Genomic DNA, 72089 nt, shown 5'->3' on the forward strand with positions numbered 1-72089 from the left:
GATTATTTGTTTAGATAAGGTATATGATAGGTTTTCTAGATAGATAATATGAGCTCCTAGATAGATATAATGTGGATAGTTTTGGAAAATAAAGGAGTGTTAATTAGATATGATGATGCAATTAAAAATGTGTATAATTGAGTTGTGACGGTTGTTTATACAGTATGAGGAGAAACATGTGAATTTTTAATAAAAATAGGTTTACATCAAGGATCAATACTGATTCCTTGCCTTTTTGCATTAGCTATAAATGAATCTATTAGGAACATTCAAGAGGATATCGTAATATTTATAATTTTATAAACTGTATTGTTTTAGTTGATGACATAATAGGAGTAAATTTTGACCTAGAATTGTGGAGAGAGAATTTATAATCTAAAGGATTTAAGTTAAGCTGGATTAAGACAGATTTTTAGTAAAACTATAGAAATAGGAATGATTATGTTACTGTTGCGTGTATCAAACAGCTGTCGTAGACATGACACTCTAGCAGGTGTGCTTGTGCTTTCTAGGTTATATGTTATTGTTGCATGTGGACATTTGAGTTGCTTGCAAGGATGTTATGTTGAACTATTTTCTTTATCAAGAATATTGGTATTAATTATGTCTGTTTTCCTTCAAAGATTTTTGTACCCTCTCTTTTGGTCATACAGGCTGCTGAAATCCTGATGTTTTGCATGCTTATTACTCTATGCAGGGAAAATTTAATTGTTAAACAAAACTAGTTCTGATACAAACAGTTCTCATGATCAATGTATACAATTTGTTTTAGGAAAGTTTTAAGACAAGCGGCCTCTGGAGGGAGAGATGCGGAACGTGTGAAGCTAAAATTGGAGATCAAAGTTGAGGTAAGATAATGTTAAGACCGTTCACAGTTGTCCCATAGATGTTTGAGAGAATAAAGTTTTTGTTTTGGTTAGTAAAATAATTTTATCTAAGTATACTAGTATAGATTGATTCAATTAGAATAGAGGTGATGAAAGAAGAGATCACTGCAGCTTGTCAAAAATAGTTGGGTTGTTTGAGATGGCTTGGAAGTCACATGTAATTTGTGCTTTCTTTTGCAACCTGCGTCTGTTATGGGTTGACCAACTTCCATCCAAGTCCTTAGCTGAGTCAAATTGGCCTTTGCTGGGTTTTGTACGATGATATGTGTTTCAAATGACATGAAATGAGTGTATGAGCTGCACAACCTTGCATAGGTTGACATGCATGAGCCTGGGGTTTTTTTGAAGAGGATGAAAGACGTGTCAGACCATCATAGAATTATGGATGGGGTGTGCCTTGTCCTCCTTTTCCTCTTTGTACTTTTTTTTTTAATGATATTTTTCCTTCATTGTTAATCAAAAAGAAAGGGGGGGGGGGGGGGGGGGGGGAAGAAAAAGAAAAGTAGTGTTTCATCAAGTATAATTTACCAACCGAAAGTATGCACTATCTTCTTATAAGTTATACATACGACGTATAGATTTTGATAGGACAGTTATAGATAATTTTAAACCAAAAGATAATGGTTTTGGAAGGATTCATAAGCTTATATGTATGCATATGCTTGTAGCTTGATATTGAAACAGCGTTTTTATACAGAATTCAGACCTTTTTAACTAAGACATTAAAGATTAAGCAATGTATCCTCATTTGTGAATTTTTTAATAGGCTGTGGATTATGACAAAGAAGGGTCTGTCTTGCGTATACGTGGAAAGAATATCCTAGAGAACGAACATGTAAAGGTAGGTGTGACTCAAATCAAGTCCATTTATATGCTGATTGGTTTATATTGCTGCAGTAAACCTACTATATCTTGTTGCAGATAGGGGCATTCCATACGCTTGAAATTGAGTTGCATCGACCTTTTGTTTTAAGAAAGGTATGCTTCTCTTGTTAGTTCTATTGGATCTCCAACTACTTACATTTAATCCATTCTCTAGCCACTTCATGCACGCTGGAAATAGGGTAAAAACATTGTAATATGATACATCTCCACTTAATTAGGATTTTGATTTTTTTATTTTATTTTATTTATTTTGGTGAAAAGCAGTGCCTGATTTTGGTTTTATGCTATGTCTTAATTGAAAGGAAAGCCTTGTAAATGACATTAACCTGTGGATGGTTTGCATATTTGCTCCTTTGTTTTCAGCACATGATAATTTTTTTTTAACACATGCATATAACTAGAAGTTGGTGCACATTTGATAAGCGTGTTCATGCCTCGTGTGGAGGGAGAGAGAGAGAGATGACTCAACTGATTCTATTTGCCTGTTTGGTAGTTAGTAGTTACTGTTTTTAAAATTTAAATAGTGAGAATAATTTAGATATTTTGTGGACCAGGTCAAAGACCAAAGATGGTTGTGGCTTAATATGTTAGCAGTTTTAGATTTAACAGCGATACAGGTCTCTTTGCGAACAACAGTTAAACCTTGGAGTTTGACTTAAATTTATGGTTTAATATCAGAGATTGGCAGAATATATTGGCATAGTTGGTGGAGTTACTGCTACACATAAAAATAGGCTCTTGTAAACTTGATGTTGGTTCTTATGGGGTCCTTTCAGCAGGGTACTTTTATTTTGTTTTTTCCTTTTTGGGGACACCTTTCTCTTCGGACCTAGCCCACCCCGGCTGCAAGGGGGTGGGTGGGTAGTAGGAGGGTAATGTGTATGGATGTGTAAATTGACACAGCTATAAAAATGCCTGGCTCTCTTTATATTTCAAGTGGTTAGCATCAATGAATTGTCCTTTTTAAAGCAATTAGTTATCTCAAATTGCCGTAAAGCCATGTCATCTTAGTTGTTTCCATCCCCGTTTCCTCTTTTTAGGCACAAAAGAGAATATGTTAATATGTTCTGGTTAAGTAAGTATTACATTTTTTTTCCTAGCTTCTTTGGGTCATTGAAAGACTTCAAAATTGGAGGCATATACTATTGCTAGGTATTTTGGAGTTCTTTTTTCTACATTTCCTTCTGTAATTATCAAAGGTTTCGAAGTTTCATGACATAACTAACCTATTATTGGTCTAGAAGTGGTATTGGGTGAGTGGTGAGCCTATAGAAACCCTGGTTGAGAGAGGTTAGGAGATCAAAGTTTGAGTTATGGGAATAAGAGGTTTAGGTTTATTTATTTATATTTTTATAAGCAAAAAACAAGAAATATTTTTAAGATACGAAAAATAAAGTACAATATAGACAAATATCCTCCAAAAGAAACAAAGGAATTCTTTTAAAAGGTGCTGAAGCAGCCCTCCAATCACTACTAATAAGAAACAAAGGAATTCTTTTAAAAGGTGCCAAAACCATACCCAAAAGGAAGTCAAATCGCATATCCTATCCCATAAATTACCTCCTCATTTATCTTCAATTATTCTTGCATTTCTCTTGAACCATAACACTCATTAAACTACACAAATTGCACAATTCCAAAGGACCTGTGACTTCTTATTTGAGCCAAAGCTACTAAAATCAATAGTAAATAACTGATCAATGGTAAATAGAGTTGCCCAATAAACTTCTTCCAACTGAAATAGCCTCAACCATCACCCTAAGGCCACCAGACGATGCAAAAATAAGATGGCCTATTTATAAAAATAAAATAAAAAATGAGATGGCCTATACTCCTTTCACCCCTCCTGTACATATAACACCAAAGCCAATGGTGTTACATGTGTAGGAAGGAGTCAATCGGTTATCTCCTATTACATTGTCAGCTGGTTAGAGATTTGTGAAGCATGTTATTTTCTATTTTCAAAGTGACTTGGTGACATCAGCTATTGTTGTCCTATTTTATGAGTCATAGGGTTAAGGGTGCCATTCTAAGAGTGTGAGGAGGGGTATGGATGGTGGCACCTTGATGTCTTTCGTGTAGAGGAGGTGAGGAACTTTTGAAAATATAGAGATGGTGATTCACAGGATTAAGATGTCTTTATTTTATTCTTTTCAGTTTTGGGTCAAAGGAATTTTTTGTGGTGGTTAGTTTTCATGATTGATTTTATAGGAGAGTTGAAATTTGTTGGGATCATATCATTTTTTAGCTTTGTATACTGCTAGTGTATAGAGGTTGCGTCCTTTTGTCGTTTTCAATGAATATAGCTTACTTAAAAGGATAATTTTACATATACATACGTTGCCATGTTGACATATCTGTAACCCATTTTTCTGTACCATATATGTTGCCATGTTTTGACTCATACATGTGATGTGTAATCATTTTTAGAGACAGTTCTTGTTTCCGCACAAACCCCCCCCCCCCCCCCCCCCCCCTCCCTTTATAACATCTTGCTTAGCAACATAAAGTCATGCTGATGATTGGAATTTTCTTTTCTTTTCTTTTTTTTTTTTGAATAGGGTATATATTATTGCTGACACAACTTCTTTGTCAAAATCTTCTAGGAGGTTTGGGATTCGCTGGCATTAGATGTACTCCGTCAAGCCTCTGGTATACTGTTTTAACTTCATAAATTTCTCTGGGTTTGATACTTAAGACCATAAAATTGGTTCTCTTTGTTCGTGTTCATTATATAAGTTTCCCTCAGCCTTCTGTACTTTTTGAAGTTTGGCCTTTACATGTCCTTTGGGCTGTTCCACAGTATATTCACCTGGTGAGACTTGAAGATGGTTTTAATGGTCTAAGAGATGGTGTGTACCCCATGTAGGACTAAGTGGCAGGAAAGGCCGGCGTGCTTCTGAATGACTTAAATGCAATAAATTGAATAATATATCATTGAAAATTGAAATGGTGGTTGACATTATACACAGTTTTGTATTGAGTGTGCTAGGTAGATAGTTTTGAAATGTTCAATTCAACACCCTCACCCCCCCCCCCCCCCCGGGTGCCATTTTGTTTGATGTGGTTGGTATGGTTGGAGCGTAATAGGTGAACGTTTCAAGAAGTTTAGCATAGTGTTTCTTGGCTTGAGAGTCGTTTACTAATAGTTTTGTATAGTTGGTTAGAGAGGATGGTTGATCCGGATATGTTTGCTTTTTTAAATTTTTTTGGATGGTGTTATTGGTTAGGAGTTGATTGTTCTTCGATTTGGGTTTTTGTATTCTTTGCATCACCTTGATGTTTTTTTAATAAAGTTGGTTTATTTATTTATCAAAAAAAAATATTTATATTTAACTCTTAGCTTAAAATGTATGGTGGGTCAAAGAATTTAAAAGTTTATTAGAAAGAAAAATATATGTAACACCTTGCTTAAAATCTGTGGTAGGTCAAAGACCTAAATACTCATATATCATCCTTTATGTTGTTTATTGGATATATGATTATGAGTTCTCACAGGTAATGGGTATCCTTCTAGAAATTACCACCTGAGAAGTTATGATGTTTGAAGCAATAAAAATTGCTAGGTATTTAGTACTTAAATCCAAATGTTTTGCAGGCATCCTGTGGTATCAATATTCTGCATATTTGATTTCCTTTGCATAGATTTCTAGTTTTGGGTGTCTGTATCATACACGCCCAACTACATTACCAAAGCGCTACTATGGCAATAACACACATAGAGTTATAGACAAGTTCATGCACATCTCACTTTAGTCTTTTTAGTGTCTGTGTTGTCTAATGGCATTTGGCAAGCACCTGCCCACTGAGATCTGTTTCCAGTAGTAGTTGTTTGGCAAGGAAGGGTGGCACCTAGGCAGCTGCATGGGCAATCCTTCACTACAGCAATGCTAAAAAAATCATGTTTCTGTTTGTGTAACAAAGGTTACAGATTTAACTTCCATAATCTTGACTTTGTCTCTTTTTTCTTGATTTTAGACCCTTCTGCAAGTGCTGATCTGGCTGTGGTCTTAATGCAAGAGGGATTGGCACATTTATTCCTTATTGGTAAAAGGTAGCATAATTGAGTATGAAAGTGTTGACTTTCTTAAACATATGTCATTAAGTCTGAAAGTGTAACTTTCTTAAACTGTTGCGCTTAATGTTTCGACAGTGTTACAATTACTCGTTCTCGAATAGAAGCTTCAATTCCTCGCAAGCATGGGCCTGCTATTGCTGGTTACGATAAAGTATGTCCTTTGCTTTCTCAAGATTCAATCGAACTGTCTCAAAATTTCCATCAGTGGACATGGGTTGTGGTTTCTCCAGGCATTTACTAATTTTAATTTTCACTATTATTTTTTTGTCTTTACAGGCTTTGAATAAGTTCTTTGACAATGTTTTAACGGTGAGGACATTTATCCTAATTTTGTAATTCATTTCCTGCCATATTTGAGTTTCGGAATAAGTGTTGCTGAATGCAATGGCTAACATGTCTGTTAATATGTTGTAGGCTTTCCTGAAACACATTGACTTCAACGTTGTTCGTTGTGCTGTGATCGCAAGTCCAGGTTTCACAAAGGTCTGTAATAAATCTGTTTCGTTTCATTTTTGCAATTGTTTTATTTATTTAAAAAATAACTGAGTTGTAGGCTGAACTTAAAGGACTTGTTACTATTATTCTGACAATTTTCTGCCTGACATGAAGTTTGGAAATGGATGGAGGCTTAGCATATCCAGGATATGAACATTTTATAGGGGTCATTTTTTGAAATTTGAGAATTGTTTTCATTTGTGGTTCAGGATCAGTTTCATCGTCACTTATTGTTGGAGGCCGAGAGGAAACAGCTGAGACCTATTATTGAGAACAAGTCACGCATAATTCTTGTGCATACAACCTCGGGATACAAGTATGATACATCTCTCTCTCTCTCTCTCTCTCTCTCTCTCTCTCTCTCGTGTTCACAAGACCTATGTTACTTGGAACGTGAATCGTTCCGGTACGTGGAATGTGAACGTGATATGCCACATGCTCTAAAATGTGGAACGATAGGGGTAGACTTATATATATTGCACTTTAGAATTTGAGGTATTTTTAGAGTAATTTTCTTTTAACTATTAGGCATCTAATAAAATGTATTGTTACTTTTTCTCGTTTTTGATGTTTTTGTCTTGTCAAAATATAACTTTAGATTTTAATTCATTATATTTGATTTTTTTTCCTCCTAAGGTAACATTTAAGGAAATATATTGACAAAAAATTTTGGGATCGTTTCGAATCACTAAATTTACCGTTTTGGAATGACAGTGTACCATGTTTCAGAACGTTCGTATCAATATGTAATTTGCTAGGGGATTAGCATTTTCTGGTAACACAGCACAAGAGTTAGTTAAACAGAAAATTTGTATTGTGAACGTAACTGATTCAATTTTATCACATATTTGAAATAATATGAATCTGAAGAAGGTTCTCTTTCTTCTTGGTTCTCTATGTGTTGACAAATATCTGTATGTTTGGAGTTGGAGTGCGCCATAAACTTTGTGTGCGCGTGTGCATGCACGTGTGCACGCGTTTAAGAATCCCTGAATAAGAGCAATGCTGTTTCTGAACTGATATTGGATACATTAATCTTCGGGCAATGAAGTTAACATATAGGAAATCTCTTGTCATATTTAGATCTACACATCTTTTGGCCACTTCGTCTTGTGGATCACTCTCTACCATGTTAAAGCAATCACTCATTTTAGGTGAAATAATTGATCTTCATTGATGCCTCCAAAGTTCTAACATGGTATCAAAGCTAGGTCTTAGTGGTCTCTTGGGCCAAATCTTCGCCTTTTTTCTGTTTTTCGTCTCTCTATCACTCACTTCCATGTGTGACTGAGCCGTACATGCAAGGAAGTATTATAGGCTTGTCCCACATCACTTCTCTAAACCACCCAAGCTTTGTTAATATAGTCTAGAGGTTTCTCCACCTATTGCCAATTGGTTTTGGGTTGGATGCCTCTAAAGTTCTAACACATGTATTACTCGCAGTTGTTGTTGATATCTTACTATTCTACAAAGTTTGTACAAGAGAAATCATTACATCATCTGAATATCAAACATTTCTTTTACAGGCATAGCTTGAGAGAGGTTTTGGATGCTCCAAATGTCATGAATATTATAAAAGATACAAAAGCAGCAGAAGAGGTAGCTTTGCAGGCTCACTTTGGTCAATATTTTTATTCTGATTTTTTTTATTTTGTTTGAGAATTGAGAGTTCTTCTCATCCTCTCCCTTCTTAGCTTTTGTTGTTTATCCGGAGATGCTTATTAATATTGGTCGATATTTTTTCCTTCCAATTTATTCAGGTTCGAGCTCTTAAGGAGTTTTTCAACATGCTTTCTAATGTCAGGTTCTACCCTTGATATCTATGTTCCATTTTCCTTATATTTGTTTGCAACTGTGATGCCAATTCAAAAATGCGTGAACAATGATACTTATGTCAAAACAATTCAGGCATGTCTGATTGTTTTTCATTTATGAGGTAAATTCATGAAATTGACATCCGTTTAAGTAACAAATATTTGGTTCAAGATTAGATAGTTTTGATTTGTGATGTCATTGTCATTGAGATGATGTCATTGTTATATTGATTCAGAAGAAGGTAATGAGTTGGTGCAACCTTTTGATGAGTGGTCATGGAGATGGCTTGTCAATTAACTATGGTCATTATTAGTCTCACTAGGAATTAACTATTGCAAACATGCTACTTTACTGACAAATGAACTTCTATCTATCCAGGATGATAGTTTAAGACTCTGAATATGATACATATGTAAGAACTCACATGTGTACATATGTATAGGTTTGTGCATTGTATATGCATGCATCTATATATGTAAATTTACTTCTGTTTAGGTGGTTGTTAAGTCTCAATGGATTTATGTAGGATCCAGATCGTGCATGTTATGGACCAAAGCATGTTGAGGTTGCCCATGAAAGAATGGCTGTCCAAACCCTTCTTGTCACTGATGAACTCTTCAGGTTAGTAACATTAGCACACTTCCGCTTTGGACTTCAAAATACACACCGATTGGAGGCAGATTCTTGGAAATATGGGATACTTTACACATCTATTTGATGAAGCTTTCACCTTCACATTTGGTAATGTTGCACATTTTTTGTAACATGTTTGGTGCACGTGTTTTTAATATAAAAAAATTAAATAAAAAAACATGTTTGGCGAGTTCTCCGGGGAGGCAGGATTTATAAGGGGATGTGGAGGGGTAGGAGTGGGGGTGGGACGCTTCTAGAAGAGGGGTAGTGGTTGGTTGGTGGTTTGGAAGGGTTTGCTGCACTAGGAGGGGAGTTGCCAGAGGAGGGTGGAGGGGTTTAAAAACTTTTTTTCAAAACAAGTGAACTTTTTTTTTTGTTTTTCAATTTTTTTTTTTTTTTTTTTTTTTTTTTTTTGGGGGGGGGGGGGGGGGGGAGGAACTATTGCAATTTTTTGGCAACAAAAACAGTTTACCAAACATGTTTCCATTTCCAATGTTCAAGTTTTTTGAAAACAAAAACAGAAAATAAAACAATTGCAAACAGGCCGAGTGTTTTTTCACTACCTATTTTAGTTAATCAAGTATTTCTTTCAACTTTGGCATGCACTATTCTAAAACATGTATTTGGCTGAAGTTTGTTAGTTATCATTTTTATTTTCTTAGTTTCATCGATTTGTTATTGCCATTTTGGATCTCAGGAGTTGCGACATAGCGACAAGGCAAAAATATGTTAATTTGGTCAAATCAGTCAAGGATTCGGGGGGCACTGCTCTCATATTCTCGTCCATGCATGTCTCTGGAGAACGTAAGTACAGTTTCTTCATTATATATTCCTTGGTGTCAATTGTTTTATAACTTGATTTTTGCATCATTATGATGGTTGTCTTGGCCATTGATAACTTGTGCCAGAATAGATGGAGAAATCAAATTCTTCCTGTATAACCGGAAATAGGGTCTTTTAAGTTTGGAAAATATTTTTATTTTCGAACAAAAATATAGTTGAGGGTCCGTTTGGCAAGCAAGGTTGGGGCTAAAATAGTCACAAAAGATAAAATAGGCTATTTTAGCCACAACAAACAAAACATCACATCCAACCCATAATCATTACACTCTTCTCTCACAAAAAAAGTCAAAAAAGCCAAAAAGTCAAAAAGCTCTTCCCAAACCAAGCTTTTTAGCCCAGGCTAAAATAGCCAAAAAAGGTAAAAAGCCAAAAAACCAACTCACTTCTCAAACGGAGGCTGAATAACATTGAAAAGGTATTTCTATGATAGAGGATGTATTAAAAATTGTAGTTCTGTTTTTTTTTTTTGCATTTCACCAAGCTCAGTTTAGATTGTCTAAAGTTATTATATGGGATCACAGAACTGGCGCAGCTGACCGGTATTGCAGCAATCCTCCGATTTCCTTTACCGGACTTGGAAGACATTGAGATGTGATAAAAGATTTTGGGGGTATGGAGCTAATTACTCATTTTTGCTCCATCATGTTTGTATATCTTAGTATTTTTTTTTTTATTTAAAACAAAATTATGTAAGTGCCGTATTTTTTCTAAATCTGGCAGCTTGTGGATGAGTATTACAGGGCTAGTTAACATATTATTTATTTGTTTATTTTTATTATTATAATTGTTATTTTTTTGACGCTGAAAATTCCAACTGTAGCATCAAAGCCCTAGCCACCGGTGAACTCTGTTGATTTAGTTAACATTTATATCTAATAGAATCTGTGTAAACTATTGTCATACCTGATTTCAATTATTTTAGTGTGCTCCTATCTTGAATAATTTTCAGGCACGCTATGATTGGTAGAATCGCAGTTCTTTCCATCACCTAGTGAGAGCTCTCCCAGCTTGTAATAATTCCCTTACATATGAAGTTTAAAGTTTTTGTTTTTTTTTGTTTTTTTTGTTTTTTTTGTTTTGTTGCTCTCGTTCAATTGTACGTAAAGTAACTTATATTATTTCATGTCATTTTACAATGGAAAATGATTCATAGCTCGAAATTTTTCCGAATGGCCTGACTGTCCAAAGCGATGTCGTTTTGGGTAGTGTTTTTTTTTTTTTTTTTCCTTCTTTCTTTTTCTTTCTTTCGCACACAGACAGAGGGAAGGGAAGGGAAGGGAAGGGAAGGGAAGGGAAGAGGAGAGAGAGAGAGAGAGAGAGAGAGAGAGAAGAGAGGAGAGAAGAGGAAGAGAGAAGAGGCGACTGAGAAGGAGAAAAGATTATTGACGGTGATGGTGGCGGCGCTGGTGGGTATCGCCGATTTCCTCTTTCAGACTCTGTTTTCTCTTCTTTGTTTTTCTTTTTTTTTTTTTTTCTAAGTAGATCTGGATCTGAAAAAAATAAAATAAAATAAAATAAAATTTGTTCTAAGTAGATTTGAGACTTTTTTTTTTTTGATGATGTTGATAAAGATGTTGATGAAGTTGTCCAGCGCCCTCTTCTCTTCCTCTTCCTCTTCTTCTTCTGCTTCTTCACTTCCATGTTCATCTTCAAAAAAAACGAGAAAGAAAAAAAAAAAAAAGAAGAAAAAAAAAGATCAAAACATCGTCATTTTGGACTCGGGTCATTCGAACTTCATAAGTTTCGAGCTTCAAACGGGATTGTTTATAAGGGGAGCGATCATCAGGAAAAATGCCTTAGACCCCCAGTGGGGTCATGAATGGAGGCTTCCCATTGGTTAATTTTTTTTTTTTTTTTTTTTTTTGTGATTTGGATGAATGGGGGGCTGCCACCTCACTGGGGTCGACCCCCAGTGGGGTCTGTAGCAAAGTTGGATCATCAGTATGTTCTGGAAAAGTTGGGATATTCCCACCATCACCGGTGCGCCTAACATTGGTAACATTGGTAGGGCCGTGGGCATTTTACACACTGGTTCTATGATTTGTTAGAGTGTGGAAAATTATATTGAGAATTTTTTAATCCTTTGCTTGGTTGGATAAATAAAATTGACAAATCTTTTTTAGTTCTTTGCTTCCTTCAAGAAATACCAAATCCAAACGTAGCATTAAAATTATTAATAGATCATTTTGTCAAAGATATACTATCTACCCATAGTGAAATCAAAATTTGAAGCCTTTTAACTGTCAAATATGTGCTTTTTCCCCCTTCCATTTCAAAAAAATTAGGATATCACCAGTGCTATGGAAGGGATAAAATAATATATCTTTGCTAAAATCGCAGTTGAACCAACAAATCAGTCAAACCTAAAAGGGTTCACTCTATCGGCTAAGTCAAATGACGATCTAATTTATACAAAAATTAATTAATTAAAATTTTTAAATTTTATTTTAATTTTAAAATTTAAATTGTCTTGAACTGAAACGTACACAATACTACAATATTAAATGGGAGCATAAGGCTTATATAGTAAAATAACTCATTTTTTTCTCCTTTGCTTGATGTGAGATTGTAAAATAAAAATTAACAGTTATTTGGACGAGAAGTTCATTTCTAATCAAGTAATCTCAGTCGTTCAATTTTTAATAAGGTCAATTTTAGTTTTTTTTAAATCAAACAAATCTAAACAATATATTTTGATAAAACAACTAAAACCGTGATTAAATCAGTGAATCAGTCAAACTGAAAACGATTCAAGCTAATCGGCTAAATCAAAAGACTAACCAATTCACAACAAAATTAATTAATTAAAACCTTTAAATTTTATTTTAAAATTTAAACAATCTTGAACTGAAACATGCACAATACTATAATAGTAAATGAGAGTATAAGATTCACTTTATATAAGTGAAACAACTCACTTTTTATTTCTTTTCTCGATGTGAGATTGTAATTATTTTAAAGTTAAATATTATGAGAGTTTCAAAATCTCATACAAAATTATTTTTAAAATCAAAACCTCTATGTGAGATTGTAAAATAAAAGTTAAATAAAAACTAACCAATAGAGATTTTCTTAATTATTTAAAATTCAAAAATTCAAAAAATTTTGGTATTGATTATAGGGCATCTCAATAAAAAATTTCTTTTACATATATAAATGGGAGCATCATATTCACTTTTTATATAAGTGAAACAATTCACTTTTTTCTTATTTTCCCGATATGAGATTGTAAAATAAAAATTAAATGAAAGCTAATCAATGGAGATTTTTTCAATTGTTTAAAATTAAGAAATTTCAATAATTTATATAAATTGGAGCATAATATTCACTTTATATAAATGAAACAATTCACTTTTTCTTTCTTTTTTTCCAGATGCGGGATAGTAAAATAAAAGGTAAATGGAAGCTAGCTAATGGGAATTTTCTTAATTGTTTTAAATTAAGAAAATTCAATAATTTTATAATGAGGGTTTGGAGCTTGCAAAAAACTTCTCCCTTAAAATTCTTTTTATAAAATTCATTTTATATAAGTGAAACAATTCACTTTTTATTTCTTTTCCCAATGTGGGATTGTAACATTTTATATAAATGAAACAACTCACTTTTTCTTTCTTTTCTTGATGTGAAATTATAATTATTTTAAAGTTAAATATTACGAGAGTTTTAAAATCTCATACAAAATTATTTTAAAAATAAAAACTATGTGAAATTGTAAAATATAAACTCTCACAAGGTTCCTCACTAAATGAGATTGAAGTATAAGATTCACTTTATATAAGTAAAATAATTTTTTTTTCTTTTCTTTTTCGATGTGAGATTATCAAATAAAAGCTAGTCAATGGAGTCAAGAAAATTAATATGAGATATTGAAACTCTCCTAAGACTCATTAAAAAATCCACTTTCTTTATATAATATATAGATTAGATCTTTTTCAATTCAGAATGTTGGAAACATATAAAGATCAACACAAAATTATGATTTTTATGCTAGTGATTTCAGCACATCCCATATAACTTTTGAAAAATGAAAACCAACTATTATTCTATGATTTTTATTATAGAAACAGAACTTCGATTCAAGTAAGTTTGTATACTTTATTTATTTTAATATTATTAGAAGAACATCAAACACACGGGCAATTCTAGTAGACAATCCTGTTAAACATCATGCACAGTTGTTTTGGCAGCTTTTATTTGCACACTACACTTTGTTTTAGTTTACGATAGTTTTATCGTTCAAATATCAAATTTTGAATAAAAATAATTATAAAAATATTAATTTTTGAATAAAAATTAATTGTTTGGATATCAATGATAGAGCATGGTTTCATTTGGAAGTTGAAATCCTAGCACTAAAATTGTGTGAATTGAGAATTTTTGTTGAGAAATTGAAACTTTCACAAGACTCTTCACTAAATAGATATGTGAGTATAAGATTCTCTTTATATAAGTACAACAACTCATTTTTTTCATTCTTTTTCCAATTTGGGATTATGAAATAAAAGTTAACCAATAAAAATTTTCTTAATTATTTAAATTTATTTTTTAATCAAAAAATTAAGAAATTAAAATTAAAATAATAGAACTCTCACAAAATTTGTAAGTTAAAAAGACCCATCACCTTATATAATAGACGGATATGGAAAAAGACATGTCACAAATCCCCATCCCTTGTGAGAGAAGCAACTGGACTTTTTTTTTTTAGGTCTAAACCATCGGTATCTGGAAGTTCACAGGATCCTGACTAATCTGGTTCTAGCCGGGTAGGACCATAAGGGCGGCAAAGCTTTCCCAATAAGTTTTTAACACAACTGTGTTCCCAAGTCTCGAACTCGAGATCTTGGTTAAACTAGCATAGCCCCTTACCAGCTAAGCTACATGCTTGTTGGTGAAGCAACTGGACTCAACCTTCCGGTGATTGGACAAAAGCTAAACAAATAAGATAAAATAAGTGTGAAATTTTGAGTTTTGAAATAAAAAAATTGTGGTGACACCTTTAACTTCTTACAATCTTGACAAAAATAAATAAATAAATAAATATGTGACAAACGATTTTTAAACGAATTGAATTCAAATTAAGGTAGCATTTAATTCATTAAAATAAAATAATTATTTTATAAAATTGTCCATTCTCATAGAGATAATGATTATTTCATTCCAAACTATTTCATTCCAACGTATATGAATATTAAATTTCTTATCATATTATTTTTAACAAAACTAACTGTATCTATTGTTTCACACACATAGGTTTGGACTTTAAAAATCACAAGTTTTATTTATTATTTATTAATTTATTCATAATTTTGCTATCCATATATTTATGTTCAAGTAAATTTTATATTTAAATATTTTTAGTGTCTAAATCCCTAACATCTCCTACCCAACTTGTACTACGTTTTTCCACACTCATTTTTTGATGCCTTTCTTGTTCACATTACACAATGGGAATAAACTCAAATCAGCCGTAGATGTCAAGTATTCGAAATTGTGATGCTTAAAAAAGTTATAAAGTCATTAAATAAATAAAAAAATTACAAAAAAGCAAATCATACATGTAAGTAGGACATTATTACTATTAATGTGGGTTTTCAAAAATTATTACATATTAGTGAAAAAATTTATGATTTTAATTATTAATATTTATAATGTTTGTCATGTTTTTGTTAATATTTTTTTTGATTACCATTGACTAGTAATTCTTCCTATAAGTTATTCATATTTTTCATACAATTAAAAAACTATTTCTAAATATATAAAATTTTGAATAAATTATATTGATTTTTCTTGAGATTTAGAATAGATACAACAAATCTCGCAATTTTGTCATAATAACATAATAATATTGAGCCTCCGTTTGGCAAGTTGGGTTGGGACTTTTTTGGCTATTTTTTTTAGCCACAAAAAACAAAACATCACATCAAACCTATAATCATTACACTCTTCTCTCACAAAAAAAAAGTCAAAAAATCCTTCCCAAACTAAACTTTTTAGCCTAAACTAAAATAACAAAAAAAACCAAAAAATCAACCGACTTCCCAAACCAACCCTGAGTTTTCTTGACATTCTAATTTATATAATATTTATTGCCTTTTCATCTATTCGTTATCCAAAATAGATAAAACAAAATAATGCTATTATACCTTTTACACTTAAATGTATATTGTTTTCTTGTTTATTCTTATATCTTCACATCATGTATTAATTTCGGTCCAGTGGATCATACTAAAATAAAAGACTAGTCTAATTTTTCTAAAAATTGTGTGACTAAGGTCTCCTTTAGGTTATTTTAATAATTTTTTGACTTTTTACAAAAAAGATGTGCAGAAAAATAGAAAGAAAGTAATGTGACATCTTATAGTGACTTTTTGATTTTTTTGGTTAAAATGTATAGTTGACAAATGAGACCTTATTATATTTTCAAAAAAATTCAAAAAAAAAAAATCAATATAATGTACTCTATTTTTTTTTTTTTCACTTCATAAAAAAATAAAAAATTATTATAAAAAAATAAAAATAAATCCCAAACAACATGCTAGTTGGATGGACAATAGTTTCTACTGATAATAATATAATGAACCCACTTAAAACAGAGACCTCACAGTATTACCTAATTATAGTCTGAAACAATTTTCTGTTTGCCGTTTAAACCGCGAACGGTCTCTCTCTCTCTCTCTCTCTCTCTCTCTCTCTCTCCTCCCTTTTCATGTTCCAATTTGTTCCCTTTCAGCTTTTGCCACCTTCCCACCCACCACCCAAAGGCGGCCTCGAATTCTTCCTCTCTACCTACATTTTCCAAATCCACAAACAAAAATTTATAGACAAGTCGATTGATATACAGATTTGTTATTATAGTTATATGTATATACAACAATATTGATTGATGGATCTCGGAAGAAGAGGAGGAAGTTTCGTGGTTTCGGGTGCGGTGTTTGTGTTGGGATTGTTACTGTTTTTTGCTTCATCGAATTTGGTTTCAGCCAATTTCGTGTTCAATGTGAAGCATAAATTTGCGAAACGTGAAAGGACATTGGATGCTCTAAGGGCCCACGATGACCGCCGTCACGGCAGAAACCTCGCCGTCGATCTCTCCTTGGGCGGCAATGGCAATCCCACTGATGTCGGGTTAGCTCTCTCTCTCTCTCTATATATATATATATATATATATATGATACTAGTGCAAGATGTGTGCAATTCAAATAAACAGAATAAAAATAAATAATAAAAAAATTAATATTATAATATGACAATCGAATTAATGAGCTTATTGAATTTCATTATTAATGTTTCAAATTGTGCTCGAGTTCCGATTTGTTAAAGTGGAACATCGTGAAGTTGGTATATTGTGGGATTAATTAGTACCAATGTTAATAATATCGCATATGACTAGTTGAGAAAAATATCTATGTAAAAAATTGAATCGATCAAAGATCAAATCACATATATATATATTATAATATAGGGATAGTTTATTTTTAAAAATATGCAGGCCGTATAGATAAAAATAATCTGATAATATAACAATCGATATTGAGTCAACTTGATATTTTACATTGACAATTTTTGAAATTAATTATATAAGATGAACGGTTTAGATTACCGAAATGAATTCAAATTAATAATGGATCACCTTTATCGTGAAATTGAGATTTTCAACTTTAACAAATCCAGACTCCTTTTTTATTGGTATTGTATTGTCATAAATACATATAATAAAAAATATTCAAGATCAAGAGTGCAATCCCATTAATTTGAATCGTGAAATGGACACTAGAAGCCACTCATATGATACGAGAAATGTTAGAGATCCACAATTTAAAATGGTTGAATATGTTATAAATCAAAGATTTTTTGGGTATGTATAAGTCAAAAATTGACTCCTATCATGTGCCAAATTGAGGGATTTTTTAAGGTCTCAATACAGATAGAATTAGATATCTTAGTTTTACTTATTTTACTATAAACTTGAACTGGTAGCTGATTCGGATTATATAGGTGCTGAGATGCATAAAGATTGATCTATGTTCAATTTCCAAATTGCAATGCATTAAGATGTCGATGCCCAGTAGTGAAAGTGGGTCTATCGTAAGTATTCTAGTAGGTTTGTTTTTGGGTTGAAGTTGTGTTTTTGTTGTCCCTTCTAGTCTAGTATGTATTATTATTATATATATATATATATATACATTTATATTTCCATAATAGAATAGGAATGAGAGGCCAGTTACTCTATTTCATCATAGAAAGAATTCTGGAGTCGTATAGGTTAATATTCTTTCAATAAACATTCTTTATTTCATAGAAGCATCTAATTTTTCTTTTTGATGATTTTGGATTCAATTTGTTTGTTTCTAAAACTAATTTGTTATAAAATGATTATGCAGTGTCAATTAGTATCAAATTAAGTTATTTAGACCCAAAAAAAAAATGTTTTGGTCTGAATTATAACCTGGTTAATTGATTATGTTACATATTTAGTGTTTTGCATTCTTATAAAGACTTCACAAATAATGCATATCAAAATTAATAAAGAGAAGAAAACATAAAGATAAGCTTTTATTCATGTACTGAGTTATTTCTTAACCAAAATCCTCTCTATATATTAGGTTCTGTATGTTTTCTTACTCTATGGTGTTTTCTTATAAACGCTATACGTAGCATATTGTTCAAAATGTGCAACATCCAAATGGTCCAGTGGTTACAGTAGTGGATATAATCATATGAACGAGTAAGAAAACTTATTTTGAGGTAAATAATCTATCTCTACTTTTATTTTATTTATGTACTTGAACAATGAAAAATACATAATTGTGAATATCTCCACTTCTTGTAAATTGGAATTTTGATTTTGGACTTATATTTTGTGATATATTCATTTTGTAAATATCTTTACTTCCATTTTGCATATAGTTGGCATGTGTAAAATTGGAACTAATTTAATTAATTTATTTGTTTTTGTCTTTATACCAATTCATTTTATTTCATTGCAGTAATGGATTGAATTTTATCTAATGAATACTTCGGATGAATTTACTTATTGTGTCAAAAATTATTTATTTTTGCTGAGTTTTTATGTTTCATATTATGATTTTTACTAGATTTTTGGTTGCATAAGTTCAATTGAGAAACAAAAGGCTAAGATGGTTTAGTCATGTACAATGAAAACCTATAGATGCAAAGTAAGGAGAGTGTGCAATATTAGCACCATAAATGAAAATGTTAGGGAGAGGGGAAGACATAAACTAACATGGGATGTGGTAGTAAATAAAGTCTGGGTTTGTAGTATTATTGTTTTACAATTGTGCTACTGTCATTGATACTATGCATCATGTATATTTTTAGTATGGATGTATTTATTGAAGTTGGAGCTTTATTTGGCTGATTGAATTAGGCTCTACTACACTAAGATTGGCATTGGGACTCCTCCAAACGACTATTATGTGCAGGTAGATACGGGAAGTGACATTCTGTGGGTGAATTGTTTTGGTTGCGACAAATGTCCTACAAAAAGTGACCTTGGTGTATGCTCCCCCTTCTTTTACTTGGACGTTTATATTTTTGTTTTCTGGTTTTTGTGTTTGTTATCTCAAACATTCTATATAGCTCTCCTCATGGTTCCAATTTCAAATAATATAATGTTTTTTTAGAGATAAATTTATTGTCAGGGTTACTGTGTAATAGGTAGAACTGAGACTTTTTGATCCAAAGTCCTCCACAACTGGATCATTGGTTACCTGTGACCAAGATTTTTGCGTTGAGGCATTCAACCCTTCTGATTGCAAGGTTGGATCAGTCTGTTCATATGGTATTACTTACGGAGATGGGAGCACAAGTTCAGGATACTTTGTCAAAGATAATATACAATTGGATCGAGCTTCCGGAAACCTTCAAACTACACCCATGAATGGTAGCGTAGCATTCGGGTCAGTTCACATTTCTACTTTTGGAGTGTATTTCAACAATACACTCACGCATATGTGCTTGGCATCTTAGAGAATTGCTATATATATCATGTTCTTGAAACACCTACTCATTAATTGAATGAGTGTATGGCTTATGAATATCATCTCACTTATGTATGGGTTCACTACTAATCAGTTGTGCAACAAGAACTGCACTTCGGGGGTTACAAAGTTGTAATAGAGCACAAGAACTTGCATCTTCTTTCGAGAACCTTGTATTATGACATCATAATGTGGTAGATTACTTTATTTTTAGTGTAGGACCTAATATAATCAACTTGATTATGTGGAGGTTGAGCTCTTCCACAAGAATACCAATATTTTTTTCATCTCAAGTGCTCATTACTTTTGGCTTTGGAATGATCACAGTCTCATGAACCAATTAAAACACAAAGTGTGACCACTCTTGCTCACAATCTTTATTGTGTGAAGAAAATTTGGATTATTTGCTTAAAATAGGTTTTATTTTACTGTGATTTTTTTTAACCAAAATGAATGTTTCCAAGTTGTGAAGGTGATCTTTCTCATTATTTGAATTTGGTTGTCCCAATTATTTATGGTGGGCATTGGGTCATAATGTTGTCACGCCATAAATTATCATTGTATTTGTTTTGCACAGAAAACAGTTTAAGGTTGTATTATCTCACTCATGGTCAGTTTTCTAGTTAGCTTTATGTAGCTTGTTTTGCTACCCTATATTGAAGGTTTTTTGGTAGATAAGTTATGCTAAGGATTTAAATAGTTAAGATACACCTTCTTTAACAACTTTAGTTTCTAAATGAGGTCAGAGTGAGTGTGGTATTAGAGTAGGAAGGCTATATTTGAATCCCACTGCCTACATAATAAATACAATACTTGTTGTAGAAATTTAATGTATAAAGAGAAAAAGAGAATTGTATTATTGATTGATGTTTGTATGATTGATTGTATAAATTACAGATGGTGTTAATTACAGATGGTGAGGTACTCATTATATAGGAGAGGATTGGGGAGTAGGTGAGTGTGTGTGGTAGGTGAGTTGAGTGGAGGTGGTAGGTGATGATATATTTTAACAGCCCCCCGCAAACTCAAGGAGGATAGAAACTAACCAACTTGAGTTTGGAGAGAGGAGCAAAACAAGAAAATACATAAAAATAAAAGAGGATAGGAGACACTGTATGGTCGTGTCAGACCGTTGGTGAAGACACTGAATGGTTGTGTCATAACGGTGTAGAGGACACTGTATGGGGGTGTCATAACCATGTAGAGGACAGTTTATGGGGTCATGTCGGACCGTTGTAGAAGACAGTTTATGGGGTCATGTCGGACCGGTGTAGAAGACAGTTTACGGGGTCATGTCGGACCGTTGTAGCAGACAGTTTACGGGGTCATGTCGGACCGTTGTAGCAGACACTATTGTGACAGTTGTGGTGACAGTTTACGGAGTCTTGCTGGACCCTTGTAGAAACTAACCGGAATCAATGTCGGGACAGTTTACAGAGTCTTGTCGGACCCATGAAGGAGCTAACCGGAATCAATGTCGGGACAGTTTACAGAGTCTTGTCGGACCCATAAAGGAGCTAACCGGAATCAATGTCGGGACAGTTTACAGAGTCTTGTCGGACCCATAAAAAAATCGCATCCTCAAAAGGTGCGCCCAATTTTTCAAAAGGCGTGCCATCAAAAGGCGTGCCCAATCCATAAAAAGGCGTGCCATCAAAAGGCGTGCCCAATTCATCAAAAGGTGTGCCGGACATGATGGCGAGGCACGTGGGCGCCTTGGCTTGCGTGCCCGAGTGTCGTCTGTCGGCAAGTGGCGCGCGATGCGCGGATCGGCCCTGGCTATTTAACCAAGGTTGAGGCAGAGGCTGTGCAAACCAGTTTGAAACCTCTGAATTTTGGCAGTCTGAAACACTCTGTAAACCCTGCGCTGAAACACTGAGCAACCCAAAACATGGCCTCTTCGTCCCGTCCAGCTACCCAGAACCTGCTCACGCTCTTTCCAGAACTGAACGAGCCTACAAGAGAAATAACTGGTGCGGTGGCCAGTGAACCTCAACCAAACACCTCTGGTTTTGCTCCATTGAACTTTCCGATGCGGTCGGTGGAGCAAAAAATGGCGGTGCAAACTGATATTGAGGCTAATCAGTATACTCTGAAGTCATGCGTGGAAACCATGACTGCGGTCACAAATTTGTCGAACCGGCTGCAGAGTAGGACAAATGAGGTGCAGCATTTAAACTCCCAGCTGGCTCTGCTCCAACGCATGTATAAGGATGCGCGAGCAGAGATAAGCGTGCTGAAGGCGGAAAACAAGGAGCTGAAGCGGAAGGCTACCGTGATGTTCCGATTTGGAGGTCCACCATATGCTGTAGTGGAGGAGCAGGGTGGAGTGAACGTGCTCGGTGGAGTGGGAAACACGGAGGCAACACCGTCAAGGACCGCCCAGGACGGAGGCAAAAAGAAGAGACCGGCTGCAGTGTAGAGAAGAAAAATCCCACCTGTGGATGTGGTTGTTTGGGTTTGTTGTTGTTGTTGTTGTTTTTTTTTTTTTTTTTTTTTGTTTTTTTTTTTTTTTGGTGTAAAATTGTGATCAGGGCAAAATTCCGATAGAAATAAAATGAGTGTATTGTGCAAATCCGAATGGCTTGAAGGTACAAGACTGAGCAGAAAAATTAGATGGAATGAATTTTTTTTTTTTTTTTTTTTTTTTTTTTTTAATAATAAAAAATTGAGGTTCAAGGAAAAGTTGGGCTGTGGAAAGAAGAAAAAGAAAAAGTAGCACCCACGTGAGTTCCATCCAATTTTTTATATATATAAGATAAAAAAAAAGGTTTGGACGGTGGAAAAATATTTTAAAATAGAAAAAATTATATAATATAGTTATCTCTTTGAAACTATATGCTGGTGTTGATCAAAAAAGTGGGCCAAATTACCAATACCGCCAATCTTGTAGACATCCTGAAGTGGGAGACGAAGAGGCTTGTCTGATGGCCTCTTGGGCTCTGTAATCATGTCGAGGGCATCAAGAAGGGTTGGGCCCTTGTACCATGTTACCGGTGTAGAAGACACTGTATGAGTGTGTATATAGACTGCCCAAAAGATATACATGGATATAGATATCGAGCCCTCAAAAGTCGTGCCCTATTTTGTGGCTTGGAATAGCAGGGGATTGAAACCAGACGCAAGGAAGGCCGGTGTCGCGACGGAGCTTTGGCAAAGGGACATCGACGTGCAAGCGGTGGTGGTCTCCGGCGACTGAACAGTAGTGCACTCAGAAAGGAAATTTCAAGGTATGTGTAGAAAAATTTTAGCAGATTAGGTTGAGGTCCGGCGGACGGCCAAGGCGAGGTTGCCGCCCGCCGGTGAAGCGAAAAATACTAAGTGCTTAACCTTGCTCTGATACCATGTAGAAATTTAATGTATAAAGAGAAAAAGAGAATTGTATTATTGATTGATGTTTGTATGATTGATTGTATAAATTACAGATGGTGTTAATTACAGATGGTGAGGTACTCATTATATAGGAGAGGATTGGGGAGTAGGTGAGTGTGTGTGGTAGGTGAGTTGAGTGGAGGTGGTAGGTGATGATATATTTTAACACTTGTACATGTTTGTTCCACTCATGAAGGAGAGTTTGCGCACGGATGAAGGGGCCTTGTTGAGGTAATAATCACATAAAAATAAATAAATATACATATATATTTTTCATCAGGATTTCAATAGTTACTTACATCTTATAATTTAAGCTTTTAAATGAAATGGCTGTTAACAAGTTAGTTTGATCAGTGATATCTATATTACCTTTGACATGTTTTTCAAGTTCTGTATACGTCTCATTCTTAGGTCTAATCCACATTGAAAACATGATAATTAATTTAGAAGAATTTATTTACAATGTTGCTTCTGTTGCTTACATAAAATTTTCTGGTCCAAGATAGGTGTGCATCTAAGCAATCTGGTCAGCTAGGTACTTCTTCAGCACTTGATGGTATCCTTGGTTTTGGACAATCAAATTCTTCCATGTTATCACAGCTAGCATCGGCTGGAAAGGTGAAAAAAATTTTTGCACATTGCTTGGACGGTACTAATGGAGGTGGAATCTTTGCTATTGGACAAGTGGTGCAGCCAAAACTGAACGCAACTCCAATTATCCCAAATCAGTATGTAATTTTATATCATTATTTCTAAGATGCGGTGCAATTATAAGTTTTTTTTGTCATTTGGATGAGATTTGTCTTCTTTCCAATTGATATCCGTCAAACATTTTGCATCCCATTTGATGGAAGTGACCATTTAGAGCTTTAGGATCTGACTAAAGTTCTATAGAAGCAACAATTTTTCCCAATGTGATTAAAAAACCAACTAGGCCTAGCCAGGAAATGGGAAGCGGATCAAGAATTTAATGGGCAACCTAACCAGGAATGTTAGTAAGAAACGTACGCAAAACATAAAGGAAACATTTAAAAAACTTACTGGAAACCTATATGAATACTTTAACAAATACTTAGCATAATGAATGCTTAATTGGAACTAAAGAAAAAATAAGAAAATAAAGCAAACAAAACTAGATCTTATGTCCCAACTAATTTGTTCTGGCTACATGAGTCCTTTTCTGCCATTTTTCTCTGTCAAGAGTTATATGCTTAGTTAAACTTAATCAATTCATATCTTTTTTTACAACATCTCATGTCAATTTTAGGTCTTACCCTCCCCTTAGTATTTCCATTTATAGTGGTAATATCACTCTTCCTTAACATTGTATCTAGAAGCCTTCGTTTACATGATCAAACTATTTTATTCAGTTCTCTCTCAACTTATTTTCAATTGGTCACCACGAATTGTAAAGTACATATGATTCACAGGATAACATGCTGTAAGAATAGCATGCATTTGAAACAAAAGGGCACAAGCCATTCTTGTATAAGAAATAATATTGAATGGCATGCATAGTATGCAAAGTAATAACTAGGGTATTACAATTTCAGTTCTTTTCAGCAACCAGGAGAATTCCTGACAGAGTCATTTTCACAGCTGAAACTTACAGAAAATAGTAAAATCTGGATATGCTCATCTGTCGGCTATCATTTATGATATTTTATCTGTCCATCTGACAATTTAATGCTCTAGGATACAAGTCTTGACCAGATTGATTTTCTTGGTTTTGCTTTCTGATGCTTTGGGCATTCAACCATATGACTGAAGAAAAATATGACTTTGTCAGTCTTTAATAAAGTGATTAGAAGCTAACTGTGCATGTTATGACTGTAATTAGCAATTACTGTGTTTTTTTTTTTTTTTTTTTTTTGGTTGCAACTTTCCTGTTAAAATCTGATAAATTCAAATCTGTTTTTAGTGGATTTTATACTGTGGCATTATTTTACTGTTCATTTATGCTTAGTTCCTTAAATAGGTTCTAAAGTACAGTTCTATTACTATCTTAGGGTACATTACAATGTCATTTTGAAGTCAATTGAGGTGGGTGATGCTGTTCTACAACTTCCATCAGACGGATTTGACACTGATTCTGGAAAACCGATGATAATGGATAGTGGTACAACCTTGGCATATCTTGGGGATGAATTGTTTAACCCACTAATGAAAAAGGTATGCCAAGTATTTCAAAGTATATTTATTTAGAGTTTGTTAATTAAGGATGTATGTACTCTTTATTGATTTATTTATTTATTTTTGTTATTAGATTTTGGCTGCGCAACCCAATTTGAAATTGCATATGGTTCAGCAGCAGTTCACATGTTTTAAGTTCACTGGCAAGTAAGGACCCTTTCCCTGAATGATTTTTTCTTCTTTCTATTTATGAAATATCTAGATGTCATGTATATACCATGAAAGGTAATATTCAAGGTCACCGTCTTATAATGCATTAATGGGGTTGACATTTCATCCAGTTGTGTAATATGCTTACATTCATTAAGAGAATATGATCCACTTGCATTCTAACCTTGACAAATCAAGGATTGTGTCCTAGACTTCTACAAGAAAAACCAGAAGTGGAAGTATGTTACAGAAATTCTTAAGTTTATCAACAATGGTGTTTTCCTAGGATACAGAAAATTTGTGTAGTGTTATATTCCTATCCTATGTCCTGAATAGGCATTCCACTAAACTCTTTTTTTCTTCTTTTCTATGATTTTTTCTTCCCTTTCTTTTCTGGAGATAAGAACTTCATCAAATAGCTTTCTTTGAGGGGACAATGGACATTGAGGCTCCAATGCCTTAGCTTGTGCTTCTGGAAGAACCTAGATACCACGTAGGTCTAGACAGGAACTCTCATCAGGGTGCATATCCATCATTTGAACTCCAACTGTTATTTTAAAGGGTACATTACACCCGCACCTCCTAAGGCTTGCCTTTATATAGATTCTCCCATCACATTTTGGAAATTACACTAACCCCCCTATCAGAGTTTGTCTTTCTATTTGCACACCACACTTTGTCTCAATTCACACCATTTTTTTTTGTTCAGATATCAACTCAAAAACAGTTGTTTGGATATCAACTTAGTGAACAGTATTTTTGTTTGAACAAAAACTCTGTTCACTAAGTTGATATCCGAACAATTGATTTTTGTTCAAAAGTTAATATTCGAACGGCAAAATGGTGTGCAATGAGAATATTTCTGGTGTACGAATAGAATTACCTCCACTAAGACCATTAACAGAAAATTGAAATGACTTTATTACCCTTTTCCTTTTATCTCCTCTCTCTAGTTTCCATCCCTACAACCCTAGTATGCAGAATACAACCCATGGCCACCGCCACCCCAATTACACCAACCATCACCACCATCGCAACCCATCGTCACCCACCAACCACTAGTGCAGCCATTCCTTCCCAGATCAATTGTTGCAGCACTGGACTGTCATCAGCGTGGAACACAAATCTGTGGTGGAAAAATAGGGAAGAGAGAGATTGTGAACAATGGAGAGAATGTAGCTTCATGTTCTTTTTCCACAACTTTGACTATAAACAATTGCCTAAAAATTAAGCTGAAACCATAAGTATCTGCTATATTTCTAAGGAACTAAGCAATATGGCAGTGTGTTATTTATTTGGAACCAAATTTATATTTGCAACCCAACCCCATTTTTCTTTCCTGCACTTTTCACATTAGAGATTGTTTGCATCTCAAAAATAAATCTTTAAGCATGACATATTCTACTATTCTATAACATCTACTTGGTGAATGTATGAGTTAACTATTTTGCACTGACTTGATTCTTACAGTTACATTGGTATGCATATGCATGTATCTATATATGTATAGGATATAATGGTGGAGGCAGTTGTTGGAGAAAGGTGGCGGCACTGGGGTAGTGGTTATGGTGAAGAGAAGTTAAAGTGAGGGCCAGTGGTGGGTGAATTTGGGAAAGAGGGGAGAGTTTGCTAGCTGGATTTGGGGGAGTCTAAGAGGGTAAAATTGGCATTTAAAAAAATAATTGACAATGTCAGCAAAAGGCATTAATTGGCTTGATGGCTGGTTAACGATGGGGGCAACTTATAATTCAATTACGAATCTCAGGGAGGACAACGTAATTTCCAAAACCTTAGGGGGAATCTGTATTGAAAGCGAACCTCAAGGGGTGTCAGTGTAATATACCCTTATTTAGATTACTAGATATTTGATTTGATTGTAGAGGTGACGAGTAATTAAATAAGAATCTTGTGTTTTATAGAAATTGGGGGCAGTATAATACTTACACAAAAGGTCATTTTATCCAATTTGCATCAATTAAATGGAATAATTTTGCCTTGTTCAGACTAATACTGGTTCAACTTTTTTCATGAATAAATCATGATCAATTAACCCATTAAAACAACAAGTTACTTGTTACAAATAACATCTTGTTGCATTGAAACTTATAAACTTTGACCACTGTGATGAGAAAAATCTGACAATGCATATTCATTATAAATTGACGATCTCACATAACATGTAATCATATATATATATATATATATATCATCAGGTCACAAGTCCATATAGTACTCATTGCAATCCAAAGGTTGTTGAGTATGTGCATCAGTTACATCAGTGCTGTTTTTTTGGCCCGATTTATATGCTTGAATATGTTATACTTGGATCACAAATTCTGTTGGTAATCAATTTAATTTACTTGGAACATCTTTTCTTTGCCTAATCTCTTGCAGTGTTGATGATGGATTTCCGGCTGTCACTTTTAGTTTTGAGAATTCACTTTCTCTGACTGTTTATCCTCATGAATATCTGTTTCAATATCGTGTAAGTAATCTGAGATTCAGGCCTTGATGAAAATTTTCATTTCTTATATGATTTGGTAATATGGTTGTTTCTTGTGATTAATTTGTAGTAGTTTACAGATTTTCTTTTAATTTTAAGATAATGCATGTGATTTCAAGACCTAAGTGAATGTCTAATGAGGGCATGCTAATTGCAAGTTTGAGCTTGATCCTTGTCATGTAGTTTATATCCTTAGTTGTTGGATCAAATCTTTCTGTCTATTGCTATGAATGGTAATGGAGAGTTTGACAAAATCTATAAATTCTAAGATGGAAGAACCTTGACAAGCTATTCTACACATCTTTTTCTAAATTTGTAAAGTACCCGTTTTGAACATGAGACATTTGGGTAAGGGTATATAATGTATGTGTCTGTCAGTCTGACATGGTTGGTTGGACATACACCCAACAAGTATGCTAAAGTAGTTGAGTTTACTGTATAGGCTTACGATTCCCATTTTGTGCATGAAATGCTCTATGCTAGTTTTAAAACAAAAAACAAATAAAGTACTTCCAAAATACGAATCCAGCAATGACCTAGTGTCTTTCAACATGAAAATTAGATGAATCTAACACTTAAACACATACCTACAACTGACACCTGGTACAAGTCTATATAACTGTTAAAATTGTAGTATTATTGATTGATTGTGTATATTACAAGATTGATTGATATCTGATTGGTTAATTGTTGATATATTTACAATTCCTATATATAGAAGAAAATGTGGTAGTAGGTGTAGGAGTGAAGTGGAGGTGGTAGGTGGAGTGTGTGATAGTGGAGGTGGTAGGTGTGGAGTGTGTGATAGTGGAGGTGGTAGGTGGAGATAAATTCTAACAGCCCCCCGCAAACTCAAGGAGGATAGAAACTAACCAACTTGAGTTTGGAGAGAGGAACAAAATAATAAAATACATAAAAATAAAAGAGGATAGGAGACACTGTATGGTCGTGTCAGACCATTGTAGAAGACAGTTTATGGGGTCATGTCGGACCGTTGTAGAAGACAGTTTATGGGGTCATGTCGGACCGTTGTAGAAGACAGTTTATGGGGTCATGTCGGACCGTTGTAGCAGACAATGTGGTGACAGTGGTTGTGACAGTTTACGGAGTCTTGCCGGACCCTTGTAGAAACTAACCGGAATCAATGTCGGGACAGTTTACAGAGTCTTGTCGGACCCTTGTAGAAACTAACCGGAATCTATGTCGGGACAGTTTACAGAGTCTTGTCGGACCCATGAAGGAGCTAACCGGAATCAATGTCGGGACAGTTTACAGAGTCTTGTCGGACCCTTGAAAAAGCTAACCTGAATCAAATGTCAAGACAGTTTACAGAGTCTTGTCGGACCCATAAAGGAGCTAACCGGAATCAATGTCGGGACAGTTTACAGAGTCTTGTCGGACCCTTGGAAAAGCTAACCGGAATCAAATGTCGGGACAGTTTACAGAGTCTTGTCGGACCCCTAAAAAGTCGCACCCTCAAAAGGTGTGCCTAATCTTTCAAAAGGCGTGCCATCAAAAGGCGTGCCCAATCCATAAAAAGGCGTGCCATCAAAAGGCGTGCCCAATCCATAAAAAGACGTGCCATCAAAAGGCGAGCCCAAGTCATAAAAAGATGTGCCGGACATGATGGCGAGGCACGTGGGCGCCTTGGCTTGCGTGCCCGTTTGTCGGCTGGTAGTAAGAGGCGCGCGATGCGCGTGGCTGCCTCGGCTATAAGACAGAGGCTGAGGCTGAGGCAAAAAAACCTGCGAGAGATATTCTGAGAGAGATTTCTGAGAGAGATTCTGTAACACTCTGTTTTTTGAGAGAGAATTCTGAGAGAGATACTGTGTAACACTCTGGTGCCTAGAAAATGGCTTCATCGTCTTCCCGCGGGCTGCTCACCCTCTTTCCCGACCTCAACGAGTCAACGAGAGAGAGAACTGGTGCGGTGGCACTGGAAACTCAACCAAGCGCCCCGGAGTTTGCTCCGTTGAACTTTCCGATGCGGTCGGTGGAGCAAAGAATGGCAGTGCAAACGGATGTGGAGGCGAATCAGTATACGTTGAAGGCATGTGTGGAGTCCATGACGGCGGTCACAAACTTGTCGCACCGGCTGCAGAGTAGGACAAATGAGGTGCAGCAATTAAACGCCCAACTGGCTCTGCTCCAACGCATGTATAAGGATGCGCGAGCAGAGATAAGCGTGCTAAGGGCAGAAAACAAGGAGCTTAAGCGGAAGGCCACCGTGATGTTCCGATTTGGAGGTCCGCCATATGCTGCAGTGGAGGAGCATGGGGGAGTGAACGTGCTCGGTGGACAAGGAAACACGGAGACCGGACTGGCACGGGACACCCAAGATAAAAGTAAGAAGAAGAGACCTGCAGTAGAATAGAGAAGGGAAAAGAAAAATCCCACTGTGGGTGTGGTTGTTTTGTTTGTGGTTTTTTTTTTTTTTTTTTTTTTTTTTTTTTGGTGTAAAAGGGTGATCGGGGTGAGGCCCGATATGAATAAAATGAGTTTGCAGTTCGTCTTCTTCCTCTTTGTTTTTTTTTTTTTTTTTTTTTTTTAATAAAATAAATAAATAAATAAATAAAATAAAAGAAAAGAAAGAAAGTGGAGCAACGGGTGAGGTGCAAAAGGTGATGATAATGTTTTGTGAGTGGAGAATAAAGAAAAGAAAAGAAAGGGGTTGTGTGGTGTGGGTGGTGGAAAAAGTAAAGTGGGAGAGAGAAAAAGGCATGGGGGTTGGCACTTTGTGTTGATACACTAAAACTTGTGCTGGAGATGCGGTTAGATCTTCTAACACAAACTGATGATTCTGGGGGAACCAAAGCTTGGCCTAGTTGCAACCCCTTGGTGAACTCAGTGGCCATGCAACTCACATCTGAACCATCCTCTTGCAAAAGAAGTTCTTCACTATAGTTGGGATCCCAATCCCCGGGAATAACCAGCAGAGACTTGCCTCCGGCTTGTCATGAGCAGCTTCCATAGGCTGAGAGAGTTGCATATTTGGAAGTGTTAATGAACCTGGAATTTTATGAGCTGCAGAATAACCAGCAGTGATTCCATTGCATCCTCGTTGCTGCCTCCAACTTGGAGCATTTGAGTTAGACTGCAGATGCAACGGAGAACCACCAAGTACTGGAGAGTTTCCCTCAGGTTGACCAGAGCTGGTGCCATCAGTTACTTGCCCTTGCCAATGAGGAGATGATGAGCTCTCCTGAGACTGCAAACCTCCAGAATACCCCCAACTTTTTTTCTTCTGTTCAGGTTGGTGGTGAGGCAGGTCTAGCAATCCGTAATGGTAGATCGGCCAAATTGATTGAAGTTCCTTGGGAAGGGGCCACTACTATGGCAGCTCTGTGTGAGCAGTCTTGTAAGAAGAATTCACACGAACGATTTCTTGGAACAAGAAAGCTAATTAAGAGGGACTTTGTAACAGCTAGTGATGGCAGGTATGTGTAGAAAATAAGCGGAATAGGTTGAGGTCCGGCGGGCGGCCAAGGCGAGGTTGCCGCCCGCCGGTGAAGCGAAAAAGACTAAGTGCTTAACCTTGCTCTGATACCATGTTAAAATTGTAGTATTATTGATTGATTGTGTATATTACAAGATTGATTGATATCTGATTGGTTAATTGTTGATATATTTACAATTCCTATATATAGAAGAAAATGTGGTAGTAGGTGTAGGAGTGAAGTGGAGGTGGTAGGTGGAGTGTGTGATAGTGGAGGTGGTAGGTGTGGAGTGTGTGATAGTGGAGGTGGTAGGTGGAGATAAATTCTAACAATAACATAGATGAGAACTGTGCATAATCTCATTACATTATTTATAATTTTGTCATTAAATTAGGTAGTCATAATTGCAATCTCAAGGTGGTAGAAACTATCAAGTTTCTAATTTATGCATATTCTTCTTTCTTTTTGGAATATTTTATGTTTATAGAACCTAAGTATGTTAACAAAATATTTTATGTTTGTCAAAACCCCCAACCCATGACACACACAAAGTTGGTGTATGTGGCCGGCCAGTAGTGATTGCTACCAAAGGCCTTGTTAAACTGAAGTGTTGTGCGGCTGTACCATATTAATTTTTCATAGGAAGCATAAGATAAACATATGATAACAGCTATGCATGTCATAAACCATCCATCAGAGCTAGTGCCTAAGTTCCAAACTTCATATCATTATATAAAAGACTAGGTGTCTTGAGTCATTACATCCTTGGCCACTCACAAAGGCCACATTACATAGATGTACATAACAAGTCTCAAAAGATAATTCACCATATTTCATAGTTGAAGTCTTTGAAAGTATGGCACAACTTCAGTCATCTTCTCATATACAAAAATGCACACAAAATCTGGGATCCACATCTCAAGCTGCATCCCCTGAAATATCTAAATGAATGGGGTGAGCTACACCAATCCAGTGAATAATGAAAACCCTTGGGTACCATGGGTACATTGCAATTAAAAGCGTAACTCAATTTATAATCAAAGGATATGATAACTTCATATGAAATAAAACATTGCTCATCATCATCGTACTTTGGGTTTAACAAAATGGGCAAGACAATCGAACTCCTCCATGTGGTGAATCAAAACCACATATAGTGGTAGAGGACGATTCCTCACATCATCATCATGAACAAACAGGTTTATTTAAAGTCTCCCATTAGAGGACCTCCCAGACATGGCACAAAATAGCTTTTCAATCACATTTCAAAATAATGTATATCTGTGGTTTACAAATTGCATTTAGAACATGGCTTTTGATAGGAACATGGAGATAACATTAGTATTCTACATAAGCAAAGCACTGAGTGCAAAATTTTCAAAACCTTTACTCCAAGCATCCCTCTTACTCACCTTAGTTCTTAAACACGCCCTTGGATCCTCTTCATTCACAATAGTACACAATATAATGCATAAACATTGAGGCACATCGAGTAACCAAAGGCTACATGACATAACCCCTTTCCATTATAATTTTTAAGCCACATTTAAAGTGTACTAGGGCCTAGAAGCCTTGTATTGGACCTTATTTATGCCCTAAACAATGTCTTATGGGGGCTGAAAATGGCTTCCTAGGTCGAAAATAGTCAAAATGGGTCAAACCAACCAAGTTCATTTGAGCAGCATTTAAAGTCCAAATCTCACTTTTTAAAGTACAAATCCACAAAATATGTCATGCAAAAGTCGTCAGAAATGGAGAGAACGGATTCCTTTGGATGAACCAAAAATGGTCAAGATATAATGCTGTACTAAGCTCTTAATGGAATTGATGATGGCTGCTATATTTCGATCCACTGATTATGGTAAAGAGTATCATGTTCTATGTATTGCTTATGAGGATTTGAACTAGCGAGTGATTACTACAAAAAAACCACAGATATCTAGAGCATAAATGCTAATATTGGAAAAGGAGGAAGGCTTGAGGCTACTGATAGAACACCTTACAACTTAGTCACCACTTATCATTTTGATCAACATAAGGGAGAGGCTATTCAAAACAAGTACTGAGTGTCTATATTGGAATTCTATCCTCATACACTAACCATTCTATACATTGTTGTGGCAATTTATATGGCTTAATTGGTTGTTTGTAGTTATAAATTTGTTATTTATGTAGCACATCAGTTTCTGAATTTTGATTATAATATTCTCTAAAGGTCTTTTTACTTCATATCTTCCTTATTTTCATTTTTGCAGGATGATGAGTGGTGCATTGGCTGGCAGAATAGTGGGATGAAATCGAAGGATGGAAAGGAACTAAATCTTTTGGGAGGTATCATTCAAAGTGGTTTTGTTGGATTTATATTTCAACTTTCTTATACATAGTCTTTTAAAACACAACTCTGTTTTTGGTGAATTTGGGTTGTGGCATTAGGCTGTTCACCCAAGTTGTGTTAAATCATTTCAAAACTTACGTCAACAAGTAGGGCTATAAGAAAAACAGTTGGAACCAAGCCGACTGCCCAAGACTGACAGAAATTTTGGTTTTCAGTCAGTTTTTCGTAAGGTATAAGTTCGTTTCGGTTTTGAAAAGTTTTACAACAATATTGACCGAACTGACCAAAATATTATGTTTAAACATTTTTCATATTTTGATTCTTTTTGAGTATTAGAAGATAAGTGACCAATAGCTACACAATTTGCAAGGTTAGGAAGAGAGACATTTATAGAGCATCCTTCACCCTCAATCTACGTTACATTTATTTCCCATATGAGATTCTACAAGTTTCTGTAAAACCCTTAAACGTTAATGTAAACCAAAGAGCTTGGTTGTTAAATTTTTCCTCAATCCTGACTGAACCAAACTGATTACACCCCTATCAACAAGTTGTTCCAACCTTATCTTTTACCATGTATTCATTTTAGAGCTCTTGCCTGAGCAGCAGCCGTGAGTGGCAGTCATGGTCGACTGCCAGTGAGCTTAGCGGACATACTTATGGTGTGTATACCCCAGCTTAGAATAGGTCGTGGTATTAGCACCTACAATCTATAATTAATATAAAGTAATGTCAGATACACCTTGCAGCACCCAGGACAGGACCTAACCACCTTTTATACTAAAACCAAAAAATTAGCCTATTATACTGAAGCTGGTTTTTTACAAAATAGGTTCTGATTTATATGCTAAACTCTTTGTCTCTCAAGGACAAATTCCTGACAGTGCTATACAATATTATTCAGTTGCTATTTGTAATCCTTGTGAATTTTTTGTAACATAAAATTATTGATGAATCCACTCTGAACATATGGACTGACAATGCTGGAAATCTTTGAGAACAGCCAACTTGTTGATTTGATGGACAATGCCATTTACATTAAGGAACAAAAAAAATGAATGACAAGTTGTACTCTTATTAATTCATATTTTCCTCTCAAATGCAGATATGGTCCTATCAAATAAGCTGGTTGTGTATGATCTCGAAAATCAGACGATTGGGTGGAGTGAATACAATTGTGAGTATAGCATATATTGTTCAGTTACTTCTATGGTTTTTGGTCAATTTCATAATTTAATCTTTCCTTTTCCTGTATGTTGTTTATATTGGAAATCCTTCTTTATTTCTTTCTTCCTTTCTTCTAATTTTTCCAATTGTGAAAAGAAGTATCAATTGTTATTGTCCTCGAGTATCTTACGGTATTTGACTCGATGTTTCCATTTCGTTTCCATTTTTCTTGAGGATTCGTTTTGGCAGTTTTGAGCCATTTGAGCCACACAAATTGTGGCTCTCAAACATTATTCTATTCTGAATGGTTGGATGGGTTACATGCACTATCAATTATAAGCTTGTTTTGCATAAAACCAAGAATTAGAATAGTGGATAGACTGAAATAGAATTGAGTGTAATGTGCTGTTGAATCATTTCTACCTGTTTGTCAGTGTCATAAATGTTCCTTTCTCCTTTTCCGTTGAAAGATGTACTTGCTTGAATTTGAACGAAATTCCATTCGGTTTATATAACGACATTGATGATTTCTGTTGGAAGGTAGCCCACTGCATGAAAATTTGTGGGAATTTACATAAATTGTTTGGTTGATCTCAGGCTCTCTCGGCATCAAAGTGAAGGATGAAAAATCTGGAAATGATTATCAAATTGGTGCCAAAGAACTTTCTTCGGCTTGTAGTATGAATACAGGATGGACATTAACATTATTGTCGCTATTGGCTATCTTGCACAGTTACCTGTAATGAGTTGTTGGACAAAGTAGAATGGCGGTGGCATTAATTGATTTTTGTATACCATACAATTTCATTTTCTATTTATATTTTAATGAAAATGTTATATGATTCTTTGATATCGCAATGTTGCCTTCTATGTTTCACTCACAAGTCACTAATGATGGCTACTCTTAAGCCCCGAATGGTTCAGAAAGGTTAGAAGAGATGAGAAAACCTCTTCATCATATTTTTTTCTTTCTTTCTTTCTTCCTAGAATATGTGTGTCAATATATTTGTAAATCTATTTTGGATTGGTGAAATTGACTTTAATTCAATCAGTACAACCAACTAGGCCTAACCTAGTTGGTCATTATACCTTCCTTGGGGCTTAGTCCTTAAGGAGGTTATGGGCTAAACTCTCTTAGGAAGTTGAATTAAGAGAGTGCAAGTATTTAAGTGCTTTATTAAGGATGGGAAAATTTTCTTTCATAACTGCTAATCTAACAATTGACAACTAACATTTACCGATCAAAATATATATATATATATATATATATTCAATCTCTACATTACTCTGCAGAGAACTAATTGAGGGATTTGCACAACCGAGAATAGAAAATTTACAGGATAACATGAATTTCGAGTTAAAAAAAAAAAAAGGAAGTCCCTGGAGGGAAATCCGATAATATTTGTGAAAGAAGTTTTTTCACAGGTTTTTCTTAAAGTTTCTTATTTCTTTCATTAGGCATATGATATTACGAACAACCAGTTATTTTATAAACATGTAGAAAAACCAAACTTCTCTGAGCAGGAAGTGTTTCTGATGGCTACAATGATAGAATTTTTCTTCACTGATAGCCAAAGCTATTAACAAAATCCTTCATGTCCCTTAAAAAAAATCCAAAATTTTCTGATTCATGTTATTTTCAATATATATATATATATATATATATTTTAAAGATGGGGACCAATGATGACTTCAAATTTGAGTCATGCTTATCCAAAATGAAATGTTATTGAATAGGGAAGTTGAGTCTTAGGTCTCGTTTGATAACTTTTAGTTTTAATAAAAAAGTTGAAAAGTCATTGTAAGTTGTTACATCACTCTCTCTACTTTTTTATATATCTTTTTGTAAAAAATCAAAAAATTTCTAAAAGAGTATATTTCCAAACGAGACCTTATTAATAGTCTTTTTAGGAAGTGATTTTTTTTATATTAAAATATAAGGCGAAGAAAATTAATATATTTTGGAAGATTTTTTTTTTATTTTTTATAGAAAAATTTGCAAATAAAAGTGTGAGTAGAAAAGAATGTTTGATTTTGTAGAATAAATGAGAATGAATCATTAATCTTTTTGCATAAGTTATAAAAAAAAATTATTTTTAAATGACTTTAATTAAAATAATCCTTTGTCAAATGGAACCTAAAACAACAGTACTCTCTTCATCCTAAAATAGTAGTTCTTTTTGAGAATTTTACTTTTTTTTAATAGTATAATTATTATATTTTGAAAATATTAATTTTTCAAAATTACTCTTTTGTAGTACATTTTTTTTGGAAATATCAATTATTATAATTATATTTTTTGTGTTGTTAATGAATTTAAAAGAAAGACAAAATATGAAATTCCTATTATTTTATTTTTTAATTTTTAAAAAAAGAAATATTTTAAGATAATAAAAAATAAAATAAAAAATTAATTTTTAAAATAGAGGAAGTAATAGAAGGATTTATGGATGCAATACAGCACATATACAGTTCTTTGCTTTTATACCTACCTGAGAGAGAGATTTATGATCTGGATTGGGCCGTGGTAAGGGCCGAACAAATTTGGGTCAGACTGAGTTGCGCCGTGCAGATTTGGGCCCAACGGGTGTTGGGCCGAGCTGTATTGCCCGGCCTTGGAGGAAGCTGCTCGGTTAAGGTAGCGCATGGATTGACTGAGCTGCAAGGATCCGTGGTTGCGAAGCCGGTCAGGTGAAAAGTCCATCACCAGGAAAGGCAAGGTTGGACCGAGGCACCTGTTTGCTCGGCAGGTAGGTCGACCGCAGACAAGTGTGAGTAGTCCCGAGCTCGGCTTTGCCGAGATGCCGCCGAGTCCGGTCCTCATCTGAGCTTAGCTGTTGGAGTACTTGGGCATGAAACGCAGCATGGCAGACGATGGTCGAGATGATACTGCCCGGCTGCCGAGCTCCCAGGAGCATGGGCAGGCAGTTGGGTTAGGTGGTGCTCAGCAAGGTTTATGCTGACAGATGGGATAGCAATGCCAAGTGTTGAGAGATCACTGGGAGTAAATTTGTGGCGCAGAAGGTATATAAGCATGACTGCGCCCCCCATACGCAGACAGATGAACATTTGGTAAGAGTAATACTTACACTCAACACTCTTCCTTCTCTCTATCGATCCCTTGTGTGTATGTCTTAACTTGATCGTCGGAGGGGTTTTCCGGCCATACACCGCCGGGTAGCTCACCGTTATTTGCTCGCAGATGATCGGACAGTAACGGAGCTCAGAAGAAAGGAGTACGGGCTTGCTGGAATATTTGCTCCCAGTACAATTGGCGCCGTCTGTGGGAAGACTGACAGACAAAACCTTGTCTTCCAAGCTCGTCTGATCGCCGTCCATGGCGAACAACGATGAGTTTCCGTTGTCTGCCATAGACGGAGCCACCCCGGAGTTCACCCGAAGGAGAGAAGGACCTCCCGCCATCCATCCAATGGCGGACTTGGAGACACCCACCGGAGGAAAGTCAGGAGACGCGTGGGATAAGCGCGGAAGAAGTTATGGTCACTCACGAAGTCCGGACGGTCATCGGCGGCGGAGAGAATCACATGTCCGACGTCTGGAACACAAGTTGAGGGACCAAGATGCTGTCATTCGGCGAATGGCGGCGGAGATGGAGGAGCTCAAGCGGCATGTCAAAGGGAAGGGTGTAGCTGGAGTGGGTGACCACAGTGAGCGCACCCCATCCCGCCGTTCAGGTGGTCAGAGTCAGCGACGCACTCCATCCATCTCTATTACCAGAAGTTACCAGGTTGGTGATTCCGACGTGCATGCAGAGAAGTCTAGCGTGCAAGATAGCACTTACCGGCCCTCACGTCCGATGACGACGTCGAAGTACTCTTACTCCGCTCATTCAGAGGATTTGCGGGCGATCTTAAAGGAGCGGGCTCGCCGACGTGAAGCTCAGAAGATATCGGCGTTCCAGCGGCTATCCTACGGGGTTCACGCCAGCGAGGAGGTCGGAATGCCTCCACCCCGCCAGGTAGCGCCACTCCTAGTGGATTCAGATTGGCCAGGTTAAGTGCCACCCCTTTTTCCCTGGAAATAGAGACAACGCCGCTTCCGACAGGCTTCCACCAGCCTAAGTTCACACTCTACGACGGAAAAACCGATCCTTACATGCATGTGAGCCACTTTCGACAGGTTATGGCCAGACATAGGCGAAATGACGGACTTATGTGCCTGATCTTCCCGTCAAGTTTAGGTGAGCTGGGCTTGAAGTGGTTCGAGAGGTTGCCGAAAGGGAGCATACAACAGTGGCATCAGTTGGCCGAAGCCTTTGTGACGCGCTTCAAAACCAACACAAAAACACCAAAGGAAGTCGATCATTTACTTAGTGTCAAGATGGAACCAAGCGACACACTGAAGGCATACAACTCGAGGTATTGGGAAACCTTCAACGAGATCTTGGATTGCCCGGTCAACCTTGCAATCACGCAATATAAGCGTGGTCTCCCGGTCGGACATAGACTGCGGGACTCGCTTACCATGCACCAACCGACCTCCATGGGCCAGCTCATGCAGCGCATCAATGAGCACATCCGAGTCGAGGATGACGCGTCGGTGTCTACCGCGAAGTCAGTTCCGGCAGCGATAGACAAGAAGGCTGGAAAAGTACATACAGTCGGACAGGAGTCCGGCCGATCTGCAGACCGCGCTGAGGAATCGGACCGTGGATCAAATCGGAAAAACCGGGGTAGAGGACGTCGGAATGACCGGGACGAATACCCCCGAGATGACGTAGCGGATGCAAACAGAAGGTTGAAGGCAAGGACTGGCATAACCACGGTCTTCAAGATTCCAATCTATCGCATACTTAGTGAAATCCGAGACGAGGAGTATGTCCGGTTTCCTGCTAAGTTGGGCGATGGTCAAAAGGGCTACAATCCGTGGTATCGCTGTACGTTTCATCGGGAGCGAGGCCACCGGACTGAGGATTGTTTGCCATTGAGGCAACACCTGGAAAAGCTAGTCGCGGCAGGGCACCTGGATCTTTACATTGATGGGGGCATCAAGGCAAATCAAGTTCCGGTTGATCCGCGGGGACCGGACGACCGGGATGCACCTCCTCAAGGGGTTGTGAATGTCATCCACGGCATAGTGGAACCGGCGCGCGTTTGTAAGCTCCGTGGTATGATCAAGAAGGCAGAGCACATGAGGGAAGTTTTGTCAGTTCAGCCTGCGCTCAAGAGGGGGAGGACGGAAGCGAAAGAAGTGATCAGTTTCTCTTCAAGGGACTTGGAGCGCATTCAGACTCCGCACAATGACGCCTTAGTAGTTACACTCCGCGTCAAAGACTTTGAAGTGAAACGGATCTTGATCGATCAGGGAAGCTCGGTCGAGATCATGTACTACGACGCTTTCCAACAGCTCAAGCTCTGAGATACGGATTTGGCCCCGGCGACATCGCCGTTGGTTGGTTTCAACTCACAACCAGAGTGGCCTTTGGGAAAGATTATCCTGCCGATCAAAACGGGATCCGTGGTCAAACAGGTGGAGTTCTGGGTATTACAGGTGCCATCTACTTACAATTTGATCCTTGGAAGGGGGTGGCTTCACGCTATGCAAGCCGTGGCATCGACTTTCCACCAAGTAATGAGATTTCCCTCGGCTATGGGGGCAATCGAGGAGATTTGGGGCGATCAGGTCATGTTAAAGCAGTGCTTCGTGGCGGTCAACGGGAGCTGGGCAGCCAAAGGATTTGTCCAGATGATTGAGGGACCGGAGGACCAGGGTGTCTTGGATGATGTGGCACCAAGGCCGAAGACAAAGCTATCGAGGAATTGGTGGAGGTGCGAATTGATACAGAGCAGCCGGACAAGTTCTTCTTGCTCGGCTCAAGCCTTACGGCCATAGAATGGACCGAGATGGTTGAGTTTTTGATGGCCAACATCGAAGTTTTTGCATGGTCACCTTACGACATGCCCGGCCTCGATCCTAGTTTTATTTGCCATCATCTCAATGTCTTCCCCGGTGCCAAGCTAGTAATTCAGCGGACAAGGAGATCGGCGCTGCATCACGCCGAGGTAGTTGCGGAAGAAGTCAAGAATTTTCTAGAGGCACGAGCAATTCAAGAAGTACACTATCCTCGGTGGATCTCAAATACAGTGGTGGTACCGAAGAAAAATGGGAAGTGGCGGGTTTGTGTTGATTACAAGACCGTCAACCGAGCTTGTCCGAAAGATAGCTTTCCCTTGCCTAGAATTGACCAGCTTGTGGATTTGACGGCTGGACATAACAGGCTAAGTTTCTTGAATGCCTACCGCGGCTATCATCAGATTGCCATGCATGGTCCCGACCGAGAAATCACCTCTTTTACTACACCAAGGGGACTCTTTTGCTACCAAGTCATGCCTTTTGGTTTGAAGAACGCCGGGGCGACTTTTCAGAGGATGGTGACCAAGATGTTTGATCATTTGCTGGGCTGGACAATGGAAGCCTACATTGATGATATGGTGGTTAAAAGCCGGCATCAGGCAGATCATTTATCCGACTTGGCCGAGATGTTCGCCATTCTAAAAAAGCACAAGCTACGCCTGAATGCGTCTAAGTGTGCTTTTGGCGTGGGATCCGGAAAATTTTTGGGATTCCTAGTCACAAACCGAGGTATCGAAGCAGACCCTACACAAATCCAAGCCGTGCAAGAGTTAAAACAGCCTAGCTCGGCAAAAGACGTGCAGCATCTAGCCAGAATGGCCGCCGCGCTTAATCGATTTATAAGCCGGTCATCAGATCGCTGCCGCCCTTTCTTTCAGTCCTTAAAATCTAAGTTCTCCTGGGATGAAGAGTGTGACCGAGCCTTGGCCGAGCTCAAGGAGTATCTGTCTTCAGCACCACTGTTGGTCACACTGGAGCCTAGAGAAGAGTTTTACCTTTATTTGGCCGTATCACAGCATGCAGTCAGTGCGGTGCTTGTCCGGGCTGAAGGAATCAAGCACCTCCCCATCTTCTATGTCAGCAAAACTTTGCTACCGGCAGAGTCGAGATACTTGCCGTTGGAGAAGCTTGCTTTGGCGTTAATGATGGCTTCAAGAAAGTTGGCGCACTATTTCCATGCACATACCGTCATCGTCTTGACCGAATTCCCCCTCAAAGCTTTATTCGAGCGGGCAGACTTCTCCGGTCGGATTCTTAAGTGGGCGGTCGAGTTGGGACAGTTTGATGTGAAGTTCCAGTCGCGCACTGCCATCAAAGCCCAGACTTTGGCCGACTTCGTCGCTGAATTCTCACCTGGAACTCATCCGGTATGCCCGGTCGATATTACCGCAGCAGATGATGAGGTGCAGGCAAGACCATCTGAGATACAACCAGTTGGTGGAGGTAGCGACGCGGAGTTTGCGCGCACCACTGAAGCACCCTCAGTTTGTACGATTTTATCACCCGGTAATGCGATGACGGAGTTGAATATCACCGACCAACTAGCTCTGTCCGGTCCAGCATCACCAAGGAGGGAAGAAATGGAACCACACAGCTCAGAGCCTGCGGCCGGCATAATACCACAACCTGGTGATTCGCCTACGGACTTGAGCATTGCAGATCAACTTGCTGAGTCCGGTGCCGAATCATCAAGGGTGGCTGAATTGGAACCGATCAACACAGAACTTGAAACCGCACAGCCGAGCAGTTGTGATCCCATCAACCTTCAAGCTTCTCAAGACCCCTCAGAATGTTGGAAGCTCTTTGTGAGGGAGATGTGGAAACTTTTTGTTGATGGAGCCTCGAACCGTCACGGCGCCGGGCTAGGTATAGTTTTGATATCCCCAGACGGGTTGACAATTGAACACTCTATTGCCCTTGGCTTTCCAGCATCTAACAACGAGGCTGAGTACGAGGCACTTTTGGCCGGTCTCAAAAGCGCGCTTCAGATGCAAGCTTCCGAGCTAATGGTGTACAGTGATTCCCAACTTGTGGTTAACCAAGTCGCTGGGATTTATGAAGTAAAGGATGACAGAATGGCAAAGTACCAAGCTTTGGTCAGGGAATGCATCAAGCAATTTCAAGCAATCAGAGTTCAACAGATTGGCCGAGAAGAGAACAACCGAGCTGATGAGTTGGCCGGCCTCGCCTCAATGGTTGATTGCGCATCTCCTAACCCCCTATTAATTGAATATCTTCCACAGCCGAGTATTGAAGAAACCGGGCAGGCGGAAGTACTCTGCGCCGAGCTAGGTCCGTCCTGGATGGACCCTATCGTCGTTTTTCTCAGAGAACGGACTCTTCCAACCAACAAGAAGGAAGCACACAAAGTGCGTGTAAAGTCAGAGCAGTTTTGGCTCTCTCTTTCAGGCGTTTTGTATAAAAAGTCTTTCACCGGTCCATACCTGAGGTGTGTGCACCCGAGTAGTGTGGAAACCTTCTTGAATGAAATTTACGAAGGCATCTGTGGCAATCACATAGGGGGCAGGTCCTTGGCCTACCGCGCTATTTCGCAAGGCTATTGGTGGCCGTGCATGCAAGCCAACGCCCAGAAATATGTTTGCAAGTGCGAGAAGTGCCAGAAGTTTGCGCACCAGATTCACCAGCCGGCTAGAGAACTTCTTCCTCTAACCAGCCCTTGGCCTTTTGCAATGTGGGGATTAGACATAGTGGGGCCGCTCCCAACAGCTCCAGGCAATCGGAAGTTCTTCATCGCGGCAACCGACTACTTCACCAAGTGGGTTGAAGCCGAGCCTTTGGCAACAATCAAGGAGAAAGACGTGAAACGGTTTGTCTGGCAGAATGTTGTAACACGGTTCGGCGTCCCTAAAATTTTGATCTCTGACAACGGCACCCAGTTTGACAGTCGCCTATTCAGAGGGTTTTGTGAAGATTTGAAGATTGAATTCTACAACTCCACCCCAGCTTACCCGCAGTCCAATGGTCAAGCCGAGGTGTCGAACAAGACCATTCTTGACGGACTGAAGAAATGGCTGGAGAAGGCGAAGGGGAAGTGGGCTGAGGAACTCCCCAGCGTCCTCTGGGCATACCGTACAACCCCTCGAGGGTCGACCGGGGAAACTCCGTTTGCTTTGGCTTATGGCATGGAGGCGGTCATTCCATTGGAAGTTGGCATGCCCACTCTCAGAAGTGAAAGTTTTAAGCCCGAGCTGAATGCCGAGGCCATTGCTCTGGAGTTGGATCTGGTGGAAGAACGCCGGGAAAAGGCTTTTATTCGTGTGACCGCCTACCAGCAAGAGCTCTCCAAGAAGTACAACAAGACGGTGCACCCCAGACCGTTCAAGGTGGGTGATTGGGTCCTGAGGAAAGTTCTGGGTAACACCTTGGTGCCAGGTGAAGGCAAACTAGGGGCAAATTGGGAAGGACCCTACAAGATAACCGGTCTGGCGGGCAAGGGGGCATACCACTTGGAGGATCTAGATGGTAGAGGTATACCCCGGCCATGGAATGCAGCCAACCTCAAATTGTACTATTTTTAGCTTTTGTTCTCTTTTTTGTGCAAAGGAATTTTTTGCCTTACACTTCAGAATGTAATTCTTTTTGTCAATATATAGAAGTGTCTTCTTTAACTAAGCATTTCGACTGATTGCTTTGATTACTTGAAATTCCCAACCGAGATGAATTACTCCGGTTGAAGGAGTTGGTGGTTTGTCCAACTCAGAGATCCCAACCGAGATGAATTACTCCGGTTGACGGAGTTGGTGGTTTGTCCAACTCAGAGATTCCAACCGAGATGAATTACTCCGGTTGAAGGAGTTGGTGGTTTGTCCAACTCAGAGACCCCAACCGAGATGAATTACTCCGGTTGAAGGAGTTGGTGGTTTGTCCAACTCAGAGACCCCAACCGAGATGATTCACTCCGGTTGAAGAAGTTGATGTTTTGTTCAACTTATGTATTTTAAACCGGGATGTGTTGCTCCGGTTCAAGGACTTGGTTATTTGTTCAACTTTGATGTTCCCACCGAGATGGTTGTTCCGGTCGACGGAGTTCAATTTTGCTACTTATACCGCGATGAGCATTCCGGTTAGGCCTGGTGGTCTAAATCGAGATGTTTTGCTAAAGTTAGAGTTGGAGAAAATCGTGCAAACTTTTTGTGAAATTAAGGCTCTTTCATTGATGAGAAAATAAGTACAAAGGAGGGGCATAGAGCCCGATTACATACACAAAGCACAAAATGAAAGAAAAAGAGAACTACACTAGGGGGGAAAGATGGGAGAACTCGTCTTCAGCGGCCTCCAGATCAACCGTTGTTCGCTCTTGGGCACCGGCCTCTTCTTCTCCGGGCAACTCCTCGCCGCTTCTTTCCTCGGCATTTACCTCGATTTCTTTGGCCAGTTCCTCCTCGGCCTCAGCTTGCAACGCGCTGAAGACGTCGTTGGCATAAGGCACGAGGTAGACCGGTAGGAAGGCAACCGGAGGAGAGGCAGACACATCGGTGTCAGGGCCTTGACCGAGATGTTCACAGGCTGACTTCCAGCCCGCTTTGAAATAAATATCCTGAGTGGCAAAGACCTGCTTCTTGCAGCTATCCTCGGCTTCTTTGAAGCCGGCGTTGTTCGTATCCTCACACTCCTTCTCCCTGGACGCCTTGAGCTCATCCAGCTTGGCCTGAAGTTCGTCTCTCTTTTTCTCGGCCTCCCCAAGCTGACCGAGCAACCTGTTATTGTCAGTATTGGCCACTTGAAGTGAGGACTTTGCTCGGCCGAGCTCGGTCTGCAGACTATGGACTTGGCCGACAGCGTCATTCGCCTTCTGCCGCAGTCGGTGGATTCGCTCCAGGACCAGGTGCTGCTTTTGGATAGCCTAAAACAATAAAGCTGGGACAAATTAGAAACCGTGCAAACACTTCACAAAAATTTCAGCAAAAGATTAAGACTTACCCTGGCCATGGACTTTACTGAAGACTTCACAAACCGAGTGTCCGGAACATGGTCGCTACCGACCACATCGCTCGGCAAAAGCAGGGCTTTTGAGAGATCAAAGGCAAGCAGGTGCTCTTTATCACCCTTGATCGAAGCGTTAGCCGGGATGTCTTTTCCCCGGTGCTTAAGCTGCGGCCGCCATGCGGGAGTTGGGTCTGCGGCTTCTGTGGATTGCTCGGTGGAGAGCTCGGCAACCAGCTCGGCAGATGGATCTGCGCAAGGCCTTTTGCTAGCCCGGCGAGCTTCTTGCCTGGATTGCCCGGCAGCTGGAGACGCCAAGGCGACCACAGGGCCGCTGGATTCACCGGCAACTTGGGAATGGGGGACAATGCTCGGTATCTCGGCCGATGTCGCGGTCAGCAAGTTCTTGATGCGACTCCTTTTCGCCATCTCCTCGGCTTTGGATAATCGGAAAAACGGGACGTCTGGCAGAGTTGGATCTCGGGGAGGAGTTGGAGCACGGAGAAAGTCTGTAACTTTACTTCGGTGTGGTGTTGAGTATCTGTAAGTTGGCACATAGCCGAGCAATTCGTTGCAATCTCGGTGGCTGTAGCGGAGCACGGTTCGGATTGCTTCTGCGTTGGGGTATTGGTAGTTCGCTTACAAGGCTTGAATTGCTGCATGAGAAACAAGTAAATGGTTAAGCACAGAATAGTTAAAACGAATTGACCAAACAAGACAGCACGGCTTACATGTGGAACCGAATTTCTTGCTTATGAACCAACCCGGTACCTCGGCTGTTTCGTAATTACCGGTTACCCAGAAAAAATCGTCATCGTGCAAGTCTTTGTCCGGTGTTCCGGTCACGATTTTTTCTTTGCCCGGCCTGATCTTAAGATAGTAAGCGAGACCATCGCCGGTGTGACCGAGAGTATATTGTCGCAATATCTCGGCTAAGTCTAAGTTTGTGCCTAGCCAGTTGTTAAGTTCGTGCACACCGTTTATTATTCGGTAGGTGTTGGTGGACACTTGAGTGGGTGCAAGCCCGGTGTGGCGGAGGAACTCGGTGATCAATGGGTTGAGTGGGAAACGAAGGCCCCCTTCGACGATGGATAGCACGGTGAAGGGGCATTCCTCCCTGCCCCAAGGCGTTGTCTCAATTTCTGCAAGTTCAAGGTGGACATCGGCCGGGATGCCGTACTCCTCCCTGAACGCAGCCAGTGCAGCCGGAGTATCTACGAGAAATCGAAATTTCCCCATGAAGGACCGGCCAAATTTTCTCGGCTGAGGAGGTTTGGCACTGACTTGTGAATTGTTGGCTGCTCGGTCTTTGAGAGCCTCGGAAGTGGTCAGGGGTCCACTTGGACTCTGCAGGAAAAGGTTGTCAAGTGTAAGAGGAAGCGCGGTCGCGCGAAATGAGCTTGACTTTAGCTCGGTCATAGATTGTGCCAAACCACCTCGGTTTTGAAGGATAGCCAAGGAGCCCGGCCTTAAACCGGACCAGATATTAGCCCGGTCGATCGAACCCTTTGCCTACCCCAGTTTTCACTAAGGTTGGGGCAAACGTTTTATTAGCTCGGTCGGGGGTTATTTTTTGGATCAAACGAAGTCCTGGAGCCCGGACCGCCCCAGTTCTTCGAAGTTCATCAGCAAAAATGAAGAACACCACGAGTAGTGGGAGGTTTGGGATGATTTCTATGTCCTATGTCCTAAGAACTACGTTCTACTGCCCTATTGTCTGAAGTATCAATGAAAATAACAAATAACAAGGGTTGGAGAGCTTACCAATATGGAGCAGTGGCTGCTTCTTCTTCGAGCGTGAGTTCGGGAATGACAAAGGAGAGGCAAGAGCTTTGGGTTGCTTGGAATGGCAGTGAGTCAATGAGTCCTCAAGGAAGATGAGAGGGGGATGTTTATAGAGGAAACGAGACCGCCCAAATTCAAATTCTGGCAAAACGGTGGGTTGGCTACCCGAGAACCATGGCAGCCCGCCACGTGTCCCCATTTATGGCGACGTCAGAACTGAAGAGACAGGTTGAAGAGTTGAGGAGCCAACCGGTCTACTTTCAAAGAAGAGGACGTTAGCCGAGGAGTACAACCGGGCAAGTTTGCAGACAGTAATGTTCACTAACCCGGTCGCCATTTAGTATTTTGAAGACCGAAGAAATGTTATCCCGGTCGAAGTAAGTAATCCCAGTCACGCTTTCGCGGACGGAATTAAGGGGCAATTGAGAGGGAGATTTATGATCTGGATTGGGCCATGGTAAAGGCCGAACAGATTTGGGTCAGATTGAGTTGCGCCGTGCAGATTTGGGCCCAACGGGTGTTGGGCCGAGCTGTATTGCCCGGCCTTGGAGGAAGCTGCTCGGTTAAGGCAGCGCATGGATTGACCGTTAACCGAGCAGCAAGGATCCGTGGTTGCGAAGCCGGTCAGGTGAAAAGTCCATCGCCAGGAAAGGCAAGGTTGGACCGAGGCACCTGTTTGCTCGGCAGGTAGGTCGACCGCAGACAAGTGTGAGTAGTCCCGAGCTCGGCTTTGCCGAGATGCCGTCGAGTCCAGTCCTCATCTGAGCTTAGCTGTCGGAGTACTTGGGTATGAAACGCAGCATGGCAGACGATGACCGAGATGATACTGCCCGGCTGCCGAGCTCCCAGGAGCATGGGCAGGCAGTTGGGTTAGGTGGTGCTCAGCAAGGTTTATGCTGACAGATGGGATAGCAGTGCCACGTGTTGAGAGATCACTGGGAGTAGATTTGGGGCGCAGAAGGTATATAAGCATGACTGTGCCCCCTATACGCAGACAGATGAACATTTGGTAAGAGTAATACTTACATTCAACACTCTCTCTTCTCTCTATCAATCCCCTGTGTATATGTCTTAACTTGATCGTCGGAGGGGTTTTCCGGCCACACACCGCCGGGTAGCTCACCGTTATTTGCTCGCAGGTGATCGAACAGTAACGGAGTTCGAAAGAAAGGAGTACGAGCTTACCAGAATATTTGCTCCCCGCACACTACCCATTACTGTGCTGATTGTGTAAGTGGCAACAGATAATGATACTCAAAAAATAATAAATAAAAAAACTGAAAATTAAATTAAATGTGGTTGGTAAAAATGGGAGAGCATATGATATGATATACTTTCTCTTAAAAAGTGTGTATAAATAGAATATTCTTTTTTAATGATTGAGAGTGAGAGAGAGCCAAGGCCATTAACAAACTTTACTTATCTTTCTTTTCTTTTGCCTTTTTTTTTAAATATTCAAAGCCTGGGTTAATTTTTTAATTTTTTTAATTTTTTTAATTTAGATTAAAAAATTTAGTTTGAGAATGATTTTTTAATTTTTTAATTTTTTTTTGTAAAAAAATAGTGTAATAATTACTAATTAGATATAATATTTTATTTTTTATAATTAAAATAATTTATTTTATCTTTTTTAATTAAAATAATCAAAAAAATTGGGAATAACTCTTTCCAAACGGACTCTTTTGATGGGCAATTTTATTTTGTTTTATTTTTAGAAAAAAACAAAAGATGTGTGCCACAAATCGTCACAAGTCAATTGACGAAAACACCCTAGATATTTCAATGAACAACAAGACCAGAAGGGCAGTTTCGTACCTTCACATCTCAAATTACAAGATCCAGTTTTCTCCGTCACTCACTCTGCAACTATAAAGAACGGAGCGCCACACCTTGAAGAATCCTCCATCTCTCTCTCTATCTCTCTCTCTCTCTCTCTCTAAATCAACCAATCAAAATTGAGAGAATTTGAGGTGTGTGTGTGTGTGTGTGATTTGTGTGTTTAATGGCTTTACAGTTGCAAGTCCCTCTCACTCGCTCAGCCTCATTTTCTTCTTCTTGTGGTTCATGGACATCAAATCATTCAATTGTCTGCCTAAGCGGTGGAGGAGACCAGTGGTCCTCCGCTAGGGTTTCAAGGAGTGTTTTGGAGAAGAGGAGAGAGAAGATTGGTGGTTCAAGAAGCCTGAGAGTGAGATCGAGCTTGGACGTGGCTGTGTCTGTAGGTCAGGTCACCGAGGTCTGCAAGGACACCTTCTGGCCTCTCGTTAAAGCCGCCGGTGACAAAACTGTCGTCCTCGACATGTACACTCAATGGTACTTATATCTATATTTATATCTATATTGCTATTGCCAGGTAAAGAGTTGTGTTCAATCAATGTATTCAGCTGCGGTACCATACTCTGGAAATAGTCTGTTTCTGTTGTGTTGTTGCAAATCGCAATATCTATAATAAATGAGCTGTGATATGTAGCTCGAAAAGTCTCCCCCCCCCCCCCCCCTCCCCGAATCGCCCGAATTTGAACAGAAAAAGGAAGAAGAAGAGAAGGAAGAAGAAGGACAGGAGGGGCCAACATCAACCGGGCTGGGCAGGGGGCGGAGGCAGAGCCGGAGGCGGGGCGGAGACGATCGGCCGAGCTGCGACGATCGGAGACGAGCTGCGACGAGCGATCTTCCCCTCCTCTTTCTCTTCTCCTCTCTTCTCTCCCTCTTCCCCTCCATTTTCAGACTGCATAAAGAAAAAAAATAAAAAGAAATAAAAAAAACAGAAACTGCCCAAAACGACGTCGTTTTGGGAGTCGTGGCATTCGGGGACGAAATTCGGAGGGAAAATCATTTTTGATATATAAATGAAAAATAATTTAGACCACTAAAAAAATACATCATTAATAGCACTAATTCATTGGGAATGACAAAAAATAAAAAAAACAAAAACAAAAACAAGGCATAAAAAGTGGGCAGGGTCCACTGTCACATCATTAGTGCTCCTCTTAGAGCATCTCCAACCCACTAGGCATATGATGCTTGTTAGTCAAAATGCCTAATGTGACTCACTTTTTTCAACTCCAATGCACTAGGCATATGTTTAGGCATTTTGGCTCAGCTCACATTCACTAGCTACATGTAGCTAGCCTTCAAGGCTAGGCAAAATGTATTTAATCATTAAGATTATTTCCCTCCATCTTTGTTGCTGACGTGGCATTCTATAAAGTTAATAGTATTTGAATGAATAGCTAAAATAAAGAGTATGGTTGGGGCAGAAACATGAAATCGTTGATAGGTAAAATAAAATGTATACTTTATAGTAATATTTAAATAGGTAAAATGCCTACTACCATTGGAGATGCTCTTAGTGCTCTCTTTTTAGTGTTTTGAAGCATTTTTCATAAATATATATATGGGGTTAGGGTTAGGGTTAATTACTGAAATAGTCCCAAAATGTGTTATATTACATTTTAGTCCTAATCTTTTAAATTTTTTTTTGAACGAGTCCTAATCTTTTAATTGTTTTACTTTTTTTCGCCGGAGATCAAAATTAATAGCGGGAGTAGTGATATTTTCATAATTTTACAACATAAATGCAACAAAATGAAAAGATTATTAACGAAAAATGCAAGAAAGTGGAGACTTCTCAGACTAAAATGAAACAAAATGCAAATTTTAGGAACTAAAATGCTACAAAATGCATAACTATACCTGGATTTGATCATTTTGATTTTGTTGAGGTTTTTACAAAACTCCAAAAATAACCGTCCTCTTGTTAATAATTTTGAACGGTGACAGACTCAAGTGCTCTGTTATCAGAATCTTACGATTCACGATTCGATTCACGATTCGATACGCAATTTTTGCAAAATCGATACGAATCTATGAGTGAATCTATTTTGGAAGTGAATCTCTAGTGAATCGCACGATTCACAATCGATTCACGATTCGATTCACTTTTTACGATTCATGCAATTTTTGAAATTATTGTGTTCGACATATTTTCGACTCATTTTTTCCATCTTTTTAGTGAAAATGACATAATACAACTTCTAATAGTATTTAATACCAAAATAACCAACATATATATATGATATATATATATGATTTGTTATTATTTTAGTGATCATGGAGTTTTTTATAGGATCCAATCAGATTCAGTCAGACCTAACATATTTTTAACCTTTCTTCTCATTTTTGTCCCCTTCAAAAAATTATAATATATCTTCTAAAGATGTTTAAGATTAGAGTTACACTATGAATTATCTATTACTATTTTATTAAATTGAATATTACATGTGTGAGGTCAGTTATACCCGTTAAATGTTTTAGGCTTTAAAATAAAATATCCTAAATAATTCTTTCTTATTATTTGCTCACTCTTACTTAGAAAAGTATATATGCTTATTGTCCAAATATCAATATCGTTATTAACTATTGTTACTTTAGAAATTAATAGTTTCTATTTGGTTATTACCTTTATTAAGAATGGTTGATAAAAAAATCTAAAAAAAAAAAAAAAAAAAAAGATAAGATGGTGATTTTGCATAGGAACCTTTGTTAACTTCTTACCTATTAAATTACGTGATTATCATTCAAAATAACATTTTTGTTGATTTAAGTCTAAATATTTTATATTCATAAGATACATTTAACATCTAAATGTGTAGATATATATTTTTAAGTGATTTAGAAAAAGTGACCGAATCCTTACGATTCACGATTCGATTCGATTCGATTCGATTCACGATTCAGTACGAGACCATTTCGATTCACGATACGAATCCCGATTTGACAACTATGCTCAAGTGTAAGAGATCGCAAACTTTAAGAACCAAACTAAAAGATTAGAAGATTGAGGATCAAAATGTACCAGCTTGTGTACTTGGGAGTAATTAACCCATACATATATGATGTCTTCTTTTCTTTTCTTTTTTTTTCCTTTTCCTTTTCCTTTTCCTTTATTTATTTATTTAGTTTCTTAGTTTGAGCAAGTATAATTTCCTGAATTTTTTTGATGAACCCTTAATTCTGGAAAGTCTACTAATTTGAAATTACTGTTTAATGTATTATTGTCTGCGCTTTAGATTGTGAGAACTATAGTTAGGAAGTAGTGTTAATAAAAATGAGACTTGTTATTGCTGAAAATGTTCGTACTGAGTTAGTTGGGTTGAAATTTTATGCAATTGAATTATGAAATTAAAATTTAATTGAGAAATTTGTCGATCAAGATACAAGACTAGAACTTAAACTACCTTCAAATCAGCATGTTTAGAACTTGGCAATGATGACTAATTCAAAAGTGAGGGCTGATTTTGCATCAAAGTATGACCTTAACAGAAGACGTTTTTGGGCTCTTTGTGGCATTGCTACTGATCAGAAAACCTTTTGGTTGGCAGTTAATGGGTTTCAAGCTCTCTCTCTATCTCTCTCTGCTGGATCAAGATCTTATCATCTGTTTCAGAAAGGTTTTATAGATTTTGTTACATCTTAGTTAGTTGTGTTCAAGTTTGTAATCTAGTAATTGGCATTTTTTTTTTCAGTTTTTTGGTAAGTACTTAAAAACATGGTAAATGTAACATTAATTTATTTAAATTGTTTTCTTTGCCCTATCTCCCTGGCCAGTTCTGTATGATCTTGGTTTTTGAAGCTTTGTTGCACTTGTTTTCTCAAGAAACTCTCTAGTTTAGAGAGTGGTTGAAATACAAAATTAAAGCATTTCAATTTAAACAACCCAATCTTTGTGGAGTCTGAAAGAGTTTGATAATTAGTTTGACAGAGGGAATCAGGGATGTTTAAGGGAGAGGAGAGAGGGGGGGGGGGGGGGGGGTTATTGAAAAACAAAATGGTAAGGCAAGGGGTAGAGCTGATGCATGCATCGTGTGTGAAATCCTTCTAGTAGTATTTACGTCTGGGATTGATCATTAATGTACATATGAACTGATAATTAGAATGTCTGGTATTGGAAGCGCTTTGGATAATCATCAAATCATCATTCTTTAGTATTATTGTTTTTTATTGGATATATGCTGTTGGGGATTGGATCAGATTAGATCAGGTTAGATCAGCCTATGGGCCTGATCCTAGTATTTATGATTGCAAAATGAATTGGGAATTGTCTTGAAGTGTGAAAGTTTTTATTTTGCCTGTGTTATATGCATTGTATTTTGGTGCATTGTCATGTCATTGGATCAATTAACTTCCTAATGGCCATTAATCTCTTCAATGTTTTTCGTTTTCTTAACTTCTGATTTTTATTGGTACTTTGAAATAATTGTAGGTGTGGTCCGTGCAAGGTGATCGCCCCCAAATTTAAAGAATTGTCGGAGAAGTACCTTGATGTTGTTTTCCTAAAGCTTGATTGTAACAAGGATAACAAGGTTGGTTTTCCGCATTTCCAACAACTCTCTCCCTCTCTCTCTCTCTCTCTCTCTCGTTTTCTGCCTCATGTTTATTTTGATAATTATTGGCAGCCATTGGCAAAGGAGCTAGGAATTAAGGTGGTTCCGACATTCAAGATTCTTAAAGATGGTAAAGTTGTTAAAGAAGTCACCGGGGCCAAATTTGATGATTTAGTTGGGGCAATTGAGGGTGCCAGGTCCAGTTGATATTCTCCTTCTTGTTACTCTCTTGTAAAATATTTAAAATTAACGCCATAATACACTTTTGTAATAATAGTTTTGTATTCATAACTTTCTGTTATTTTTGGATACAATTATTATCGAAAGTCAAAAGCAAAGGCTAAAGTTGGTTGGGAGAATAAGAGGTACCCTTTGTCTTTTGGCTTATCATTTTTGCCTTTTCATGTCTCTGTTTGTTAGTTTAGTTTGGAGCAAGAGTGGGTTCTTGAACTGTGAACTGTTGGTTAGTCTTGTGAAGGAGTGAGTGAGCTTTTGAATTGTGAAGCCTATAAATAAGATAGATAGGTTGGGTGAGAGAGGATGTGTTAAAAATTTTAATCTGTTAGTTTTGTGTAGATTGTAATTTTTATGTTTTGCTTGATTAAAAGTCATTTACATACCTTTTCATGTTCTGGTTTAGGAAACCAAGATGAGATTTGTCTCAGAGGCTCAAGGATTCATCCAATGATTGATGAACTACTCAGCACCCCTCTCTAAATATCAATTTCTAAAATTTAAAATTGTACATTTAGATCTCATCATTAAAAATAATAAAATAAAACTGCATATATGTAACCCATTCTAGAAGGGGGGGAAGTGATAATTTTTACGTTGTAGTGTCTACATATACGATTTTAAAATTGAAGAGATTAAAATAATATGTTATAGTTGATGTGGTGCCGGTGTAATTAACTCTAAAAAAATAAGCCAACTAAACAACACAACCCAGATCTTGGCTTATTAGCCAAATTATATGTTTTTGTTTTTTTATTTTTATTTTATTTCATTTAGTAACAGTTTTTATTATTATTTTGGATTGGATTTTAGTAATAGTTGACTTGAAAAAAATAAGTGAACTAAATTAGTCCGATCCTAATCCTGGGCTTGCTAACCAAATTATGTTTTTTATTTCCTTTAATTAAGCAATAATTTATGTAGAGTCTGCAATTAACATAAAAAAAAATAAGTCATCCATATTAGTACAACCCTAATCTTGGGCCAGTTAACCAATTTACATTTTGTTTTAGGACCTAGCTTGTCTCTAGTTAGAGATCAAGACTGGACCCTTCAATCCGTTCCGTGGGCCTACTTTTGAACTCTGTTTCGATAATCTGAATTATTTATATTTTAAGGTTCATCGAGTACATTATTTTTGTAAAAAATTAAATAATTAGGTAACAATAACTACGTGCTTAAATCAGTTTTGTATGAACTGTTTATTTTTTTACCGTCTATTTTTTTTATACCAAACTAATTCAAACACATAGTTACCATTATCCAATCGACTTTATCCAATCGACTTGATTTTTTACAGAGATAATGTACTCAATGAACCCTAAAATGTGAACGATTCGAATTATCGAAACAAGACTCAAAAGTGGGCCTACGGAGCGGACTAGAGGATCCAGTCTTGATCTCCAAGTAGAGACAAGTTGGATCCTTTTTATATATCTATAATTAAAAAAAATTAAGAAGCATTTCAACATAATTCTCAAACTACATAAAAATATATTTATTACAAATACTTTTATAAAAATGTTTTTAGCAAATATGCTTTCAACTATTTTGGACTAAGTAAAATAATAATGTCACATATAAATTGTATAAAATGTGTACCAAGCCAAATCAAACCAAATCTTAAGTCTTATCAAATAGAGTCAGTTACATGAATCTTTCTTCTCCATTCGATTTTATCCAAAACCATACTGTTAGTCAAATTAAGGAGATTCATATATCTATTTACTACATCAGCCCACGTCAATCTAAGTCTGTCCCTTCCCCTAAAACTTTCATCTACCGTCACTATATCGAATCTATTCACTACTGCCTCTGTTGGTCTTGTATATAACCAAACCATCTCAATTTATTCTTTTTCAACTTATCTTCTATCAGAACTATTTCTATCCATTCTCAAATATACTTATTCCTAACTCTATCTTTTCTACCTAAGTATTCTCATCTCAGCAACACTTGGGCAATACTTCGTCCTATACAACATTATTGGTCTAATAGCCGTTCTATATAACTTCCATTTTAGTCTAGTGGGTATTCGTTTATCGCACAGTATCCTAGACACATTTCTCCACTTAAGTTACTCCGCCCTAATTTTATAGACCAGCATCCGCTCCAATCTCTCCAGCCATTATGATAATTGATCCCAAATAACGAAAATGTTCACTTTTAAGTAGTACTTGGTTCTCAATCTTCACTTCTCCTCTGCTCCTATTGTTATTGTTACTAAAATTACATGTACTCTGTCTTAATTCTGCTTATCCTAAATCCTTAAGATTCAAGTGCTTCTCTCCAAGTCTCTAACTTAATGTTAAAACATTTTCTAGTCTCATCCACTAACACGATATCATCGCAAAAAGCATATTGGTGGCACATTATCCTGAATATTTATCTTCAACTCATCTTGTAATATGCCCGGGCGGTACTTGTGCGCATTAAACTGTTCAAACCCTCGGTCTCTTTGATCTAGTCTCACTAGTGCAATGTGAAACATAGATGAGAGTCCAAATTTGGCAACTTTTAGAAAATTCATTTTATTGTAAAACATTTTGCCAGAAATGGACTGCATCATCAGATCTCAGAGTCGCCACCAAATATTTTTGGGAAATTAGGGAACCCATGACTTGTGCCAAGGCCACTGCTCGTCATAACCAAAGTTGTCTCGGTTCGGAACCTTAGGTATGAGAGAGAAAAGTCATTAATTGAGCACCCTCGCTCACCTGATCAAAAGATCGGCCTTTACTAAACCATGATATGAATTTTATTTATTTTATATGTTCATATTTCAATTATTTAATAAATCCTAAAAATTACTATATGAAGTATACAAGTATAGACTATGTCATTATTTTGGAATAATTTGATTTCATGTAGTTTTGAAAAAGTTTTGGAGATGTACAACCCAAATAAATTGAGTTTACAAATATGAAAATCAACACTATTCCAAATTAAGTGACACAACCTCTATCCACTGGCTTTCATACAGTTCTATCAAGTAAGCAAGTAGCCACATGGTACGATACTTAAACATAATAAGAAAAACGAACACAAACAGGGTACTAAACATAAAAACTTACATATTTACCGACGTCCTTTAAACAGCTACAAAACAAAGTTAATAAAACATGCATGATCTTATATACAAAATCCTAATGCAATTCACTCATGAGATGCAACTAAAGATTCGGCTTCTAAGATATGACATGTGAATCATCTCAAGAATATGAGGCAGAGCACATAATCACATAGGAATTGATTAAATTCACAAATGCAAACTTAGCCGAATCAAGATGTATGAAACATAGATGCAAAGCATGGATATAACGACAAAAAATAAAATAAAAAAAACAAGATGAATATTTACAAATAAGGAAAGCAAGTAAAAGAATGGAATAGAAAGAAGGGCGGGAAATTATTACAACACTTTAAATAAATTATTACAAACCAAATTAGAGGGGGGTGAGGAGAATATTACAACAAAATAAAAATCCCACAATACACTCAAAATAAAATAAACAAAAGAAAAAAAAAAGTTTCATGTGTCTTGAAAACCACCAGAAGTTGATTAACATCGGAAGACAACGCCGTCTTGTCCAAAAGAAGCTAACCGGCCGACCTGTTAACTAGGCCTAGAAAAATCTGTCTTATTGCGAAAGCAAGAAAATGAACAAACAAGAAATATGTAGGTGGTTCAACTAACCACTATCGGTTAGATTAAAAACAAGAAACAAATATAAAATAAAAAAAAAGTGCAAACTTACAACAAAACTAACATGAATCTAAAATAAGAAAACAAATATAAGGTAGAACATATAAGATTATAACAAAACTAATATGAGATTAATACAAGAAAAATATAAGTTAGGAAATGTAAGATTACAACAAAACTAACATGAACTTAAAACAAAAACAAAAAAAGCAAATATAAGGTAGAACATGCAAGATTACATCAAAACTAATATGAGACTAATACAAGAAAAATATAAGCTAGGAAATGCAAGATTACAACATAATTATTATGAAACTAAAACAAGAAAACAAATATAAGATAGAACATGTAAGATTACAACAAAACTAACATGAACCTAAAATAAAAAAAGAAGAAGCAAATATGAGGTAAAACATGCAAGACTACAACAAAACTAATATGAGACTAATAAAAGAAAAATATAAGTTAGGAAATGCAAGATTACAACACAATTAGTGTGAAATTAAAACAAGAAAGCAAATATAAGGTAGAACATGCAAGATTACAGCATGAACTTAAAACAAGAAAGCAAATATGAGGTAGAACATACAAGATTACAACAAAACTAATATGAAAAGCAAGTGAATAAAAATAAATAAATAAATAAATAATTATGAGTTAAACAAACCATTTAAATTACAACAACACACTATGAAATATAAAGTAAGAAAATAAATATGAGATAAACAAACCACTTGGATTATAACAAAACACTATGAAATAAAAAGTAAGAAAATAAATATGAGATAGAAAATATAAAAAAATGAAAGACTAGAAATTTACCTTCCAAAGAAATATTGCATTTTTTGATTTCCAAACTTCCTCTTGATCACCCTCAAGTTTAGGAAGTTTGTTCTCAATCCTCAATTTGAAACTAAAATGGAACTCTGGATATATGTGGTGGAAAAGTAGCTAACTCTCTTAGTTTTTCTCACTTTTAACAGCACTCACTCTTTTCTTTGATCAATAACTACTGAAATTTAGCTATTTCAGAATTTTTGGAGGAGTTTTGGGTGTAGGAAAGATGGAATTTCAGTTTGTATGGAAGGTATGGGGTGTATATGGAAGAAAGAAGTATTTTTGGCTCAAAAACTCAATTTTTCTCTTTTTTTTCACCTTTGTCTTACTCTTTTCTTTTCAATTTCGTGGTCCTCTCTCTCTTTCTCTTACAATATGATCATTCTATATAAGGCAATGAGGGAGAGTAAAGGTCAAAAAGAAGGTAGAAGACAAGAATGTAATAGGAGGGCAAATTTTCAAGGCAGTTGCATGGGATACTTCTTTATGAATGCAAACAAAATCTCTTTTTGACAATGGGAGATGATTAGGTATGTATTTGGTAATATATAGGTCGACCAATAGGATAGGGGAGTGTCCCACACACAAGAAAAAAAATGCAAAAAATGCACCTTTGCCTGCTGGTTTGAAATGGTCAAATATTATTTGAGGGGAAATATAGCACAAGGCAAAGCTTTGGCGGAGTGGTTAAGGTGTTGGGTGTGGAGTCTTAGGTTGGGGGTTCAAACCCTTTTACTAGCATTCCTTAAATTCATTTTTTTGGGTAAAGACAAGTCAACACCACGTCATCAACAAGGACTAATCCAGTCATGCCATGTCAGCAAGACTGTCACGTTAGCATCCTAGTCAGCATTGACAGAATATTCTGCATATGGATAGAATATTCCCTGACTTAACAGAATATTTCTTAAATTCATTCTTTTGGGTAAAGACAAGTCAGCACTACGTCATCAGCAATGACCAATCCAGTCATGCCACGTCAGCAAGACTGCCACGTCAGCGTCCCAGTCAGTATTGACGGAATATTTTGCATATGGATGAAATATTCCCTAACTTAATAGAATATTCCCTCACATAACAGAATATTTCCTGAGTTTACAATTTGGCCCAGAAGTTTCAAATAATTATGCTGTAACCTAGATTTCGGGACAATTTTTCAGTGAGGCCCCCGAAAGTGCAGAGAAGGTTGATCCTAGCTAAACGAACCATTCTGGACGCAATCGTGAGGTCAGAATATGCCCTTGGAAAGGTAATTTGTGGCTGTTTAGGGTTGGAAATAGGACTCAAATTCTAAGTTTTCTTATTGAGGATTCTGTGAGAAATACCTTCTTGTTTTGTCATCATAGGGTAATCAAAAGAAAGCGCCCAAGTCTTAGGGCCGGCCAGAATGGGGTGTCTACAGTTGCCCCTCTTTGACAGAGCTCAAAGTTATTTTTTGACGTGAGTGAATATCAAAGTCCGAAGACGACTCTTTTGACAACGCCATAAGACTTGGACAAAGAAACAAGATGCAGATGCAATTGGTTGAACCTAAAGGTTGCCTACATATCCCTTTGCAAGGAATCAAACCAGCGTAGTTCAGGGGCAGAATACAAATGACATGCTCAAAATGCAGTTTGAAAGTTGGACTTACACGCTTCGCGAAACTAGTTGTTTGAAAATTCATAATTTATGCAATGCAATGCAATGTCATGGAGTGATGATAAAGATATGAAGATGGCAACATGAGAGGCAAGCTTCGTACAAATGATATGAAACATAACTGGGGGTGCATCGCATTAAATGTGCCATAAGATCACATGCAAATGTGTCATAACACAAATGATAGGTGAACTTGAAATCCAAACGTGTCTTACGCGAGAAGAGAAAATAATGAACTTGAAATCCAAACGTGTTTCACGTGGAAGGAGGTATAGTGGTGTAACCAACAGATGTTCCTAGCCATATTTCATACAGAGAAGAGGAAGGTAAACATCAAATCCTAACACGTTTCACGTGAAAAGAACGAAGGTGGTGAAACCAACAGCGTACCTAACCGTATTTCATACGGAGAGGGGTGCGATTCTGCCAGTAAATCAACCAGTGTTAGACCCAGGACTTCTTCTATGTTGCTTTTCGAGCTAATTTCTCTATCTTGTCGGATGTCAATACTAGGATATACCCACTCCTCGTCACTATTGGAAAGTTGATGATCAAAAAAGATCTTAAACCCAGGGTATCTCTTACTTTCCACTTGATCAATCCAGGGCTCAGGGAAACCACAGAAAGAGAAGTCTTTTCCTTGGTGGACAAAGCGTCCGTTCAAGGTCCCATGGATTGGCCTATAAACCAGCTCATATTTTTTTCCCATCTTCTTTGCATTGATTCTCTCTCTCATTTCCTTCCCTTTCTTCTCCAGTCTTCTGTTGTTGGTTTATATCCCAACCCAAATGCATGTGGGTTGTGGATTACCTTAGTTATCTCCGTGATGCCTTGTCGGCCACTTCTTCCCAATCCAGATCCTAATATCTAGACCTTGAAAGTCCCCATAACATTCCTGATGGTGTTATCATATGCCCGAATAACTTGGCTTGTTGGCGTGAAGTCAGCCGGCTTTAACCCGATCGCATAAGCAATCCTTGCTGGGCATACATTAATAACTGAACCAGTATCAACCAAAACTACTGGAATCCACTTCTTTCTACACTCTAAGGCCACATATAAAGGCTTATTGTGGTCAAACCCCTCAGGTGGTAACTCTTTGTCTGTAAATGATAACATAGGGATCGTGTCTCTAGGTATGATGAAAGATACTAACTGATCTGACGTTGTCTCAATTGATAGCTTAGCCTTGTTTAAGGCTGACAACATTGCTTGTCGGTGTTCTTGGGAAGCCATGAGAAGACCCTAAATAAAAATGTTTGTCTAGATCTTTTTCAGTTGTTTTAGAACCAAGTCTTCTTCTACCTTTTTCTCTTTCCCTTTTTTTACCTCTTTATCTTTCCTAGAGGGCTCTCCTTGGTCTAGATGTGGAGGCTTGAAGTAGCGTCCACTCCTAGTCAAATGATCAATTTCATCTGCATACCAAGTCTCATCCGGCACATTGTTTACCCATTTATCATCAGTGTGGGCAAGCTGTAGGTCATTATCGTCCCACCATTAGCCTTCATTGACCGAAAGGCAATTATCTAACGCTGCTTGAATCATTCCCACAGTATGCTCTGAATGGCTTTTTGGTTCTTCTTCTTTTCCTCTGGAACTCTTTCCTTTACCACATTCAACAAGTTTTCTGAAATCAAGTCTCAATTCATTCCTTTTTCTTTCAGTTTCCTCATTAGAAGCTTCGTTACCACTTGAACAATTGTGACTGTAATTCTTTGGTTCCCACCATCCCATCTGCGCATTCCGAAGGTCTAATTCTTCAAAGAAATAGAGATTAGCCAAGTCCTCCTCTAGGTCAGCCAAATCTTCCAACCCCTTTTCAATTACATCCTCTCTAACAACATTGATAGAAAATGAGTCGGGGAGATCAACCTCAAGCTTTAGTTGACCACTAGGAACAATATACCGGCTAGGATCATACTTTTTCTCTGATAGTTTGCCAGCCTCAAGCATAGGTACTACCACCATAGGGATTTTGGGTTTTGGCTAGGTTGGAGGTATATCCATCATGCACAACTCAGTGCCTTCAGGAATATGTACCTCAGGTTTTGGTAAATGGGTAGGTGTGATATAGATACTAGGGTTAAAGGTGGATGAAAGTGTATGGATGAGGTCAAAATGTGAAGGTGGTAGAACTTTGTCATGGGACGGCAACGGGTTAGTAGTGACGTTGGGTTTTGGAGGTTGTGGGGGAGCTATGACTTTATTGTCTATGAGATCTTGGATCTCATGACGGAGACGAAAGCATCGGTCTGTGTTGTGTCCTGGTTATTGGTGGAAAGTACAGCGTTTGGTAGGGTCATGTTTGGCTGGGAGAGGTTCAGAAAGAGGTCGGGGGTCCAAAGGCTTCAAATACCCTCTTTTTGTCAAGATTTTCATTGCTTTGGAGAGTGACATATGGAGAGGGGTGAATGTTCTGATTGGGGCTCAGGTTGTGTTTGTTGTTTGCGGGCCAGCATGAGCAAAGGAGTCGGCTGTTTTAGTGGTGGTGGCAACCAAGTTGATTTCAGAGGGCTTCACAGTTGTGCTACCACTGGTGGTAGCATTGGAACTGTGCCCGAAAGTCTTCCGTATTGACTCTTTGTCGTCAATGATGATTCCCTGTTTGATAGCATATTCTAGTTGGACCCCCATTTCATGTAATTCTTTAAAAGTAAATAAGGGAAGAACTATCATTTTCTGAAGCATCTTGCCATGCAAATTCCTGACCACCATGCAAATTTGATCTCTTTCTGGTGGCATGTTGGTCATCATCGCTGTCTTGGCCCTCCATCTGGTGATAAAGGCCACGAAGCTTTCATTGGGCTCTTGATGAGTGGCCTCTAATTCTCGAGTAGTCACTTTAATCTGGGTGTTATAAGCATACTGGGTGATAAAGGCCTCGGCTAACTCTTCCCAACTTTGTTTTGCTGAGTCCTTTAACTTGGCATACCAAATGGTAGCCACTCCTGACAAAGTTTGTCCGAACAAAGAGAGCTTTTGCGGACGAGTCAAGCCCATAGGCTTTAAGACATCAGAGAATAGGCGAATGTGTACCACTGGGTCACCGGAGCCATCAAACCTATCAACGTGTGGCATTTTGAATCGTTCTAGCAACTTCACAGCTGTCTCAGTGTACCCGTCTTCGATGTCCGAGATTAAATTGACTCCTTGTGACCTTTTGAAAAGTTTTTCCAACTTGGACAGCTTCAGCATAGTTGCGTCAGACTCAGGTGCCTTGGAGGGAAAGATCATTTCCTCTGGTTGTGGAAGGGGAAATAATCCTCCTGAAGTTTGTACAGGAACCCTCAAATCTTCTGGTGAGTTAAGTTCGGGAAACTGGTTAGCTGGTGAAGGTGGAATTGGATGAGTCACCGGAGGTGGTTGAGCAGTGGACGCCCCAAATGGGCATTGCAGCTCAGCAAAAGTATTGCCTTGAGTGGCAAGAGTAGTGTCTTGGGCAGCAATCGTAGTGGCAATGGTATCCATACTCCGTTGAAGGGCCAATAGTATGTCTGCTATATTTTCTGGAATTTGTACCATCACTTATTCTGGTGAATTGTGTGGTGATGATCTAGAAGGTGAAGAAGGGGTATTCTGGACAGTTGATGAAGCTTTTGCTTTTCTTCGTGTAACCGGTGGCAAAGAAACTAACACTGGCTGACCCTGAACCAAATCTACACTTTTGCAAAGTCTACCAAAGCGAGTCCACAGAACTTAGGGGATATCAGACCTTTCGGAAGCTATAGTGCTCAATTACCTTGCTGAAACAAAACGGGACCCCCAATCAGAATTTCATTAGCATCCCAGCTTAACTAATTACTGCTAACTCATGTTGAAAAATTGAACTCAACCCCACAAACTGAAATGACTGAACCACTCATCTGAGTCTGAGAATCCCCATACATTGCACATAACACATAGCAGGAAAGAGAACAAACACCCCTGTGGGGGCTAGGGTTACCGTGTCCTAATTTTGAAATGATCTAGAGTTTCACTATTCAAACAAGCGGCATCATACACCCTAGAAATTGAAGAGCATCCTGTCCTAATTTTGGAAGATATTATAGCTCATTATATGCACAAGGTTAGCTCTACTCTAGGGGTTGAAGTCAATGTGACGTTACCAAAGAGTCCTTTGGGTCATAACCAATGAAGATCTTAGGAAATCAGAAGAGTCAATATAGTGTAGACGTCCCCGAACGTCTCGGGAGGAAATCCCCCGTGTTGTTCGTATGGGCTCACTATAGTTCAGGACTCAATGTCACGATCCTGTATCTAATCTCACAGAGTGCAATGCAAGACCGATGAAATCATCAAAGAGTCCAAATCCGGCAAATCGTTTTTTAAAATAGATTTTTTGAAAGAGGTGCCAAACATGGACTGCTTTGCTAGATACAAAGTCGCCACCTAAATATTTTATTTTGGGAAATTTAGGAAATCCTGACTCGTTGCCTAAGGCCATGTGTCCGTCATCACCAAAGTTGCCTCGGCTCGGGAACTTGGGTACGATTGGGGAAGGTCACTTTGTGAGCACCCCCGCTCGCCCGATCAAAGATCGGCCTTTATTAACCATGATATCTAGTTTTGAAAACATTATGCGTTCTTATTCCGGTTATTAGCCTAGATTTACTATGTGATGCGCACAGCATACAAATATAGACCGAATTGCCTGAATTGGAACAACACATCTCATGTTTGTTTCGAAAATGGTTTGCTATTCGTAAGTAGGCTAAAATGCAGGTTTTGCCACCCTCGGGTGGGCTTAGAAAACATGGTTTTGCCACTATCTAGTGGGCTTAAAACTCACAATCGATGAATTGTTCCAATCCAAATAACCCAACCTTCACCCAGAAGCATTCAGGCAGGTATATCATATAAGCAAATAGCCTCATGGTAAAGCATGCTATCATGGCAGTCACTCACACGCATGCAAGGATGCTAAAGCATAAAACTTACCGAGTACTCCAAGCCAAAACAGAAGCTAATTAGAAATCCATGCATGGTCCTAACTATACAGAAATGCCTAATGCAACACATGCAAAAATGCAACTACAATAGGCTCGGCTATTCTAAACATGGCATATGAAATGCTACAACTAACAAGTATTGGACTCAGAATTGAAATACAAATGCAGTTAGTATGATGCGCCGAGCCCAGTGCATGCAAAACAGATGAATGAATGCAAACATGCTATCATACTATAGGCTAATTGAAACATGCCCTAATCTAACCATCATAAGCAGGTAAATAAAAGGGAGAAAGACGTGGGGTTGGAAGACATACATCACACGCACGCACACTTATTACAGTTGTGCCCTCGCTCGGAGGGTCCGAATAAATAATACAGTCCGAAATGAATAACGGATTACAACTAATTATTACGTAACCACTAACTAACTAACAAATTAGCTAAGTAAGCTATAAACTGGCATGCAAATGGGCTGCCCCGGCTCTGTTTTGGATGACAATGAATGTATGCATGCTTGATGCGCTTTGTCGGTAAATTCCATCATTGTTTGCAGCTGATTTCAGAAACTTACACAAAGCTCCAGGAGGCTGAAACTCCACCTGGGGAAGGCTACCAACCAGCTCTTGGCTTGGGAAACACCTGCCGACCACCCCTCATGGTGAAAACCAAAAAAGGTGGTCAACCTACCAGAAAACCTGGTCGGTCGACCACTTTCTGCCCCTGGACTCTGGTTTTTCTGCAACAAAGGCAAGAAAGAGAGAAAGCAATGTATTTTCAACATATGTGTGCGCGACCACTCCTCCCCGTCCTTACACAAGCTCTAGGGAGTGTGGTCCTCGGTTCTCGAGCCACCAATCACGCATCTCGATGCATGATGGTCGAGAGACCGAATTGCACGTTTTAATATGACATGAATGCAGGTATGAACATATGAAGCCAACAATTCTATCATAGACAATCAAGAACGTCGGGGACTGGGAATCGAGGCACGTTTCGTCACTTGGAGTACGAAACGCCCCTCGCTTCCCGTGCTTGGACTAAACCCTATTCCAAGCACCATGCAAATGGAATGGCATGTACAATGCGACTAACATGCAACCTAGCATATGCAATGCTCTGTACTAAAATGACATACACAATGTGCGTGATGTAACATTACATACACAATGCTCTAAGATGCAACCTAGCATACGCAATGCTATGGATTGAAATGGTATACACAATGCACGATGGACTTACACCGATATGAGTGGACCTCAGCCACACTCACATCAGTGGCCATTAGATGGAAAATAGACAACTGAAATGCGTGCACACGTGCACGTATACCGAGGACCGAACCTAAGGCATAAAATGCTACTCTACCAAAGCATGGCAAGGGATGAAAGATGGCATACAAACATGTAATTTCCAGCACTGAAACATGATGCTAAATGATCCCGAAACATGGAAATATGGCACCCGATGCATGAAATAAGCCCCGAAACTCAAAGTTAGGCACATGTATTGAATTGTAACTATGCAAAGCAAGCATTATTTGGCCATGAAGTATAAAGACAGAGCCAAGGCAGTCCCAAAACATGCACACTTCTAGTTTAGAGCATGGCCAAAAAGTGCTGGACTAAAATAGCATGCAAATTCGGCTAGCAAGCATGGTTTACATAGCATGTATATGAAGCGTATGAGAACTCATCAAACCAGCCAAAAATAGTGAATAAAACATGTCAAAATATGCCCAAATAACCACTGAAATGCAACCAATGCATGCAAAAATGATGAGTTCCTTTAGAGGGCCATGCAAGGGGTTATTAAGCACATACAACAAGAACACTTAGCATGGCAAAAACAACTCTAGAAATGGATTATGACAGCCCTAAAACCCATCAAATAGGCCCTAAAATCAGTCTCGGAAACATGCAAATAAAGGCCCCTTTGAAAGGCCTTGAATGGGGTTGCTTTATACATGCATCATAGACATAAAATATGGCAAAATGGGCTCTTGAGAGAGCTTAGGCAGACCTTAAAACCCTCAAAATGAGGCCTGAAACACGACTTCAATGCATGAAAAATAGGGTCCCTTTGGAAGGCCAACAATGCTAGTAAAGAGAATGAGGAGTGAGAGGGGTCCCTCTATGATTTTAGAGCTCAAAGGCACATCAAAAAAACTGAAAATTTGCTGAATTTCAGTGGCTAAAAGGCCAAATCAAGGCCAATGCAAGTGCTCACATGCATAGCTCAAAACATGAGGAAATAAGACATGAAAGGGGGTAGATGACCCCAAACAGAAAATGTATCTTAAAAAAACATGTTTATAAGCTCAAAATGAAACTTTTTTCTAGTTTATGATAAATCTCGAAAATACTCACAAGTAGGGCTAAGATATGATGCAAAATAAGCCTACAAAGAGAGACAAAGCATACAAGGTGTAGGAGACCTCAAAAAGAAAAGTGTCCTCAATCAATATTCAAGAGGAGCTCAAAATATGACACTTTCTAGTTTATGACAAAGTCCATAAATACTTGCAAGTAAGGCTAATCAATGGAGCAAAAAAATGCAAGTTTAAGGGAAATAGACACTTACCCTTGAAGAGCAGCAAAGCTGGAGCTTTTGGACCAAGTTGGTGAACCTTCAACCCTTGCAAATCAGTCCCAAAGTGCTGGAATGGATGATGGAGGTGTGGTGCTAGGGGTTGTAGTGCAAAAAGGCCAAGAAAACTAGGGTTTTGGAGCTTGGAATAGTGACTATGGAGGATGAAGGATATATGCCTTCACCAAAATTGCTCAACCCTCAGATATGAAGCCAAGCCTCTCCTTTATAAAGGAGAGGCTTTAAAATATCCCAAAGGGACCCCAAGTATCCTCCATACACGTGTATGGAGGATGCACCAAATGGCCTCCAGCTGGCACAGTTGGATTACACTCAGAGAGAGTAAAAGCAAGAAGCAGGCCGGCCAGTTCAAGTGGCCGGGCGACCACTCCCCCTGGTCAGCCGACCAGGGGTCAAAAAGGTCAAGAAAAATTTCTGGCCGGCCACCCCAAAAAGGTGGCCTCCCAAATGAGCACAACATAACTGTGTAGTGAAAAACCAAAAAATGTGACTCAAGAGAGACAAAAGCTAGCTTTTAAGCAAGGTTCAAAAAGGTCAAGATGAATTTCTAGCCGGCCTACCCATGTTGGTGGCCTCCCAGATGAGCACAACACAATGGTGGTATGAAAAGCCAGAAAATGTGGCTCAAAAGTGAGAAAAACCAGCTTTCGGTCAGAAAAATCGGCTTTTGGAGAGAGAAAATGAGAAAACTAGTTTTTCAGGGGAAAAGGTGGCCTCCCACCATCCTACCACCTTCCTAACAATGAAAATAGGGTCTCTACCAAAAATGGACCAAAACGGATGCAAAACGAAGGTTCGGGGGCCAAAACGCGGGGTTCGGGGCCCCGAAAACAGGCTGTTAGGCACCAGAAGTGGCGTATGACCACGAAAGTGTTCTCCAGGGCCACAGTGTCCCTCTAAAGGGAGGAAATAAGATGTGTGCCAAAAACTGGAGCAATCGAAGGTAGTTAAGCGGTCCCGAACAGAGGCACACGGCCGACGGCTCTGAAAACCAAAAACCGGGCTCCAAATGGGAAAAATGACCTACGACCACGAAACGTAGCCTACGGCCACTGAGAAATGGTCTATGAGACCTCTCTCTCCCTTCGAGAAGAAAAAATAGAGAAAACAAGACCTGGTTCGCAAACTGAGGCAAAGCACAAAAGAGCTCCGAAGTCCGGAGGCAAGGCTCTCAGCCGAGACTCTACAACTTCAGAACGAGCACAATATGCAACATCACCGAGCGCTCAACAGGTGACGTCTGAGTCTTAAGGTTGGTCAAAAATACTCTCTTCAAAGTCTGAGAACCTTCAGATCTCAAAAGATTATAACACAAGGCCTCCAAAGTAACGTAGAGATAGGTGTAGTTTCACAGAAAGTGTGTCTGTGCTCCCACCAGTATCTGGGCAACACATGAACTTTAAGTGTACCAATACATGTAATGCAATAAACATATAATTGAAAATAAAAGTCATATCATGGAGTTCGAGTCAAGGTTTCATAAAATCCCCAACAGAGTCGTCAGAAATTGTAACATGCCCGAAAGGTACTCGTGTGCGTTAAACAGTTCGGACCCTCGGTCTTTTTGATCTAGTCTCACTAGTGCAATGTGAAACATAGATGAGAGTCCAAATTTGGCAACTTTTAAAAAATTCATTTTATTGCAAAACCTTTTGCCATAAATGGACTGCGTCATCAGATCTCAGAGTTGCCACCTAATATTTTTGGAAAATTAGGAAACCCATGACCTGTGCCCAGGCCACTGTTCGTCATAACCAAAGTTGTCTTAGTTCGGAACCTTAGGTATGAGAGAGGAAGGTCATTAATTGAGCACCCCCACTCACTCGATCAAAAGATCGGCCTTTACTAAACCATTATATGAATTTTATTTATTTTATATGTTCATATTTCGATTATTTAATAAATCCTAAAAATTACTAAAGACAAGTCAGCGCTACGTCATCAGCAAGGACCAATCTAGTCATGCCATGCCAACAAGACCGCCACGTCAGCGTCCCAGTCAACATTGACGGAATATTCTACATATGGATGGAATATTTCCTGACTTAACAGAATATTTCCTCACATAACAAAATATTCCCTTAGTTTACAAATAATTATGCTGTAACCCAGATTTCGGGACAATTTTTCAGTAAGGCCCTCGGAAATGCAGAGAAGGTTGATCCTAGCTAAACGAACCATTCTGGACGCAAACATGAGGTCAGAATATACCCTTGGAAAGGTAATTTGTGGCTGTTTAGGGTTGGAAACAGGGCTCAAATTCTAAGTTTTTTTTATTGAGAATTCTGTGAAAAAAAACCTTTTTGTTTTGCCATCATAGGGTAATCAAAAGAAAACACTTAAGTCTTAGAGTTGGTCAAAATGGGATGTCTATACATCCATAGCTAAAGCAAAAAGATAAGTACTTAAGGTTGATCTTTAGTGTAATCCTACAATAATTGAAAATTCACTTGTCTCTCCAGCCAACGATCTAATAGTGCTCACTACACCTTCATACATATCCCTAATCACATCAATGTAACCTTTTGTCACCCATTTCTTCTTTAACACCCACCGGATTATATCCCAATGCACTCTATCATATGCTTTCTCAAGATTAATAAAAACCATATCAATGTCTCTTTTCTTTTCTCTATACTTTTCTATTGCTCTCCTCAAAAGATAGATCGCTTAATTATATTGTTGACCTACCAGGCATAAACCCAAATTGATTATCTGACACATCTGTTATATCTCTCAATCGACGTTCCATCACTCTCTCCCACACTTTCATTATATGACACATTATCATGATTCCTGTATAATTGTTGCAGTTCTGGACATCTCCTTTATTCTTATAGAAAATCAGAAGTTAACAAAATCTATTTTTGCAAACAACTCACAATCTAGACAACTTTTTCATTCCATTCTCTTTCTCAAATGATGAAATTGCCCTTCAAACTAGATAGAGGGCACAATACAAACTAAAATATTATAAATTTTATATTTACAAACAATTCGCAATTTGGATCACTTTTTTCATTTCGTTCTCTTCCTTTAGTTCGTATACTAATGGGCACGTTATGTGGGATTTTCTATTTTTATACACCAAAAATTCTCAATATATATTTTCTTAATATACACACTAAATAATATATATTTTAAAATTTAATATTTTGCTCAATACACAATCCACTATCTAAAAATATTCTTATCTTCATCCTTCAAATCCTAGCCTTAACTCTAACTTTAATCGTAGCCACTATGTGCCACTACCATCCCAACAACTCCGGCTACTACAACTACTATAAGCCCGACCAATGCAAACTCCCTTCTATTGTAAACCTCCCTACTTTTGTGAACCCCTTTGCCTTGTATCCTCATCTACCACAAACTTCCACTTCTACAACCCCTAACGTTGCGAACCCTCATTTGCCACAAACCCTTGCTTCCGCAAATATTCCCTTTGTGACCTCCCTCCGCCATAAACCCCAACCTGTAAAACCTCTGAGCAAAAGTTGTGGTTTTAATGATTGATATCCAAACACATATTATTGATTCAATGATTGATATTCAAACAATGACAATTTGTTCAATATTGATAATTCGAACAATAAAAGAGAGACAGAGGAGTCAGGATTTGGGGCTAGTGGTGTGCATGATTTACTTAGAGTTTGGAAGAGACTACAATGTTAGAAAAGTGGTTGGAGAGGATTGATGAGAGGGGTCAGGATTTAGGGCTAGTGGTGTGCATGATTTACTTAGAGTTTCGCAGAGACTACAATGTTAGAATAAGGGTTGGAGAGGATTGGTGACGTTAGAGAAAGGGGGTGTGAGAAGTCAATGAGGCTAGGATAGAAGGAGATTAGGGTTTGAGATAAGAAAGGTAAGAGCCTTTAGCTAATTTTATACAATAATAAAATTGTAATTGTTCTTTTCTTTTTCTTTTTCTTTTTTAATTATGTGAACAAAACAAAACTGGAAAATAGAAATTCCAAGCATGTATGGTATTTTAGCCAATGCAAATCAAATGGACAAAATTACACTCCAAAATTGGATAAAAGCTTTTTTTTTTTTATAAAAGAATTAATTACATTTTAGTTCTTGTGACAGCCGATCCCTTAATTAAGTAAATTAATGAAGTTAATTATGTGATTAGTGTTGATCATGAGATTATGTGTTAATTGTGACTTATGTGCCATGTATTATATGTATTGTATTGATTTGTATTGTCTTGTTATTGTGTTATTGTAGACAGATAGATTAGAGTGAAAATTAAACCTATCTAATTCGTAAATTTTTAACAAGTTAGAATTAAGAAATTGGATAGGAATTAGAGCGTAATTCACCTTA

The 72089-nt window shown here is 38.1% G+C and overlaps 3 protein-coding genes and 1 long non-coding RNA gene across 8 annotated transcripts in view; all 4 read left to right on the forward strand.

Annotated features, from left to right (window-relative positions):
- The window catches only part of PEL1 (Eukaryotic release factor 1 (eRF1) family protein), an 11745-nt gene extending 1199 nt beyond the window's left edge, over positions 1-10546 (forward strand). The window contains exons 3-16 of one of the 4 annotated variants that reach the window (XR_014338202.1): positions 773-848; positions 1654-1728; positions 1809-1865; positions 4379-4424; positions 5751-5826; positions 5926-6001; positions 6127-6159; positions 6265-6333; positions 6555-6661; positions 7872-7944; positions 8106-8149; positions 8687-8781; positions 9491-9790; positions 10033-10546. Coding sequence is in view for 1 of the 4 variants with exons in the window: in XM_082883449.1 (XP_082739575.1) it covers positions 773-848; positions 1654-1728; positions 1809-1865; positions 4379-4424; positions 5751-5826; positions 5926-6001; positions 6127-6159; positions 6265-6333; positions 6555-6661; positions 7872-7944; positions 8106-8144; positions 8687-8781; positions 9491-9597; positions 10158-10231 (1003 nt within the window). In the remaining 3 variants the exon portion in view is untranslated. The remainder of the gene's footprint in view (positions 1-772; positions 849-1653; positions 1729-1808; positions 1866-4378; positions 4425-5750; positions 5827-5925; positions 6002-6126; positions 6160-6264; positions 6334-6554; positions 6662-7871; positions 7945-8105; positions 8150-8686; positions 8782-9490; positions 9791-10032) is intronic. The other 3 variants (XR_014338201.1, XR_014338200.1, XM_082883449.1) reach the window with 3 other exon arrangements.
- Positions 10547-16236: 5690 nt separating this feature from the next.
- On the forward strand, positions 16237-35644 carry LOC114258621 (aspartic proteinase 36). 2 transcript variants are annotated; one of them, XM_028198610.2, is made up of 10 exons: positions 16237-16761; positions 19025-19154; positions 19315-19556; positions 23516-23737; positions 25019-25181; positions 25276-25349; positions 27747-27837; positions 33548-33623; positions 34733-34804; positions 35392-35644. In XM_028198610.2, exons 1-10 carry the CDS (start codon positions 16520-16522, stop codon positions 35535-35537), a joined length of 1458 nt encoding a protein of 485 aa, XP_028054411.2. In that variant the 5' UTR covers positions 16237-16519; the 3' UTR covers positions 35538-35644. The 2 variants fall into 2 exon arrangements, with proteins under 2 accessions (XP_028054411.2, XP_082739576.1); XM_082883450.1 differs by having other exon boundaries at positions 16259-16761; positions 19025-19079.
- A 13469-nt stretch (positions 35645-49113) lies between these two features.
- On the forward strand, positions 49114-54167 carry LOC114258620 (thioredoxin F2, chloroplastic). Its single transcript, XM_028198609.2, has 3 exons — positions 49114-49710; positions 53660-53759; positions 53853-54167. The coding sequence occupies exons 1-3, from the start codon at positions 49400-49402 to the stop codon at positions 53985-53987; spliced, it is 546 nt and encodes a 181-aa protein (XP_028054410.2). The 5' UTR covers positions 49114-49399; the 3' UTR covers positions 53988-54167.
- Positions 49717-50880, forward strand: LOC145797111 (uncharacterized). The gene is made up of 2 exons (XR_014338204.1): positions 49717-50377; positions 50748-50880. It is a non-coding gene; the product is annotated as an uncharacterized LOC145797111 (long non-coding RNA).
- Positions 54168-72089: the final 17922 nt, after the last annotated feature.

The sequence above is a fragment of the Camellia sinensis genome, chromosome 8 (genome assembly GCF_055761805.1).
Source record: "Camellia sinensis isolate YWXY chromosome 8, ASM5576180v1, whole genome shotgun sequence".
NCBI classification, from domain to species: domain Eukaryota; kingdom Viridiplantae; phylum Streptophyta; class Magnoliopsida; order Ericales; family Theaceae; genus Camellia; species Camellia sinensis.

What these genes read in the sequence shown, in the direction of transcription:
- LOC114258621 (XM_028198610.2), top strand. Translation starts at nt 16,520, where the DNA reads ATGGATCTCGGAAGAAGAGGAGGAAGTTTCGTGGTTTCGGGTGCGGTG. An exon ending in AATGGTAGCGTAGCATTCGG is followed by an intron (nt 19,557 to 23,515) that starts GTCAGTTCACAT and finishes GGTCCAAGATAG; the next exon opens with GTGTGCATCTAAGCAATCTG. An exon ending in TGGGTGGAGTGAATACAATT is followed by an intron (nt 34,805 to 35,391) that starts GTGAGTATAGCA and finishes GGTTGATCTCAG; the next exon opens with GCTCTCTCGGCATCAAAGTG.
- LOC114258620 (XM_028198609.2), top strand. Translation starts at nt 49,400, where the DNA reads ATGGCTTTACAGTTGCAAGTCCCTCTCACTCGCTCAGCCTCATTTTCT. An exon ending in CTCGACATGTACACTCAATG is followed by an intron (nt 49,711 to 53,659) that starts GTACTTATATCT and finishes AAATAATTGTAG; the next exon opens with GTGTGGTCCGTGCAAGGTGA. An exon ending in ATTGTAACAAGGATAACAAG is followed by an intron (nt 53,760 to 53,852) that starts GTTGGTTTTCCG and finishes AATTATTGGCAG; the next exon opens with CCATTGGCAAAGGAGCTAGG.